At 41.1% G+C, this 70,737-nt stretch overlaps 1 protein-coding gene across 1 annotated transcript; it reads right to left on the reverse strand.

The window, feature by feature from the left end:
* Positions 1 to 34,259: 34,259 nt before the first annotated feature.
* LOC146964901 (neuroligin-4, X-linked-like) lies at positions 34,260 to 49,979 on the reverse strand. Its single transcript, XM_085764571.1, has 9 exons — positions 49,562 to 49,979; positions 47,152 to 48,149; positions 46,102 to 46,254; positions 42,716 to 42,901; positions 41,718 to 42,168; positions 41,082 to 41,295; positions 40,221 to 40,345; positions 36,666 to 37,275; positions 34,260 to 35,399 (listed from the first exon to the last, which is right to left on the reverse strand). Exons 2-9 carry the CDS (start codon positions 47,624 to 47,626, stop codon positions 34,992 to 34,994), a joined length of 2,622 nt encoding a protein of 873 aa, XP_085620697.1. The 5' UTR covers positions 47,627 to 48,149; positions 49,562 to 49,979; the 3' UTR covers positions 34,260 to 34,991.
* Positions 49,980 to 70,737: the final 20,758 nt, after the last annotated feature.

The following is a 70,737-nucleotide window of genomic DNA, read 5'->3' on the forward strand; positions in this document are numbered from 1 at the left end:
AGTATCCCCAATTCAGCTTTGTGAATCTGACTTTGAAGATGGGATACTGTCTCAAAGCCTCAGGGCGAACTGTAGCACCAGCACCACCTGGACCTCGTTGTCTGTTACGGATTTTAGATTCCAGCGCTCCATAGGGTCGTGGATTGTCTGGCCTTGAGAGCCTGAAGCTGAGTAGCCAAGTGAATGGCCATGGCAGGGATCCATGGGTTGACGGTTGTGTGGTCACAAGGACTCATTTTTACAGTGTTAACTTTATTATCTATTGGAAATGAAGTTATTTGAGATGGCTAGCTAGGAGATGTATACACACTGTCTTGTCTTATTTAAGAAGCCAAACAGAGCCCCACTTTTATCCTTATTTCTGCACTGTTCTGTGAAATAATGGGACTGCAGAGAGTAAGGATGTGATCAGAACCCAAAAGCATAAAGTCCATTTATGTGCTACTGCCACAACAGTAGTGAACAGCAGTCATTCGATATTATTGCTCAGGTAATTAGTTAATGTATTGACTAGTGATTAGTGACATAAGACTAAGGCTTAAGGAGATTGACTGTAGGGATAATTCTCTGACAATTTTGTGCATTTTAAACACATTTGAGCAATTAAAACATTGTGCAAAAGAACATTACATCCAGTCTGCCATGTATGCAACAGTTTTCTGAGTAATGTCCTTCACAAAATAATAACCCAGGTGTGACCCATGTGTTAACGGCTGCAAATGTCATGAGGTCGATCCATTTGACCTTTAGATACTTTTTTCTGTCAAATCGGCTACCCTAGCATGAACTTCAGTGAGGCTTTATAGATATTTCTTTATATGTGAGATTTTACTAAAGGGGGAATTGTTGAAATGAATTGGTCAACTATCAGATCCACTCTAGATTATATACTGAGATCAGCTTTGTGACTGCTCAAGTCAAGGAATTGATCAACCTTTAAGCAGAATCCATGATATTGATCTGTGAGACCGTGTGGGTCAGTACTGCTCATGTAAATAGGCAGTAACGGCTAAGTTATCAGCCTCAAGAAGAATCAACTGTTTAAGATGATCAAGATTCTTCACCCGTTGTTAGAAACACATTCAAACAAGTTCATTTGGGTTGTGGATTATTGTTGTTGATATGTATTTGTGTTGACCCTTCAAAGGACATGTGTTTCAACCCAATTGGAGAAGAATCCAGGGACCAACAAAATGAAATACCTTCTGTTGTAAGTCTACAGACTGGCTGTTCAGGTGGCAGTTAGAGACAACGAATTGCAACCAGAAAATTAAAGGGTGTAAAATCACTTACAGATGAAGTAAAATGTGTCCTGACAGCCTTAAGGAGAGAGGTTACACTCTTGAGCTGCATAAAGAAAGTAGAAAGACAAGTAAGCTACCATTTTGGGGGTTTCTTGAATGATATCGACATTCTGTCTGAGTGAATCTCATACAGACAGCTGAGACTTGGTCATAACTCAGAGCCTCTAAGCATTTTACCCTCAGGCCAGCGGAAAGAGAGAGAGGAGTCCCAGGATGCAGAAGACCGAGCAATTGAAGAAAAATGGAGGGGAAAAGGTTAAGAGGGGTCCATCAGTGAGCCGGAGGTCTATTATCTGCAGATGTAGCTGTTTAGACGGCAACAGTAAGTTACCGTTTCACTGTGGCTATTACACCCTCAGGACAAAGTATTTTAGAGACAAAAAAATCTGACAAACAGTTGTTCTCAGATTTTGGTTACAATTGTGCAATTAGTTGTACCGTGCAAAATCTCAACAAGCAGAACTGGGTATAAAGGAAAGTTTGATTCCCACTGGGACCACCCATACTGAGAAAATCAGTCACAGCACTGCAAAGTGTTGTGGATACACAAAGAATGTACGTCAAATGTTACAGATTAGACCTTATAGGCTTTTAATCAAGTGCTTGGAGTTTTACATTGACTGGTACTTAACTGAGAATAGAAGGGTCATTGACAAAGAGGAAATTCCCATGAAGTGAGACAAAATGGTGTTTATGAGAGACTGAGCACAGATAAGGGTACATATGATGATTGAGGATGGAAAGTGAGACAGGGGAGATGTCCACAAGGTCCAAGCCTTGTAAGAGTAATGGAAGGAAAGAGCAGGGATGGGGGTGGGGGTCAGGGGGATTGACAAGGCTTAAGGAAGTCAATAAGAAAGGAGTGTGGTCAAGAGGGGTGGGGGCTGCTGTGTGGTCATCCTGGAGGCCTTACGTCTGGTGGCCTGCAGTCCTTTACATATGCGCTCCATAACAGGAGCTCTTAAATCAGCATGAAACCCAGGAAAAACTCCATAACAAAGGCTCAGGTGGGACATTCCTTTTCTTCCTTCTCCTATTCTCTTCACCAACACCGACCCCTCTATGCTACTCAGTTTTTTTTTTCTTATTTTGTTTTTTCACTGTGACCGTTTCTGTGACGACAGCTCATTAGCCGGATTACACATGATTTCATTACACTGTGCAACAGAAACAAACAACATAAATAACTTACAACTGTGTTAGCTTACTCTAATTACATCCATAAATTACTAAAGGCCACTTAGGATGATTTAATTCTACGGCAAATTTTCATGTTTCCATACACAGAGTAAGAGGACAGTCTTGACTGAATGCGCCATCATGAATCTGTGTTTATTGTCCTATCATAACAGGTATCAACCACTTAAATAGCCATTGTGTAATGTGATGACTATAGAGGGTATGCGTTTACGTCACGTTGCCCTCGGCAACGCCCCGTTCGATCGGACTGAGTGGCAAAACAAACCTCGTGCTGGCGGATAGCGGTGGACTCATAAACTGGATAAAATATCTTATATCAAAACAAATTGATGTCAAAAGGAATCGACAACCAGCTCCCCAAAACCGTCTGCTCCACAGACACTTCCTGTAACACACAGTGTGACCGCGGTACCTGTAGAGTGACTGACAGGCTCAGTGTTATTGTGCAGAGGGACGAGATTACAGCTGTTACTGTCGTCCTGACAGTGACTCCCGACACTAAATCACGAGCTGCTTTTATTCTGAAAAACTCTGACCAGTCAAACTGTAGGATGTGTTAGAGGACTAATTTATCTGTCTAAACATCATAACTACGACACCTGAAACGGTAAACACAGCTGATCGATCGAAAAAAATGACCGCTCCAGTGAATTTACTTTCCGTCATTGAGAACAGGTTCTTGAATGTAACTCGGTCAAAGTGAGACGTATCCTCAAGCTTTTTAGCAGCTCTGTTAGGTCATGCATGCTGTACATGCTGGCAAAGCTAGACATGTCAGACTTGTGTGGGCTCGGAGGAAATCGCTCCGTTACTTGCTCGTTTTTAAACTTTGGCGGCTCTGCCACTCGTCTTTTTGCCACTCAGTGGACGTTCCACAGCGACTTCCGAGTACCGTGACGTCATGTGCATACCCTCTATTGCTAAATTATAATTGTATTCTATCAGACTGTGATTTTTTTATACATGAATATCAATATCTGCAGCAGTCCAGTTGTCACCTATAGCTTTAAGGGGTGTTGTCCCACCTGGGAGATTTTCCGAGACAAGCTAAAAATGGAAAGTTTGTGTCCTCAGATGATATTTCATCCTAATGAGTAAGTGTATGAAGAAAATCCAGAGTATCTAATTCCTGACAAGAAAATGCACAATTTAAAAACATGCCAAGATATTGACCTTTAAAGAGTCTCAACTGAACCCTACATCTAGGACTCATGGTGTGTCTTCATCAGAGTGCCTGTTCCTGCCTTTGGCCTCTTGCAGAGAAGCACAGCAGTATTTTTTTTACTGACTCAGGATCCCATGGTGAGACTACAAATTTCCCCCTAGTTTGCCTTGAAACAGCCGAGGAAAGCCCGGTCTAAACAAACAAAGACTGAAGTGTGTCTTTTTTAATGATCTTATACTTTGTAGTGACTCTAACTTAGCTGCAGCTATTTAGACAGTCATTTACTCCAGTCGGTCCACTGGTGTTCAGGTTCATAAAGTCCATTCACGCAGAGGTGTGAGTAAGCTGTCATGCTAACTAGCTCAAACACTTGAGGCTTTTTAGAGGTTTTCTTGGCTCCCCTGAGTCCCTCTGGCTTTGTTTCCTGTTGTACTCATGGCCCGAGGCTGAAAGCAGACTGCATGGCTCTTTGAATTAATTTAGCTGGAAAGCTAGCTGACATTCAAGATGTCTGATGAAAAACTTTCATTCAGAAATGTCACATTGACTGTAATTACCACTGACAAGGTATAATTGGGTCTGATCTGGTTGCTGTCCATCACTGAACTATTTTTGTTCAGTAACAGTTCAATTTCTTATTTTTAATCACTGACACAACAGAGATGTGTAGTGCTTTGTTGATGCTCCAAGGAAAAAGCTGTTTTCACAATGGTGCAGCCAGTGAAGCATTTAGTGCTGAATATTGCCACCAGGGTAGATATGGGGTATAAACCCAGGTCATCCGTTACAGTCTGTAAAGGGTCAAAAATATTCTACAAAACTCCAAAACTCTATTACGGGCTGTAGAAATTATATTGTTGGAACACCTAATTGATGCATTTTAAACTAGGTCTCAAAATGCATTGGTTGCTTGGCCAAAGAACAGATTCAGCCTTAACACAGAAGCACAATTTAAGGCAGAGTGGCAAACATCTATCTTAAATAGGAAGAAATGGCATTTCACAGCTTGCCACGGTAATTGAGCTGGTTTACTTAAGAGTGCTAAAAGTGGCAGCCAGCCTACCAGCCCAGAGAGAGGGCTTGGATAGGCTCGGCTAGGTTATATATGAGCACCCTGTCTCAGAGCCGCTCCATTGTGTGACAGACAGAGGCAGCTGTAATCGAAAGAAAACACTATTAATTACATAATAATAGAATGTAAGATTAATCAGACACTTCAGGGACATTAGTGTCAGACTGCAGGCTGAGAAAATGTGTCAAATTCTGGAGAATGCCAGGGACTCAGACTGCAGTGGTTTCCCAGTGTCACAAATGTCACATTTGACATGACATGGCACTTTTAAAAAAAATCGTTTTTGTTATTCCTGTCTCACACATACAGCAGAGCGAGAGTCATATCCCCACAAGCAATTGTGAGCAAGTACAAAGGCAGCAGACACATTTGCTACCCTGCAGGTCTGAAAGTATCTGTAATTATCTCAGTTGAACACTCACTTTTCCATTGAAGCTTCACCCAAGATGAACAAGATCTTCTTGCTTCAATACATGTTGAAAACACTAATGAAACTCATTTTTGAGTGTCACACAGATCAGCGTATTCTCCTGACTAGTTGCTGGTATTGCAGTCACTACACCACAGTATTTATCCTGCACTGGTAAAGAGGCAAATGAAATGCCACACTGAGTAACAACATTTATTCTGCTTGGTCTGCATCCGGCCTAATGGTCAGCAAAGTGATCCAGCTGATCAGCTGCTCCATGTAATAAGTTTACTCACATTTTTCCACATATTTAGACAAATACATACTGTAGGAGATGCAGGATTACTCTTGTGGTTTGGCGTCTTGTTATCAACACAACACAAACAGGCTAACAGGAACAACTGGTTCATTTAGCCAACAGAAAGTGACCACAGTCATGCTAGCAGCTCTGTGAGGCTTAACTCGCTATCTTTTAGCCTAGCATGCCAAAATTGGCCAAAAATGATTGAAAAACTGATGGAGATGTCATACTCTTGTAAATAAATTATAACAAACAAATTACTGATCTAAATGAAATGCTAAACACATGTCGATGTAGACGAAAGGTTAGGTCACCAGTTAATTTGGTAAAAGACCATAATGTTGCTGCTGAGACATTTCACTAAAAAACTAAAAATGCGATCTCATCATGGTAAATGGTCTGTATTTTATATTGCACTTTTCCATCTGAAATGATACCCAAAGCGCTTTACAGTACACATCACATTCACCCATTCACACACACTGATGGCGGAAGCTACCATGCAAGGTGGGTGAGGTGTCTTGCCCAAGGACACTACGGCAGCAACCGGGACAGAGCGGGATTCGACGACCCGCTCTACCACCTGAGCCACTGCCGCACTGTGCTAGAGGAAGTGAACCAACTAACCAACACACCCTGTGCCACTACTGGAGCCATGGTACTAGCATGGTCATTAGGGCGCTGAAGAAGTCAACTTAATTTTGCTCTAGTAGAAATATGATCCTTCATCTCTTACAAGAGCTTGTCCTTTGAATTAGCTCTAAGTGTGACTGAGATGAAGGAAGCTGATTAAACTCACTCTGGTGGAAATACTATCCTTCATACACTTCAAGAGCTTGTATTTCTAATTAGTTCAGACGATAAGTTGGTCATCTATCATTCTGGCGGGTGCTGCACTTGGGCTAAGTTCAAGGCAGAAAAGTGACTCACACTGTGAGAAAGTTACTAACTTGCTAGCACGATTGAAGCCTGTGGCACTGCCCCACCTGATAATGTTATGGCAAATTACATTGTTTCTAAATAGACAAAATGTGATGCATTTCTTGACAGTTAGTTTAGAGGGGCAGCTGGTACTATGAACATTTTGTAAGTATTAAATGGCTACTTGTATAAAAATGGTTGCTCATAGTGACTAACCCAAAGGAAAAGACCCAAAGAAAGAAGGAAATTCTACAGATTATTTTAGTATCTGCCTGACCATTGTTTGGGTTTGACACTACCTGCTCAGTCTTGTACAGCAGACAGACACAGTGAGCGAGGACCAGCTGGTGAACACAGCAGAGCATTTAAAAAAAAAAAAAAAAAAAGGAGTGGATGGGAACCAAAAAGAGTAAAAAGGAGAGTGATTATTTTTAAATGAGAGAAGCCATTTTTGTGATTGGGGCACCGAAATGCAGCCTCTCGATAACACATGATCTGCTGCAAAACCTGTTCATTTCACCAATATTTTGTTATGATTTGCTAGTGCTATTCCACAACAACACCAGTTACCATCTACTGTAATTGCGGACGTTCAGCGGTTTGTTGTTCTCTGACCAGCTGTTCCTCTCTCTGCCTCCGCAGCCTCCTTTCAAAGAGCTCCTCATCTGTATACTCAAAACAGTATGTCGTCCACAACCTCAAAATCTGACAAATATTTAGCCATGTTGCAGAACACTAGCAGTAGCAAACTCCAGGCCGACCATCGCAAAAAAAAAAAAAAAAAGCTGGCCGTCGTAGAGTGAATGAGCCTTTTTTGTTTTTAAATCCTTAAACAATTACAGAACAATACTGTTCAGTCAGGGGTATCATCTATCACATCTATCACACATACTATATACAGTGTTGAAACTGTAGTGTTCCTCTGCACACTGCAACAAAGCTAAACACACATCACTTTGCAGCGACACAGCCGAGTTTGCCAACAGAGCAGTTCTGATAAATGAAAGTACACAGTTGGAGTGTCCTGGAAATATTCAGGGTCTGCATGTGAATATGTGGTTCTAAAGGTTTTAAATATGACATCATCCTCCAAAAGACTTTTGAGATAAAAGAAAAGACCAAAACAGAGGCTTGGTACTCTTTGCCAAGATATAGTTCTGGAAATCATTATGTTCACCTTCTAAGTTCAAGATAAACATTTTAAAACTGAAAACAGATGTAACAGCAGTGATCCCAGGGGTAAAAAATATCATATCATATCTTATTACAATAATAATTTGAATTTTTAATGCACCCGTAGGTGTGACTGTATAACATCTGTCCAGGGACTGCAGATGAATAATAGCATTTGGTGCATTTACTGTAATGATAATTACTCTGCTCTCTGCTGCTCTACCTAATAAAGCAATTATAGTAATATATAAGGAGAGAATATTGAAGACACAACATGTAATTATAAAAAGATAAATAAATAATAAGGCAGCCTCTTTGACAGATGTACAGCATGAGCTCTTGAGGAGAGGGCCACAGAGACGTGACTCCTCATTAACACAGCTTCATCTACTCTACCTTAATAACTCACATTATCATCAGTCCAGAGGAGAATGAAACATATTCTGAATGATGACCATTCAACAGTAGCATGATGTGTTACTGCCATTACCTTGCACATATCCCTCCCTGCTCCCCCTTTCCTTCCTTCAGCTATACCTCATTCCTTGTCTCCCATTCTTGCTGCCGCACAGTTTTCATTACAGTGAAGACAGTGTGCGTGTGTGTGCGTGCACGCACTTTCATCCTTGTGTGTCAGCCCGTCTCCAGATGTCAGGGGGCAGGAGGGCTGCAGATGGTCGTCATTCCCCTCTGACGGTGACAGGAAAAGAGGGATTGAGAGAGAGGCAGAGAAAGAGAGAGAAAGGGAGAAAAAGAAGAAATGGAGTGTGTGAAGAACAGATGGAGACAGAGAGAGATTGAGCGAGAGTGCGAAAAGACAGTGAAGAGGTCATTTTGTCCCAACAGTGGTGATATAACACTTAAACTGTACTCTGCTTGAAGGGATATTGGGTGCAGGGAAATTGATGGTGTGAAAATGCATCAGAAATTTGCTCTTTCTTTTACATTGAAACTGTATCAAAATATTCTAATGTGAAGTCAGCTCAGTACATCTGTATATGTGGTTTAAGCACATGAATCATTTTAAATTGGAGAAATGTCATTAAGAACAGATGAAGATTAGAAAATGGGGAAAAATTGCTATTTTACAGACAGAAAGCTTTAATGAATGAGTAAATTACCATAGAGAATATTCTTTGATGTGAATGTGGCTGTTCGGAGAGGAGGCGGCACTGAGGAATGCAGGAATGGGCAGAAAGAGAGGAGAGAAGGATGGAAAGATGAAGAGAAGGTTAATGAGGAGACTGACGCCCCAGGGAACATATTCTTGGCTCCAGACATGCACACAAGTGCACACAAACATACATGCTCACACACACCTAAACACCCTGGTAAAACACATGGTAAAAGCTGTTAACCTATAGTTTAGCTTATCATCAGGCCAACAACACAGGAAGGCTGCCTCATTAACACAGTTAAGTACTCGCAACACAGTAACAAGACAACAAGCACTTTTTTTAAAATGAAAACAAGCCCATAAACAAAACAGAACAAGGCACTGGTACCTCCGACATAGAAAGAAATCGTGCACATATAAATAACAACTCTCAAAGCCCACTGCCTGGATGAAACCTCATAAATAAAGAAGGGTCTACATTTCAAAGTGCCGTTGGTCTAGCTTATAGTGCTCATTTAAAACACTTGAACCCATTTGGGTGTTTTGTTATGAGGAAGGACATTTTGTTTTTACTGTAAATGACAAAAACACGGGCTAATGGTTTTGAGAATACCCTCCAAAGTGGATAAATCTGATAAACAGTGAGGGAGAGGGCATATAATGTGTTTTTTTTTCTGGTTCTAGATGGTGGCTTAAAGAAGACCAACACATTTATGTAATTGTTTCAAATGTGCTTTATAATTCCCTTGTTTGTTGACACTGTAGTGTCACTTGTGTTTTCAGCCAAGCAAGTGCATGACAGTATGGAAAAAAGAAAGAAAGCTGTACTGTCATTCTGCTGCTTTGGTCCAAACTGAAATATCTCAACAAACAATTCATGGTCCCCAGAAGTTGGATGATCTATCCTTTCGCATCACAATGGTGTTTAATAAAATGCCTTAACAACTACTGGTACACACATTTGGTCAAGCCATGAGTAATCTGCTTTCACCCTGCACCATCAGTGGTTCTAAACTGAATTTAGTCTATGACCAAATCCCTGCAAACCTAAGACATCCCCATCACTCTCCACTAAACTATTATCTGAAATGCAACAAATCCTTCAACCTAAACAACTAAAAAGGTTTTCTTTTTTCTTTTTTACCCTTTTATCCCACATCAGTGTTTCCTGAAATACTGCAGGAACATTACCAGCTAACTGATCATTGCCATGTTGACTAAAATAATGGTTGTGGCTACATTGGGCAAGTTTAGGCATCGAAAATAACTTTGTTATGTTTCTGCACTGGAAGTATTTGGCTGGGGCTAAAAACAGATTGTGATTTCAGTTCACACTTCTGAACATGTTTGACATGTTTGAAACAAACCCCCCACACATTTTGTGTCTGAATGAATGAACCATCCATTCATCCCAACTTTGCACTCTTTAGATAAATAGATAGATAGATAGATAGATAGATAGATAGATAGATAGATAGATAGATAGATAGATAGATAGATAGATAGATAGATAGATAGATAGATAGATAGATAGATCGATAGATCGATAGATAGATAGATAGATAGATAGATCGATAGATCGATCGATAGATCGATAGATCGATCAATACTTTATTCATCCCTAAAGGGAAATTCACATTAGTCAGCTGCTATAGCTGCTATGTCACTGCAATTCTCCTGTCACAACTACTTTGGCCTCTAGATGTCAATTTACAGTAAATGTAACTTATTGGTCACAATAAGTGACTCAAAAAAAAAAAACAGCCTCCTTACCTGCCAATTAGAAATTGCTTTTGCTATTAGCTTTCAGCTTTTAGTACAGCATCAGTTTCAGTGTAAGTGGCTAACTTTTATCTGTGAAAATTCTCATTTGTTCAGGTCAAAGGCATCTCTAGACAATTGAATCAGGTGAACTGGACTTTGTTTTTGTCTTTGAAGACGCTTCGCCCCTTATCTAAGTGACTTCATCAGTTCATGTAGACTAGATAAGACTGGCTAGTCAGTCCGGTTACACTGTCATTTCCGACATCCCACCATTCCGACATACTGCTATTCCAACATGCGAACGAACGTCCCACCATTCCGACAAGGCTTTCCATATAAGGAAATGTGCGTTACTCAACAGGTGACTCCCTTCTTTAAGACATGCTGATAGAGGAATAGGTACGGATGTGCGTGTGACCTTTCCTTTTTTTGATAGAGGAATAGCCACATGGTTGTGCGTAATGACACAGCAGAGCGCAGACAGGGACTATAGTCTGCCTGTCTAGCCTCTATTGGTCTTTTTACTAAACTTAACCAACTCTGTTCATCATTGCCTAAGCCCAACCAGTGTAAAATCTTTTGGGGAAAAAAATTTGTATTAAAGGAACTGTCGGAAAGGCAGGATGTTTAAAAAAAAGAAAAAAATACTGTCATTCCGACCATAGGAGGCAAAAATTGTCTGAATGATGCGACATTTGATAGAAAATTAAGTGTTGCCATTTAAACAATTAGAGGCCTATGTCGGACTGGTGGGATGTCGGAATGGCGGTTGCCCCCCAGTCAGTCCAGTTCATCTGATTCAATTGCAGAGATGGCTACCTTTTGGAGAGAGATTAAAAATATATGCTGCAATCCATTTTCAACATGTAAAAACAACATTTTGTTAACAACAGTTTGAACATAATATTATTCAGAGCCCTGCCCTTCAGACTTTTGTAAGTCCTCTACCTCACAGTGTTTTAATCAGACATCTCACAACAGTAACAAAGTGCATATCTGAATAAGCAAAGATCGAGAAACATAGCTTTGTAGTTCAACCTTGCAAAATTAATTTTTCGTTTTAAACAAGCAGCCTGCAGTCCCTGAGCCTTTGATCATTACTGATTACTGTCTCTGCTTTTCGCCATATTTGAGCTCTTTGCTGCAACCAGAACAAAAAAGGCATCACTCCACAAGCTACATTTGGAGGCAGACTGTGAAGTGAGTCAGTGTCAAATGTCAGTGGGCACAGTGTGTGTGTGTTTGTGTGTGTCTTGGTGGAGGTCATACTCTATAATCTTTGACCAGCTGGGGTGAAGAGTTACTTCAGCATTGTGGTGTGAAGTGATCGGGGCAATACACACACACACACTCACATCATTCAAACAGAGCACAGACCACCAGCCAAAACAGGAACCAACAGACCCACAGAGTAAATATAGAGACTGATTAAGTGTAGAAATTGCTCACAAACCAAAGCCATCCAAAATTGGCTTTCGGCATTTTTGGTGCTGAAGCAAATTTTGACAAAACAATGAAATCTGTTCCAGGGCCACAGACATAAATAAATGTTTTCTTGAATCTGAGCCAGCAAATTCATCGTACCAAGCCTGAATCCTCAGAAAATTGGGAGACAAACAATGAAAAATTTGTGATTATATCTTGGTCAAGCGAATGCAAAAAATTTTGATGGGTATTTATTTTAGCAAAAACCCAAAGGGACGACTGAGCATGCACAACTGGCAAGCCAACAGTGGATTCCTGATGTTAAGAAAACAAAATTGAATTCAAGTTCAGTTGAACATTATCATAGTCTTTTTGGGCAAAAGATAATAACAACCAACCACAGAGAGAGAGAAGAAGAAGGACAGACAAAAGAAGGTAATACATAATAAAGTCTGATAATACATACTGTATGTATCCATAAACAGAGTTCAGACAGAGTGTCTGAGGAGCGGTACTGAAGGGCTTCTGGTGCTCCGTGGTATTCTGGACACGGTGATATGCTGTTTCAAATCATCGGATGTGACAGGGAGACTCTGCAGCCAGAGCCCACAGCGATCCTGTGATCGTCTGATGCTGGTGAGCTTTTGAAAGGGAAGTGGATTTGGACGACGTGCAAGAGGATGACCAAGAACTGGAAGAAGGACACGGAAAGAGGTTTAGCAGAGACAAGAGAGCATGATAGAGAGCTGAAAGAAAGGGGAGCTTGAAAAGAAGGATGAAAAGTAAGGTCGATGTAATTCTTTAGAGGGATTAGTGCTATCTTCCGCAGGGTTTTGGACATTTACACATGGTTCAGCGCACGCACACACACTCACACTCACACATTTATGTAAACACACACTCTTAAACGCAGATGGACCTATGCCTATGAGCATGCGCATACACACACACATGCAGGATTATCCTTATCCAGCAATAATCACATCACATCTGATGCTCTGTTCATGACTTCTGGCAACATGCACTGACTCTTTCTGCGTGTGTGTGTGTGTGTGTGTGTGTGTGTGTGTGTGTGTGTGTGTGTGCGCATGCAAGCCAGTGCATATGTGTCAGCTGTGAGATAAAGCAGTCTAATCCTAAAGGAATGGAACATCTTCTCTCTTTCATCCTTCCACCCCTCTTTCTTTTTCACAACATTAAAGGACAATGTAATGCTCCCCAAGTCTGGTAAGAGAAATGGGGAGAGATAAAGGGTAACAGAGATGAGGAGATTAAATATGAAGAGAGAGGAGATTTAGCAAGAAAAGAAAGTCACTTCCAGGTTATAACTTGTCTCTTTTTTCCCAGCCGTAATTCTTCACGTTTGTTTCTCTTTCCGCTTCTTTTTTGATGTCTGTTCAAAACTAATTCATACTCAAAATCAAAGTTTCAATGGTATTACCACAATTAAGCACAGTATTGCCAAAGACTGTTGTAATAGGTTTACAATGTAGGCTAATGACAATATAAAATAATAATTACTTAAAGCAGAAGTAAGTGTAATGTTTGTGTTAATATAAGTCTTAAATAGTTATATCTTCTGACAGCAATCACTTATATAGAGTGTTTGGTCCGAAACACGGGTCTGTCAGTCACTCTGCTCTGCTGTAAGCCGAGGAGAAAACTTTCCTTGTATCCTACAACCTTTATCCAATGAGGAGAGAGAACGGCATAAAGGGGCGGTCCTCTCTGTGTGTGCAGCCAAGGGATGCGCGTGAATGTGGTGACTTAGGGACGAGGACCAATAGATCCATGACGAGGGTGGGGGCTGCTAACTCCATCCGCTGACAGGAAGTTAGCCAAAACGGCCGGATCGCTTACTTCTGCTTTAATGTCCCATAAAACAAATCACTGTACTTTTTTTTGGCATTGTCTCTCAGTGGAAGAAAATGACTAGTTACAAACATACGTCTGAAATAAAATACAGAACTAATAGAGTGAAGAGTCTGATGAGTTGTTTTGTTCATTCGTGCAGCAAATGTAACATCCAATCATATGCATGCAGGTACAAAGTGCCGCCATTATATTATATCACTCTGCTGATATACTCAGGAACCCTCCACATCTGTCTGTACAACCATTCGCTTGATGGTTACCTCCTTGATGTAAGTGCTCGAGACTGAAATATACAGTATGATGACATTAGATATAGTTTAACAGTTGAATGTAGAATGGTGTTCTGGCTGTGATAGATTTCACAGCAACTAGGACAAAGAGAGTTTATTGAATTATAGGAGTGTCTTGGTTTGGTGTTTCGGTTGGGAGTTGTTTTCTTCTTCATACTGCCAACTAACACAGTCTGTTCTCTCTGTGTTGCCAGGTTTGTCTGTATCCTTCAGTCTCAGTGCACTGGCTGAAATGTTGTTGCTCACATTGCCCACATAATCTGCTACTTGTTTTCTTCTTCTTCTTTTTTACAGATAATTCTAAATACTTTTATAGATGTCTTTTCCAGGTTTTGTTCTCTTTTTGCGTGAGGCACTGAAGCGGGATAGGATACTCCTTTATGTAACAGAATGTACATCCTATACATTTCACAGTGGGAGAGAAAAAGCCAAACACTAAATGAGAGGAAGAGAAAAACTCAGGAACCTCCATAAAAACACACACACACAAGCACGTAGCTATAAATAATGAGAGTGTGCACATGTCAGACACAGACTGGATCAAGCACTGAACGTACACAGAGCCCTTCACAAGACAGACAGCCGGGCTGCTGATGTGTTGGTAGCACAGAGGAAACGCCACAAACAGGAAATTCTCCAGGATTTCCCACAGATCCCTTTCCCTCTTCATGTGGTGCAGAGCCAGTAGCTCAGGCTGAGCCACAAACATGTAAATAGACAGAGAGAGAAGTTGTTTTGTTGGAGGAACACAGGATCTGGGTCGGACTTGTGTTGATAATTATTTTCCCTACTCAGGAAACAACAAAATGTAAGAAATTGCTTGTTAAATCACCCAGCAGTTTGCAATAGCCCACCTCAGGGCCAAATATCGTGTTTTGGACAACTAATAATTTGTTAGCACGGTTACGGCTATAGGCGTGAGCTGTTGACATGCAGCAAATAGATTACAACAATTTTTATTGGCAAAAACAATGACAGCTAAGTTTAGTGAGAAACCTCTCAACAAAATGTCTACACTCTGGCTTTAGTTGCCCATGTGGTTCCATCTCCTTCCTGTTCAGGCATGATCTGAATCTATTTGCTTTTTCGCAGGAGTCGTGTAAACATCATAAATCTGGGTAGATGAAGAGAGGATGGACTCTTTTCAGGAGACTAGCACTTTCTCTTTGGCATGCCTTCAAGGACAGGGTTGAAAATCAAGCAGGCAACTAATGCATTGCTTATACTTTTTCCTCAAGCAACAGAGATTGGAAGGCAAGAAAAAACCTGAATGCTACAGTAACCAGGCAATTGCAGGACACAAGCAAATGTGAAAATGAGGATATCCCTTCAGTACAGAGCTGAAATTTTCAAGTGAATGATCTCTCAAGAAAAAAAACAGCTGAATAACTAAGCAAGCTGTGGCTAGCTTGATGGAAAAATATGAAAAAAATAGATTCATGTAGTGAGGGTGGCCGGTGGGATTTAGACCCTTTGGAGCCTTCGCCAAATCTAAGATGTGACCCAAAGAGATTAATTAAATCTAATACATCTGAGTAATCTTCAGCAGATTTTGCTCTTGGTTTTATGAGATCATCAAAGCTCCACATCCACTGACTCACAGTCTCCTGCCCTTCTGATAAAGAGCACACTTCCCTCCAATCTGTTCTCAAAGAATGGCCGATGAGAAAGCAGTGGAAAACTCCCCGTGGCGAGAGCATGTTTAGATCTTAGTAATGCCTCTGATATAGGAACGTCCACTCTGACAAACAAGCAGCAGATTCACGAGCGGACCATCAAAAGCCCCATGATTACTTTCAGTGTGGGCTTAAAAAGCCTATACTTTGAAAACGTTGCTGTTGAACCTTCATGTTTAAAATCAGAAAACTTATTGGTGAAATTCAGGATTTCTTTTGTTCTCAGAGTCAAAGGGGCAATGAACACCAAGAGTGAACCTGGTCTGTGCTTTTTATTTGGAGACTGGGAGAAGACAACTGGAAGTGGAAGAAAGACAAAACTAGAAAAAATGTAAAAACAATAAACTAAATATAAACAGCTTTTGGATGATTAAATAAACATTAACTACACCTGAAACATTCATCACTCAGTGAACAGTGGAGCTTTCCAGCTGTAGAGTGAGTTTAAGCAGCTTCCCACCTGTTGTCTGAAAGAAAACCAGAGGCTCATCAATCCAGCTGTCACACACATATACGCACACACACACTCCTGGGAAAATCATTGAAAATGTAACGGCCTCTCTATTTCTAAACCCAAGTTGCTATAACGACCGCCAAGACAAGGATGTGTAAAACTCTGGACTCTGGTTGTGGTGATGTAACTTAACATCAGTTGCTCAACCTTCAACCTTCCTAAATTCTGACCAGCTCTCATTTGCTACCATGTAAGGCTCAGCTGATGAAATTGCCGCGTCTGTTCGTTCTGGATCAGCGGGGGGGAAAGATGTGACACAGATCAGATAATCCTCTGGCTTTTTAGACTGGAGGAAACCTATTTGTGTCTGTTTGGACGACCAAGGAAAGAACCGATCACTGCTGCTAAAGTCCTGCAGCCAGACATTACGTCTGATGTTATGGTTATGAGAGGAACAGATAGTGATTAAAATACGGTATACTGTAGCTATATATATACAGCTCTGGAAAAAAATTAAGAGACCACTTCAAAATTATCAGTTCCTCTGGTTTTTACTATTCATAGGTATGTGTTTGAGTAAAATGAACACTTTTGTTTCATTCTATAACCTACTGACAACATTTCTCCCAAATTGGAAATAAAAATATTGTCATTTAGAGCATTTATTTGCAGAAAATGGCAACAGGTCGAAATAATAAAACAATTTTGGTGTTTTTAGACCTTGTATAATGCAAGGAAAACAAGTTCATATTCATTTTAAAACAACACAACACTACTTTTTAAATTTAGGAATAGTTTAGAAATCAAAATTGGTGGAATAATCCCAATTTTTAATCGCAGCAGTGTTTTTTTTAATTCATTTAATCTTTCTTCCTCATTAAATATGATTTGGTTCAGGTGATTAGCTAAGTAGAGTGAGGTGTGCTTGTGTTGGAGTTCAATAGACACTGGCTGCCATACATGTAGAGAAGCTGATTTATTAAGAACATTTTGGAGAGTGGTCTCTTTATTTTTTCCAGAGCTGTATACATATAAATATATATACATCGTAGTAGAGCAAAAATAGTGCATTTCCCAGAGACACCAACATCAAAGGGCTTTTAAAATATTGTTGTCTGTACTTTATAGAAATGGGATCTGACACCTGATCAGTTGCAATAAGACTGTATTTTACATTTGGCCTGTAAAGATTTTGAAAAGGTGTTAGTATGTGAACTCACACCTCTCTGGCGTATGCACCTCTTGTTCACTATGAATGAATCCAGTGTTCAGTGTTCGGCTGTTTGTCCATGGCTGCTGGTAGCAATAAAACTGATCACTGATCCCCTGGTACCAACAGACCATTCTCTAGCCTGGAAACACACCCACACACCTCATGTCAGCTCACACACAAATAGACAGGGAACTAATACAGAAGCAAATGCATCGGAAAACAAAACAAAACCAAACAAGAGAACACAATTACAATCAAGTAATACATTAAAATTAAGAAGCTGCAGAATGGTAAAGGGACACAGCAGAACGTCATACACACACAATCTTGATTAACCTAATCCCCACACACACACACACACACACACACACAACCATACAGGTATCACAGAACACTTCCCCTCTGGCCTCTTTGTGACCACCTACAGAATAATAATTACTGACACAAGGAAGTACTTTCAGGTTAAAAGATCCATATGCAGACACACTTACACACACACACACACACACACACATTGATACAGTAAGCATACAAATGTACATGTGCAAACACTTTTGTGTACAAAAGATTCGTCACACATACTAATCATTCTGCATTTCCTGCACACTAAATATCCAACACACCAACTCACACAAACACAATCGTCCTGTGTATTCCAGTCTGTTTGCTTTCTCCTGGTGTGGCCTGACTTGGCCTGGTTTGGTTGAATCTTTTGTCTCCAAACAACAAGCAGTCTTTCCTTTTCTCTTCAACCTGATCTCTAAAATGAAGTAAAATGATTTAATCACACTGATACCCACTTCCACCTATAATTTGTGTAAATTTACTGTGTAATTTGACAGCCGTATATGCTGTTTATTAATTAAAGGTGTTGCGCTGATGGAGAACATATTCTAAATAGTTTCTTTGGATATTTATTTTACAAGGAACTAAATTAATAAAGAAAATTTAGATAAAATTTCCTCCCTTGTCTGTCACACTGGAGGAGAGAGCACACTCTCTGTGCCATGAGCTGGTGAATAAAGCGCAGATTTGTGTGTATGTTGGATTCCAAGTTGTTCTGGAGTGACGCCTGAGCTCCAGGGCAAGACAGAGCCAAGTATCCAGTTCACATTAACACCAGAGCTCACTCCAACACATATACATGTGCGGGGGCTTCCACCAGCTGACACCAAATCTGAATTTAATTATTATTTTGAGTCTTGCCTTCCAATCTCTGTTGCTTTTGTTAATTTGTGGAAAAAGGTTCAAGTTAGTGTCTAAGTTTAAGTTCAGTGTAACAGTTATATGTAGGCTAAGTAATAAAAGAATAAACCATCTCATTATGGAATAGTGTTGAAAAACTGATTCAGTTCTCACTTGGTAATGATTAGCAGTCACCAATGCTCCCAACAAAATGAATCATGATAGCACCCTGCAGATGGGAAACTGTAGAGCTATGTCCTTTAGTTTCTCTATCGAGAACACATGAGTTGTGTGTTTTATGTCAACATGAACAGTGACAGATTCAAGCACAAGGCAAAGATGGAAGGAGATTCAGTCAGGCTGACAGAAGGTCAGAGAGGCAGACAGAATGAAGAGTCCGACAGACAGACAGGAAGAGTTAACTTCCACAGTCTGCGTTCTCTTTGGCGTCGCCTTTCACTGTGAAAATCTCATCTCTGACCTGGGGCCACCAACCTGCTGAGGTCCATGACACCTCAGGATGCATTCAGGTCAGAATAGTTCATATTTCATGAGTAGAGTGGACAGCAGAGATGCACTCAGTGAGTCACCTTTGAGCTTCTAAAAACTTTTTGGTTTGTGTCTTCTTTTTGCTTCTTACTATTGCAAAGACAACAGTCAACAACGCTTTATATATTTATATTTCAGTCAGACAACTTTGAAATGAGAGCAAATGATTTGTTGAGTGTAAGCATTGCAAGCTGAAGCACAGCATAGGTATCCTTGAGCGTGGCTGCAGCAGGTTTGGCGTCAGGCTCTGTCTCAGTTAGGCTATTCATTCCCTGAATGATCTGCTTTGCCAGACATTACAGGGATGAAGCAGACCCTCACAGGGGATCGACACAGCCCACAGGTGGATGCTGGGGAGGAAGTGGGTTTGCAAAACCTCATGGGCAGCAGCAGCAGCAGCAGCAGCAGCAGTATGCAGAAACAGCAGCAAGGGCAGCAGAGCAGAAAATATCAGCGGCAGCAACAGCATAGCCAGGGATGAGCAGGTAAACTGGGGGGTTTAAGTAGCCCGCCCTATTTGGATGAGGAGAGCATGTGACTGATCAGCTGATCAGGGTGGGCGTTCATTGCCCGAGTCTGCGTGTCTCTGACTGGCTCACATCCAAATCGGCGCGTGCGTTTAAAAATGGAAAGACTTAACGCCATCTTCTGGAGTGCTGTAAATTAATGTAAGTAGCTACCAGTAGCTATTTAATACACTCACTTACTTACTAACTTTCAGAGTTTCAGAATTATATCATGTCAGGTGTGTTACCTTTTGATGTTTGCGAGGAACACCTGGCCCTTGCCTGCTCGTTCCTCTCTGGCGTCTTCATGTTGATTTTCATATGCTGCTTCCTCCGACTCTTTAACGTAACTATTCCTTACCACGCCGCGTGTCTGTCCGTTTGTTTTTTCATAATCGATCCATTTAGTGCCCTGTGCACGTCACTCTGGTTAGTGGAGCTATCGTAACCTGCCAGCCTGCACTGCGGTCAGGTTGTAGGCTAAACAAAGCCGCGTGCTGCGTTGCCAGGTTTGACAGTTGCCCCCTTTTGGAAACAACTGAAGTGAATGAGAAGTTTAATGTGAATGTTTGCGTGTTTGTAGTGCAATGTTAGGTTATTTGTGTATTTATGTAGGCTAGCACATACAAAGTTTTATAATTTAATTCTAATAGTCTTTGAGTGGTGGTTTAGTTGGGCTTTTTAATACTGAAAACATTGGTGACCTCAAACTCAAACTTTGTGAGCTGTTTTCTTAATATGTTTCTCACTTCTGAATTAGGCTAAATAGTCACCCTATAGCTCAGGCTTTTGAGCCTATAGCTACCTACTGTAAATTATAGAGTCCTGTCTTATCCATTAGGACCAGTACAGGATGTGATCTGTCCAGACTATCTGCCATCGTCCTTGGCATGTAGATAGTGTGTGTGGATCTGTGTTTGAGCAGAAATTAGGGTTTGCTAGGGTGTGTGTGTGGGTCTGACTTGCTGGCAGCTAAGATCTAGAATATTTTGTTGGTGACTGCAAAAGTTGTTTACATTATGTGCAGCAAGAACTGTAAAATTGTGTAAAATTTGGTTTATCATCATCTACAGATAGACATTTCGCTGAACAAGCAAGATACAGTAGGGATACTGTAAGACTTCCGTTAACTCAAGCACGCACCTGCACTGTACTAAGTTCCCTTTACACCCTGGAGAAAATGTCGACCCCCCCCCAATTGTCATTGTATAGTAATTCGCACTCTGCTAACCAATAGGCACAAACCTGCAGACCTCCAGGGTGCACTTGACGGCACCACACACACATCTGACCAAAGAGATTCACCTGTGTTGTGAATATTTTGTACGTCCAACTCTGCAATGCAATGCTAAAAGTGCTAGTAGAAGTAGTAGATCACTATGTTTCAGACTTGTTTTTGTAAGATCCTGTAGCTGCATCTGGTGTCAGTATGAGGTCAGTGTGTTAGTGTACAAATCTGGAGATTTGCTGAAACGAGTAATTCGTTTTTTTTTTTTTTTTACTAATCTTTTAGATTAAGCAGTGGCAATGTCCAAAAAGGGCTGCTCAGGTCAACGCCGCATCCCCACTACACATCACATAAACACATTTTACATATAAATAAGAATGTTCCAATTGTTATATCTTGTTTTGTATGTAACATGACAACACACATGTGTGCAACGTTCACAGTGCTGCTAAATTGCAGGTGACCTGTGCTCAATGCTGTCTGAACACATCCTGTACAGAAGCTGCTGTGGCTGGTCTGCTAACATCCTGCTCCTGCTACGCCTCCTGCGTGGACATGCTGTAACAATCTGGCTGCAGTTCCACTTGGCCTCTGTGAGTCAGGCATAATGTTCAACTGAAGGCAACAGAGAGGGCAGGAGAGAATAAAGCTGTCTTTGAACAGTACTGACACAACATGTGAGAGCAAAGGGGTCTTGACAGACAATTATAACCTGCAAGCAGGGGTCACATGACCAGCAGGTCCCAGGTGTTTCAGGCCAGTCTTTGTGAGTGTCGTGTCTGTTTTTCCTGCAAACAAAGATAAGCAGGAGAGCAAAACTTGTAATCAACCTGCTGTGTTTCCTTCTGCTTTCATCTTAATTTACATGATAATCTGATATGATATAAAGATCATGACAGAAACAAACACCAAGGTCAGCTCACTCCAAATTATCACAATATCTATAATAAATATTTATGAGTATAGAAGTTGATAATTATGCTTCACTTTCTTTTAAAAATGTAGATAATGAGTATAGCACAGCTGAGTGTATCACAATTTGACAAGACATTCCATAATGTAATAATGGTATAATAATCAATTTCTACTGGAAATTATCCATTATATCATTCTTTCAAATCAGAAACAACATAATCGAAACCTCAGTCAAGTTAATCTGTGAGATAAGATTGTGCTAGCTCATTCAGGTCAACAGTAAACAACTAACTTGGCTCGGCCCCCCATTGTGCCATGTGAAGGGCAGGATGTTGATGATATACTACAAAACAGGTCAATACAGTCAGAGTGATTCAATAAATCACAAGAAAGGAAAAAAAAAAGCAATAAGAATGAAAAGTTATTGTTACATGTTGGAGGATGATTTAAATAGAGCGGGTTAATCTAATTCCAGTTACTTTCAACTAATGATAATGTTTACACATAATTCAACAATGCATTATTTTGATGTTACTGCACATTATTGATACTATTTATAATTGATTCCTGTGTCGCTGGGAGCAGTTTATAGAGCAGGAGGAGGAGGAGGATGAGAAGCCTCTCTGCAGAGATGCATACTCTGATACAGTGTTATCATTTTGATCTATTTCCCAGTGAGTGTGTAAGTTGTGAGTGTGAGTGTGTATGTGTGTGTTTCCAAAAGCAATTTTTGTCTCTTCAAGCTAAAATATTGCAGTTACATTTTTCCTGACAGAGCAGATTGCAGACCGCGTTTAAATTTTGCAATGCTAAAGATGAAACTCAAATGAAAGATGGTTATTCTAAGCAGGCCATTGATTCCTGTAAGAGACAAACCTTCCCTGCAGAGAGTGTTGTTTGTCTTAAGTGTTTCTCCAGCCAGCGGATATCAAACCACCCATGAGTCTGAACGCAGACCTACATACAAAACGAGACAACTGTTTTTGTCTGAGAGGTAGAATCCTGCAGTTACATGATGCTCTCTAGCTGAAGGAGGAACTACATTCATGATTTATCCAGTAGTTCAGTGTTTGCATGCACTTTACTAACCCACACTTTACCAAAAAAGTAGGTTATGTAAAACCTCTTTATTACTAGTTAATATTATAACATGCAACATTAAAGTGAAACATGCTGAAAAACAAGCTTTCATTCAGACACACACACACATGCACACACATACACATACACTGGCTACAAATAGCCATATGCACACAGGAGCATAGTTAGGGATTTATTTGGAACAGAGGTGGTAGTTTGTACTTTGAGAGGCACTTTGAGAGCCACTAATGTCAGAGCTAAAACTAAAACACAGCCTCCGGTCAAACACACCTCCCCACACACACACACACACACACACTTACACACTTACACACTTGCATACACACACCTGTTTCAACACCCCCGGATTTGTCTCTGCTGGCCTTGATATACATGCACTGTATTTGTCGGCTCAGATGGAGCTTTCAGTGGGAATCCATCAGGGTTTGGCAGCATGGGTCCAAGTGTGTGTTTGTGTGTATGTCTGAGAAGGGATAACAGAGAGAGAGAGAGAGAGAGAGAGAGGTGAAGTAAGATAACAGAGCAGAGACGCTGTTTGAAGTGAATTTGAGTTTGTGAATTTGTAAAACAATTGGCCATGGGGAAATGACCTCTGCTGTGCAGTGGTGAAACAATATGCTTCTCCTGAGAGAAACAAAGACGAGAATGTGTTGTTGGGCAGAAAGCAGATATTGAGCTACTGCAGATAGTTTATATACAACAAAGATTTGAGTCCTTTGCAAGTTCTACAAAAGAAGCTATTAGGCGTGTTCAATACTCGCAGACAGACAGAGAGGCAGGGAGGGACGGGGAAACAGACCAACATTCCTTCCAAGCAAACCTGGACTGTGACAGATGCACATGCAAAGCTGAAAATATTGGTTCTGTGAAACCGTCTGGTCGAGGAGAGAGGAGGGGTGAAAGTGAAGGGGAGAGGCAGAGAGCAGGCAATAAAGCCAGACAGAAAGAACAGGGAGTAAGGAAGGCAGCAAGATGGGAGATGAAAAATTGCCATTCTCCTCGTGTGCTGTGGCAGAGGAGGAGGTGAAGCCGGGGGAGAGGAGGAGAGGGGGAGAGGGGGAGGAGACTGCGGGCACCTTAACATCAAAGACGAAGAAGAATATGAGTTTGACCTTTCCAGAACAGGCCAACAGGGTTTAACCTCTGACACCTGTAAAGATACAGTTACCATGAGACAACTTTAATAAACACACACACACACACATGTGCTTGCACACAAAGTGGAAGAAACACTGTTCTGCACAGATTGCTGTATATCTTCATCTCTCCTCTGTCCTGTCCAAACACATATATCACTCAGTAAATAGAATTAAGTCCTGTCACATATGAAGCCCTTTTTACCATGAAACACACATAATCATGCACTGGTGTGTCTGGAGTGAGATTTAAAGGTTGTAGAGGTGTAGAACAACCCCACAGCGCAATTACACTCTTCCGAAATCACAAAGTGAGCTACACTCGAGACAAGTGTCACCTTCTATATAATTGAGAAACTGTGGTTTCACCCTTTTTGTTCAGATTATTAGTATTCTGCTGCTGAGTGCGTTCACCGGTAGGAAGTCATATCAGCATAACCATCAAAACTGAAGAGCAGAATGCAAAATTGCTCCTAACAGTGTCAACAATGCTGCATTCAGCACCAGTGGCTGAAGCTGCTGAAGAAAAAACATTTTTCTCATTTCCTCCCAACGCCAAGAAGATATTAAAGTCTGAGGACTACACACAGCGATGTGGGCTTTTATCATTTCTGAATGATTAAGTCCACCTAATCCTTAACTGCTGCTTTTTGAAGCTGCCAAAAATACAAAAACACTGGTCACCAAATCTTATTAGTCCAAACAACTGATGTCATTCTTCATTTTTTTTAACCGACTTGACCTTAAGAGAAAACAAAAAGAAGCAATAACCCATTTTAACCCCACTCAGTTGTTTTTAATTTCCCTAACATCATTTTATCCACTTAAGCACAGGTCAAATATTCATGCATCATGTATGCAACAATGTGATTTAATTCAAACAGGAAACTCCCTAAACCACAACTAATGTCACATTAGCATCTGTCACATTATCTACAATGAAACCAGATACTGTAATGGTTTTAAATATGGTCTTTCTCTGTTGCTTTATCATTTCTTATGAAACATCTTACTTTCTTTTATTCATATTGGCTGTATAAGTAAATGTAAACCCTCATTTGTTTTGGGCATTTCATATACTGGCCTGTGATCACCTGATCACCTGATCACCTGATGGTGTAGCCTCCAAGCAGCTGAAGGACATTTGGTCAGATTTCCTGAGAAAACGTTGCACCAACACAAGGTCAAATGGAAAACCTGTTCATTTAAAAACAACTTACCAAAGAATATCGAGAGAATTCATTCACACTCACACACACATATTCAGGTAGTTATCTATCTACTGTATCTATCTATCCCTTCCAGCTGTGAGCCTACTAACCTGAGTCACATCACAGCTCAGAGAGGCACCTGGGTATACTTTACATAACAGAGAGAGATGCACAAGCACATTAACTGAACAATCCCATGCACACAGCTACGTACTGTACATGCACATACCACACACAACAATGCAGATGTCTGTGCGCAGGCCTGGAGCAGGCCAGATAAAATTAGGAATACATGAGTCTCAGTGGACTGTGCCTGTGCATCTGTCGAGTGAATCAGCACACAGACAGTACAGTACCTGGCTAGCTGGCTAAGTGATTCTGTTTGTCTCATCTGTCTCTACATGACCAGACTTGATAAGCAGGGCCATTTGTCTACAAGAGTCCTGTCACCGAAAACCACTGAGGCCAGAGCAGATCCACAGTCCGGATGGATAATGAGCAAATAGGTGACAAAAACAACTCCAGTGAGTAAGAGCTGAGTAATAGTACTGCAAGAGTAAGAAAGTAGGAATTGTAAATTAACTAAATACATGCTAGAGGTACACTGAATTGCTTGCCAGACTGCAAGCTTTTAGGCTTGTAGCCGAACCACAGACCAATCAGCATCTCATGAGGGAGGAACTACTTGCAGCTGCAGACAAGTTGAAGCTTTGGTATTCATAATTGTGTCTTTTAAGAGTAAATTCTCCTCAGACTTGTCCTGTTGTCCTGTTGTGTTTCCTATTTGGTGTTCTACTAACTACCACGTCATATGATAGACAGATGGGTCATCCAATCACCTGCCAAGTTTTTTTCGATCACTGGAAACTGTTTGGAACAGTTTCCAATGGAGACTTGACTTCGCAGATGGCTCCGTGTAACAAACCATCTGGTGCGTCAGGTTATGTTCAGGGTGTTGAAAGCTAAATTTCCAGGAGATGTTTGAAGAGCAGAACAAAGCGTCGATGATTAGAAGACGCTGATTTAATGGCGTGAACTCTAATTTGGTAAATAATGACATTAAAAAGTGCTGTGAGCAGCTACATAAAAAAACAACTGGCAGTACACCTGAAATAACAGACAACTCACAAAATTCCTCTTCAGTTTAGTGAGGCTACTGTGCGATTAAGCAACAGATAAAGGTGAGACAGTCCACATACAGAGAAAAGATGTTATCAGCCTTGGTGTCAAGTAAATTCAAGTGAAACTTATGACTTTATCCCCTGAGTATGATGTGTTTGCAGAGGATTTCACAATGAATGAGTCTAGATCTGTTTTAAGGGTAAAGGGCAGCAACCTTGGGTAGAGCTCTGGCCGCATCTGTGACGGTTAAAGCAACTTAACATGGCAGGTCCAAAGGAAAAGAGCAGTAACTTGGACCATAACAATGAGATGTTTTTCGCATTAATTTACTACACCCTGCCATTCAGCTCATTTTAATGCAGCAAACATACTGAAAAATTAATAAATGAGGCCCAGTGGGAATATGGAGATGCCCTGCATTCTTAAACAAACACAAACAAGCCAGACAAACGTAGCTACAGCACAGTCGGCTTCAGCGTGACACAGGTCGGTCACACTGCAAAGCCAATTAAGCTGGTTCTTTTGTTTTTGTTTTTTTTTTTTGGGGGGGGGGGGGCATTTTGGCAAAAAAAAAGCAGCAGTATGCAGAATTGTGAAGAATTTGAAAGTGAATAGGGATGACTTTAGTTTTCTGCCTGCACAGGAACAACCACAGAGGCCGCAGGGTGTGAGATGATCAGATTTTATCCTCACAATCACAGACAGTTCACACCCTGGTAATGGGCCTGCTATGCATGTGTGTGAGAGAAAGAGTGTACTGTATGTGTGTGTTTGTTCAGAGTTTTTTTTTTTTTTTGCTGTAAGGAAAGTCAGTGCTGAAAAGCCAAACTTCCTTCCTGTCTGAGAGATATCATAGGCCAACAATAACACACACATTCTCTATCTCTCTCACATATCAGAGGGCAGTGCTCACATATCAGACAGGGATGGTCCAAGTGAGTGGTACACACCCACACAAACACACACACACACTGTCCTGTCCAGCAGCAGGGCAGCTTATGGAAATGGTGCTCTCGCTCCTTGGGAAAAGAAAGAATAAGCATAGGTTTATGAGTTAATATGAGTAAATACATCTACATACGTTTCTTTCCCCTGTTTTATTGCTGGTAGATGTTGCATAAATGTCTGATTTCTATTAGTATTCATTCCTGCAGTCCTCTTATTTACCAGCAGATGTGACCGCTTGACAAAATATTTATCTCTGCAAAAATGGTTCTTTCACTGGAGGTGAAACAAAGCGGGGGAGTCCTCCTCTACAAGTCAGAAACATTATTCTCTAAAGTAAACGAAAACAGGATATTTATGTGTTTCGGGGGGGAAAGTGAAACGTATGCCCCCAAATCTCTCTTTAAGGCATTCTCTCTTGCTTGTATGGAAGACAGGAACAATGCTGACCTCAGCTGGACCAAATGAGTTACTGCTATTGTTTACGCTTCTTTATGAAAAGCAGCAGGCAACAGAGAAGACTGAATTATGTAGCGATTCTCCCACAGAGAGAAGTCTGCCGGAGCATACAATGAGAGAGAGGCAGACAGACAGAAAGACAAAGGGAGTGAAAGACAGGCAGGATAACAGACAGAGAGACAGGCAGACAGAGGAGATGTATAAACAGGTGGGTAGACTGCTTCATAATGGCAATAGAGAGGTGAGAGAGAGACAGATGGTCAACAGACAAAAAAGCAAGTAAGACAGACAAGCAATAGACAGACTGTAGCATCCCACGCTTAATTAATTAGAGAGCAAAAACACCGCAGGGCTCTGGTCTGCTTGAAAAACAGTTAGGCATGTAACATCCCCACAAAAACACACCCACACTCAAAAGCCCAGACACGTGCAAAAACAAGCATGCATGCGCACACATGATGAAAGAACCTTGTATCACCTCTTTTCAGAGCTTTTTAGATGAGGAGAGAGTGGAGAAAACAGTGATGGAAACAGCAAGGGGGGAAGTAAATGAGTTGGGCTAGAAGAAGGAAGGGGGCATTGAGGAGAGGTGGAGGGGGGATGGGGAAAAGAGAAATAGAGAGGAAAATTGTGGTGAGGAGGAGGAGGAGGAGGAAAGGAGAAATGTGAGGGTGAAGGAGGAAGACTGGGGGGGGGGCGAAGCAGAGATGGAGTGTAGATCAGACGAGAGGAGATGAGACCAGATGAGGTTAAGATAGATGGTAGCAGAGGAAGAGAGAAATGGAGTGTGAGACAAAAAAGAGAAGGATGCGGAGACAGAGAGAGTGGTGAAGGAGGAGGAGGAGGAGAGCCAAAAAAATAAGAGCAGTGAAATGCAGTGCAGTGCAGTGCAGAGGAGAGGAGAGGAGAGGAGAGGAGAGGAGAGGAGAGGAGAGGAGAGGAGAGGAGAGGAGAGGAGAGGAGAGGAGAGGAGAGGAGAGACTGAAGACACTGTGACCTCACATGCTTGGCTGCAATGACGCTTTGAAGATCATCTCAAGGTTGTTAGATAACAGGAGGGGATGGGTAAAACGGAATGGAGGTAAAATTGTGAAGACCAACAGGAGGAGTCTGGGAAAGAAAGACAAGATATATAAGGCAAAAATAAACTCAGGAGAGGAGGAAGAGAGGGAGGTGAAAGGAAGCGTGAAGAGATAAGAGGAGGATAGTGTAATAGTGAGAGAGAAAGAGAGTGATGAAGGCTGCAGAGAAAATGATTCAGTGACTCAACTTGCTATGAGGAATGCAGTAGTGTGCACGTAGTAGGGTAGTATCGGGGGTATGAGGCAAGAATGCATGATTGTGCGCACAATGCTTTATGTATCAGTATTGGCAGACATGCAGAAAGGTGCGTGCAGGGGAGCGCGTGTGAATGTGGGCATGTTTGCATGTGTGAGCGTGTGTGAGGCATCTTGGCAGGAGTGATTAACTACAATGAGCCTGCCAGCCAATAAACAAGCAAGCAGGCTGTGGTTCATTCCTTAATGAGTTCCCTCTTATCTCTTACCCTTCACTCCTCTCCTCTACTCTCCTCCTTCCATGCATCCTTTATTCACTCTCCTTTACATTATCTCATTCGCTCTCACTTGCTGTAGCCCCATTATCATTCATCTTGCATCCTCCACTTCCATCCAATATTTCCTTGCTCAACTACTTTTTTAGCCTAATCCTCCACCCCCAACCCTCCCACCCCCTTCCTTCCTTCTTATTCCCTCAATTCCCCCTAGAAGGAAAAAAAAAGATGTGTGACACAAGCAGGGTTCATTTTCTCAAGTCAGGAGCCTGATTTGCAAAAATATCTTTGCAGAATTTGATTACATTCTGTTATCAATATAATATATAATATTAATAATAATACATAGTATTGAATTTATTATTCATTTATTTAGTGGGCCAAGGGGCAGGTTTTTCCTCAATATTTTTTATACAGCCGTAAATATATATATTCTGACTGAAATTTATTTCAAGTCGCAGCCAAGTCATATTCCCCATCTGCAATGTGTAAAACATGTAACAGGTTACATAACTTGATGCCTGCTAAACAAATAACACAAATACAAAAATATGAGAATCACTACCACTCCACACAAAACTATTGCTGCTGTTCTCTACTGCAGTCATAAAGTTTAAATACTCTATAGACCAGGGTGGGGCGGGCAACATTTTTTCCATACTGACTCTGATAAAGTAATTAAGGCCACACAATTGAGAACTGAATTGAAACATAAAATACATAGTGCTGGATTGTGTTAAACTATGAATTTCATACCATGATTTCCTGGTTCATAACCCCCCTCCTCAGATACACTGATGATCTCATATTGTGGTCTCCATGGACTCAAAATGATGGAAATCCGTAGTAGTGACAGATAACTTTAAAGCTACAGTGCATAACTTTCTCCTGTCCGTTGCACCGAAGCCATTACTTGATAACACAACACTGATTAAGCCGATCAGGTCCGCAAATCTCTCACAATATTTTTCAGTATTTGTTGTTTTGAATTTCGTGTCGACCGGCGACATTCCTGCACTGGAGCACAGGAAATGGCAACAGGACGGGATGGGGGTCTGTGAGTCTGCTGGCAAGGTAGAAACAAGCGCCCAAGACAAAGTTCAATAGTGGTTCGTACTACACAGGGAAACTATCAAAGAAAGAAAGTGACTGACGGAGAAGAAGACGTTTACATTGGTGTTGATTTTCCTCAGTGGAGTGCACTGAAAGCAGAATTCAGACTGAGGGCACACATGGATGTTGCTTCACTGCTGATATGAGTAGGATGTGTTGCTATTACAGTACTTGTGTGTAATGTAATGTTGAACGTTGTGGCGTGAACAATGTTTGCGGCGGTTTCTCTCAGTGAAAAGTCTGTGCTTTCATGTGTTAGTGGAACGACTGGTGTGACTGAAAAGTGTGTGAATGTGCCATACGACGTCCATAGCAAAGCTTCCTGTTATGAAGCCTGTAAATGACCAGGAAAGACGGATCACCTTAGCGAAGCAAGCCAGGACGTGTCTATGCCGGGCTGCTTATCCACACAAGCTAACAGTGCCTAGAAGGTAGAAACTTTTGCTCCCTCATCAATTGATTAGGCTACATCAGAGTGCGGAGAGCTTATCAATGTAACGCAAAGAACTGCTGTGTTTACGCTCTCACAGAAACCTGGCTGAACCAGAGCATTGCAATACTGCCAGACATGACGTGGAAGCGCCAGTAGGGTTCTTGTAATTACGTAAAATTCCTCTAGGGATCAACACACTACGATCCCAGTTTATATTGAAATCTGTACAACCATGGATTGCCTTGGAATTAAAACATTGAGGATAAAAACACCTCAGTGAGTAATTTATATCTCTGACAGGTACTTAATTAGCTAACACTCAATAAACGCTTGAGATTTAGCAGAAGGTGAAGTCAGCTGCCATCAGCCAGATATTGCCTTTAAGTTGTGTCCAGGTGCTTCAGATTGCATTTGTAAATATCAGTCAGGTAACTGCAAAAGTGTTCCAATCTATCCCACCATCTGTACACATTTACAAATTATGTCAGGGTTGCATATGTTTAAAAAAAATCTAATAATAAACTCAATCACATTCAACCCATTCAAGGAAAAGCCGAAATACAAAATACAAGATGTTCAGTTAAGCCTGTTGAGGAAATAAGATGCAGTAATCTTTTAAATTCTAAAGGTACCGTTCCTCAGTTTGAAGTGATTTTCCACGCTCCCTCTATGCACATGTTGATGTCAAAGAAAAAAACACCTGGTCATGACTTGAACTCATGCTTTCTAATGTGTTGCCTTCCATAAATCAAATTAACTGCAGTTATATCTAGTTAATGGGATTAGAGCAGGGACACAATGTAGGAGACATCAATCTGGTCTGGAAGTCAGCCATGGGTTTGGTTCCTTCACATCTCACAGGGTCTCCTTGGCCAGCTGGCAGGGGCTGCTGGTTCATGATTTACAGTAATGTCTCCCTATTTTGCTGCAGCAGTGACTTCAGTAATTGTACAACATATGCAGTATAGAGCAAAGCTAAAAGATAATCCATATAATTTTTTTACATGGGCTCTGTAAAATTTAAAGGATTAGTTTCACATTTTAGTTTAATAGCCTTTTTGCAGGGAGCTGGATGAGAAGATTAATATCATGCTGTTTCTTAAATGAAGGCAGCAGATTTCAACCAGCTAGCTCATTTTAGCACAAAGACTGGAAGGTTAAACAGCTAGCCTGGCTTTGTTCAAAGGTTTAAAAAAGAAAATCAACAACCACCTCTGTAGTTCAGCATGACTAACATTTATGTGTTGAATCCATATAAAATCCAAAGTTTAAAAATGACAATGGAGATGATTCATATTTAGACATTTCAGTGGTACTAAGCTCATTATAAATGTCTATTTCCCGTTTAGCTTTTAGTAAAATTCTACTACTTTTGGAAAATAATGTGCAACCACACCTAATTACCAATGGCTTCAAACAATGAAAAAAGCACTGCTAACTTCATGTGTACTGTGCATACTTTCTGCCTGATAAAAAAAAAGTCTGCAACACTTTTCAAAATCAAGACATACAAGACATTTAAAATGCTCATAAATTGTAAAATACTGATAATTTTATTTTTCAAAAATGCAGCAGAAATGTTTTATGCTTGACACAATCCAGCCATCCGCTGAGTCAATAAACCCATATGAAAAAAAAATATTAGGTCAATCAAACATCCATTAAATGTTACTTTTATGTCATTTTGTAAAAGTTCTTTGCTTGCCATCCACACATTTTTCAGCTTTCATTTTTCATGTATTCTGTTGACATTTAACTAAAATCTCTCATGAAGAAGTTACTTAGGATGAGAGGAGGTTAAATAGGCCTCACTGTGACAAAGCTGCATGTAGTCGCACAGATGAGGCTGGGGACAGGGACGGGTTTAAATGGGACACAGGCTGAGGTAAGGAAAGGAACAAGAGGAAGAGGACAAAACAGGAGAGTTAAGAAATCAGAGTTTGGGCCATGTCACTCTCTCCTACATGACTTATTAATATGAGAAGTTTGAAACAGATTTAATGAGTGCTGGCTACGTCTTTATAATCACACAAAGCAGTAACCACTGTAGCCCTCCAGCACTCACTGCACTGAAGTCAGCAGGAAAATCTCCAGCTTGAAATAAAAAAACATTATTTCACAAGATGTGGGTTTGGTGTTTTAATAATTCATTTCACATCTTTTGAAGTGTCTCTTAGTGGGAATTTGAGAAAAAAAAAAAGCTCCATTAATAGGATATTAAGGCTTAAAAAGCGGTATGTTTAGAGGCATGTGTGCCTTCAATGTCAAGTCTCTATAACTATCACACAAAGAGTCCTGCTACAGCCAGGCTTCACCTCATTCGTCAAATTTGGCTCCAAACAATTGGCAACATGGTGACAGATAGTAAAGCAAACTGTGGGTTTTAAATTTGCAGCCAAAAGTGCCACATTTTTCTATAAACCATGGCTAACACCAAATAGACAGGCTGAGCTGCAACAATTCTTTGTTTTAGAGAAAGTGACATCGATTAAATACAACTTGGGCAATTTCTTTAAGTGGGTGGCTTTGAGTGGGGCAAGGTTTCAGTCACCATTAGGTAGTTCAAGCAGAGGCTCCTATATATCTACTGAGGCCTCTGGTGAGGTGTGAAGATCAGACAAAATCAAGGACATATTCTTATTTTTGGGGGCCACAACGTGACTTGGGACCCCCTGAATTATCACCACCTGTCTGTCTGCGACAACAAGACTGAAGGTCGGATTTATTTAAAATTAAGGGTAAGGCCTTAAGAGGAATTGTAGGAACAGAGGAGGGCAGGACAACAGGACAACAGGAAGGGATTAGATACAAAGGGTTAAAGGTCATGGTTTTTGGCTGGTGCTCAATCATCAAACCAATATTGCATTATCTACACAGTACTAGCTCCTCATCCGATGGTCAAACAAATAGACAGGATGGTGCGAAAAATGTCTTATACTTCATCTACCAAACAAGTCTCTAGATGCTTACATAGTTAAGAATTATTGAAATGGCTGTGCATAGCAAATATAGCCTTTAAATAAAGGTACTGTGTACATACTACAGTGGGTGAGATAGAAAGACAACCAGCCTTGCTTCAGGACATCTATACAATAATATAGTAATATCTGAAATGAAAGCAATAATGTGGTTAAATAAGTCATGTTTTAATGCAAGAGCAGGTAAATGCTATAAATCATAATATATCATCTGTATCTTTCCATTCTATTTACAAGAGTTTAACACGTAGCTGGTTAGAGTGATTCTTCAGTAAGTCTGGCAACTCTTCACAGGCCTTGTCTTCTTCTGAAGATAATTCCCACCTCTTGGCACGCTTTCCTTTCCTGTGTTTTCCATATCACTCCTTAGCTCACTTAGTCGTTCTCGCTCTCACAGCTGCTAAATCCCTCTCAATGAAATCTTAATCTCTTTCCCACCATCTCGCTAACTTTTCCTTCAACTAGTGTTGTTTTTTTTTTTAAATCCCCTCTTCCTCCCTGTCTGTTTTTTACATCCATCTCTCGCTGAAATTTGTTATTTTTCTCCTCAGCTTAGTTTGATCCTTGGCAGATAGGGCCTTTGATCTTTTAATGGAAAAAAATGCTACATTCACATTTCACAGGTTGTTCAAGTTGACATCAGCAGTCTGTGTGTGATATTTCTTAGCTCAGTTCTGCATCTGCGCTCTGCTCTGCCCTGCTCTGCTCAGTTCCCGGCCCTGCTTCACCGTGCAGCACAGGTACAGTAGGAGATGTAAACTGATCCATGACTGACCCTTTTGCCACATTGCTCCTCTTCCACCTCAGGTGTAGAAAAGGCAGACGATTTAATATCCAAAGCGGGTTTTGAGACATTTGATGGACTGGTCTTGGTTCAACAAGTTCCAGGTTATGCGCGAATGATGCATAGAACTGCATCTCCTGGGATCCAGTCTGTCTTCAGTTCCCCCGACATGCAACACACAGCTGTCTGTCTTTTCATCCTGTTACTGAAAATGTCTGTCTGTCACTCCATCTGTAACAATCCTGCAGGGCAATTAGTAGAGGTATTTAAGTCTTTTGTTTTGTGTGTGTGTGTGTGTGTGTGTGTGTGTGAGAGTGTGTGTGCGTGCGCGTGTATGTGCATGTGTATGCGTGTGTATGTCAGTATGAGTGTGTGTTATAATTATGTCCCTGTATGTGTGAGCATCTTGCTGCGGTTATACACGTGTGGTGGAGTGTGTGTGTGTGGAGATGTGTGTATGTGGCAAGTGTGTATTACTATATGGGCTGTGGTGTGTGTACCCCTGGTGAGGGTGCCCCATCCTCATGCCCACTACCGATCCGGGTGTCATAGGGGTCATGGGCGTTGCTGGGGTAACAGGGTGCGACCCAGGGGTCACAGGCAGCGATCCTGGGGTCAGAGACGTCATGAGGGGAACGTCGTCCGGGGAGCGGCGCAAGGTGAGGGTGTAATCGGGCGGGCAGGTGAGGCGCACGGTGTCCAGTGTGCTGTAGATGTCCTGGGTGTCCATGCCATCCAGAGCGTCCAACGTGTCCAGAGTGTGATGGTGGTGAGTGTTGTTCCTCTCGTCTGCTGAGGCTGCGTCACACTCCAGCTGCTTCACCTGAAGATATGAACGGTTTGAGAGACGATGACATTATCAGTGAATCCACAACTATTCTCTAATTAATTGAATCATCATTCCTATCCTATCCATTTCCAAGTGAGTCAGTGAAACATTCCCATCAAAATTTCCTGAAGCACAAAGTGTCTTCAGATGTCTAACCAATCAGTAACAGTAAAGATATTCTATTTACAATAATTTACAATGAAACAGAAAATAAAAAATAGTGTATGCTTTAAAAAATGGCATAACATTTAATTTATCTTGAAAATTGTTTGTTTTCTGTCATTAATGAAGTAATAATTTCAAGCCTGATCAACTTGTTTTTCCTACAGTATATTAATGTATGTTATGGTGGCAAATGTATTCAATATTAAGTATGAAAGAAACAAAATGCTCAGTAGAACAAAATGAACTAACATTTATCATGCATGTTTTGAATGATAAATTACTTTGTTTTTCTGCTCAAGCCCCACATTTGTTCAAGACTGAGACAAGTCAGGGCTTCAAAGTTCAGTTCAGTTTATACTCAGACTTTTCCTGCTCTTTGTTGTCATCATCTTTTGAAGCACTCCTGACTGAGTGTGACTGATTCTGGCTGGTCATCTGTGGCGCTCATATGTGTTTTCTTTCTTTCTCAGAGTCATGAATAACACCAACATAAACCCGAATAATTTGCCCTGACATAAAGACTATGCTTGATTTTTGCTTGTCACACCAGTCCAGTGTCCAGTGGGTTACAAAACACCACATGAAAAAGGACGGTATTTAAAATAAATAAAACACAATTAAACCAACAGCTGCAATGCTGCGCTACATTAATGTAGTTGAATTGCCAATTAACAGTAATTTGAGGTTTCAAAGCATCTATGAGTCCAAATGAGGCCATATAGTCGATGTCTGAATTGGAGGCAACTGGAAGCAATTCAGGCAACTGGACGCAGCTCCCACATGCAGCAAAACACACTCACAGATACACGCTCAAACACACACACACACACACACATTCACACAACTGATAATGTCTGCTGTTGACAGGCCCTGTTTTGCAGTGCTCTACTGGCAGCTGCTCCACTGGCAAGAAAGGAGTTCATTCAGATCATCACACACGACCTCATCTGGCTTAATGTTATTTAAACATGAAAAAATATGCACAATTATCATACACAACAAGCATGACTGCTTTTAATAGAACCTAAATAATTTATCTCTTTTCAAACATCCCAGTGTGAATATATGCAAGTAAAATTACAACGACAGACTCACCTGTAATGACATCAGTCCTTCCCCCTGTAGGTGGGCGGCAACATCTGCAGGTGTGATATCTCGTCTCGGGGGAGGAAGTGGACGAGGCCTACGATGCTCCAAACGCCTCTTGTCTTTCTTGTACAGCAGAGCGGCAAACGCAAGGATGTTAAGAAACAACAGCGACGCTCCCACAGCGATCGTCACAGAGAGTTCGGTGGAGTAGTCCTCGTTGGGTACGCGCACCCCATTTTCCTCTCCTCCCTGGCCTAAAGCAGACTCCGGGGGCTGCGGGGTTCCTCCTTGTGAGCCCGGGTGACGTGTACTGCTCGGAGGCCAACCTTTGGACAGGCGCTTAGTGTAAGAATAAGGGGTGTCGTCCTGCGGAGAGGGACTATGCGTGAAGGAGGACACGGACTGGAGGAGCTCATTGACGTGATGCAAGTGAGGCACCAGCTGGAGCCAGAAGGAGATCTTGGTGGCCCGGTAGTGGTCTCTGACACGGGGCTTGAGGCCGATGTGGAGGTACAGCTGCTCTTTTGGGGTGTACTTAGACCAGGCCACCTCTTCAAAACGGTTAGGTTTCGTGTGGATGAACTTGGTGTCTTGAGGAACCGGCTGATTGGGATCACTGGAAAGAGCAAAGCGCAATGAGTTATTTATTCACATCAAGATGGGTTAGATGGTTATGTAGTTTTTTGTTCGGTTTTTTTTTTACTTTGGCATGACATTTCTTTCATTGTCCCTGAGCCAAGTGTTATTAGACAAATACCTGCAATATACAGAAGGATATAGAGATATGTACAACATTATTTAAACAGTAGAGATATACCTGTCAGCTAAGCATTTAAAAAACTTCAATTCAATTACTTAACTTAACACAGTTATTTACGTAGCTGCTAATAACTACAGCCTCTTCACAAGTTCATGATCAAGGTTTTAATGAGTCACAAATAAAACTGAGAATACACATGTTTGCACATCTGCCATTTGGATTCTACATGTTTTATTACTTGAAAGAAAAATGCCAATATTTCAAGCTTTTCAGCTTTTTGTGTGTCACAGACTTGACTAATAGAGCTGCTGAGGACTTTTTTTTCTGCAGGATGCTGAGTTTCTCTCTTGCTGGCCAGTTTCAGCAGCGCTGGCACACATCTTTCTAATCAATATCCAAGTGACATAACACAAACCAGTGGGAAAAAATAGTTGTGCTAAGCAAAACGAGTTTTTATTTTCCTGTAAACAAAGCTCAAATGTGGTTTAATTCTGATCTTTTTAGTCTGCTTTACATGCCTCACATTTTAGTTGCACATTTCAGGCTTGTGCAGTTTGTACAGTGTGCAGATATTTGCCTGTGTAGCAAAGACATCTACATTGGAGATGAATGTGTCTGTGTGCTTAGTACAGGGAACACATCCTGAAAAATCACTTCTCTGACACATACGGACAGGCATTTATTCTTCGATTTGCCGACTTATTTGTGTCAGCAGCTGAGATGTTGTAAATGAAACAGCAGCACGTCTTCACAGACCTGCCAGTTACACACTATGTGCTCACTTGTCAATCAACACCTTATGAGAGGCAAAAAAAAAAAAAAGGAAGAAAGAAAGGCAGCAAGCGTGAAGACCTACCGGCACACAAACGCACACAAGCTGAGGATTCATACGCCCACACAGAGGCTTACAAAATATACATCAGGGAGCATCACATCCTCCCCGTTAAATTGAGCTGTCGCAGAGCTCCATCACCATCTGAGGCACTCTCAGCCAACTGAAATCCCTCCTCAGATAAAGTTCCCCATTGATAATTGAAGTGCACACTGAAATTGTAACATCCCTCCTTGGTGGTTTTGCTCTGCAGCCTGCTGCCATGGTAATGACAATACAGACTACGGGCTAGAGGCAGCTAACTTGGTTTGAAGTGATTGCGTTAATGTACCCACATCAAATACAATTCTTTTTTCACACCATAGTCAAAATATGTGTGAGCACTGTCCTGACCGTGTATGTTGTTGAGACAGCGAGGCTCTGTGGTGATTTAGATCAAGGTCTAGACTGTAGATGTCTCTGTAAATCTGAAGAGGTCTCAGCGGAGTGAGCCTCAATTGGATTAATTACTGGTAATTACTCACTTCGAGCACTGCAGAAAGAGGGTCCATCCTCAACAATTACTTTTATCTTGTATATCATGTCAGAGAGGGGAGATAAAAGCTACTCTTATCAGAGTGGATTGTCAGGTTGTAAGAGTTTCAATGTGGATATTTTTCTATAACATCTGTATTTTTCTTAGCTGCTGGCAAATCATTTCACTTTTTAATAAATTAGATGTCTAGAGGCTTTTTTTAGACACTGGCAAATCATTTCCATTTTTATTCAACATACTGAATAAGCTCTCTCTTGGTTTGGACCGTAAATGAATGAATGAGTAGGAAAGAAGTTGAGAAGAAAAGATTTATCAGACTGTGGCCAACCTCTCATTCTTCGTCTTTTAGGATTTTACCTTTGCTTCCTTCAAGGGCATTTTCAAGAGCAGGGGTCCTTTAACTTTCTCAGGCAAGGTGCAGACAAGAAAAGCCTTGTCAAGATTTTTGACACAACAGAAAACCTGTGCACACCCTCCTCTGCCAAAAAATAGTCTGCAATGCTGCTTTCATGATTGTATCTAAGGCATTGTCTTCTTGTCAGAGGCTTTTCTGAGGGAAAAAACACGAAAATATATCCTTTTCCTTGTTTTTGTTGCTCTAAAACTTCACTACTTTCCTCTAAAGCTGCAATGAGACTTTGCTTCTTTGAGTTTAAGCCTTCATTATGTGGTCCTTTCTTTTTTGGGGGTGTTTATTGTGACAGAAAAACAGACACAGATTGATTTGATGAAAGACGCCTGCACACATCTACATTTGTTTTTCCTAAATTGCATTCAACTAAATGCAAAATAGCAGCATATGAACATAATTTGAAGGACATACATTTGCTTAATGCTTCAGTGATCAAAACCTGTTCTCCTCTCTAAATGTTTTTTCCCCGCATCTTTGATTGTCCTCTCTGTGTGAATCCGGCCAGATAACTAAACTCCGTGCCCAATATTCCTGTTTTTGTACTAACTAAGCAGAAAGGCACTGTGCCATTTTTCTTGATGACACCACGGACTTGAATCTCGACTGTCTAATTTCGAGCTTGGAAGAGAATTTGTTCATGTAAAATCAAGAGCTGTCCACACTTAGAGCGACAGCGCTTCACGTTGCCAAACCCACGTCTCTTCGGAGAGTCAAAGATAAAAGGTAAAACAACAGACTCTTCCACTGTGCATTTTCTTTAACATACTAAAATGTGATTAAACGGCCTGGTTTTCATTCACTATCATGGGACATTTTCTACATGTGGGTGGGGATTAGATATTAATAGCAGGAGTTACAAACAGACCCTTCTGTTTAAAAGGGTAGAAATAAATGGAAGTGAATCATGCTGAAGCTGCTCTTTGTTTTGTTTTGCCTTTGTTTTCTTGATTTTGCTCTAAATTGTGTAGTCAAGCGAACAATCAACGTCTCACAGCGGTAGCGGTGTACGTTCAGCAGCTCACCCAGTCTTGGCAAAGTTGGTCCAGTAAGTCATGACCACAGCGCTGAGCATCACATCGTTCTTGGAAAAGTTACAGTTGAACAGATCAGTGGGTCCCACCATGGGCACGCCGAACACATAGGGCACCTACAGTACACACAAGCACACACACACACACGTTAGAATAGCTCACTGTTAGAGCCAGCAGTTGATATTCATTCCTGTGACAGTGTCTTTAATCATAGCTGAATCATGTAAAACTCTCAAAGTGGAGTCAGACACAGCTTCATAACTGCAGTGAACTTACACTCAGGTCACTAAAGTCATCTTCAGTTTGACAACTCATCCCTGATCTGGACTGAAAATCATCCTCACACACTCCAAACCACAAATTCATGCACATAAACATTCAAGTGTAGAAAAAGCTATATGTAAAGTAACGTTTAATAAACACTTTTTCATAAATATTAAGGAATGGATAATTATTTCTGTATAAGCTCTGAGCTCTAATCTAATCAGCGTTGCAGCACCTATAAGGTAGATAAGATGGTTTCAGAATCATAAATTCTATGAGTCATTTCAAATATTTCATGCTGCAGAGAACAGCTTGATTCGATGTGTTCAGCGCTTTGAACAGATCACTGAGAAGCAAACCTTCACGAATATCTAAGGCGAGAGCTCTGGATGCTTCTCAATATGTCGGAAATCGTTAAGACATTAAGACACCTATGTGCCTCAACCTTAGCCAATCCTGTCACTCTATCTTTTGTGAAATGTCAGGTTGTAACCTTCCTCCTTGATATCTAACATCACTCCTTGTGCCAACAATTACTGTCGCTTGTGTTTTTCTCTGTAGAGCAATACAGCACTCTGATCATCTCACCTCATCGCCATGGGCGGAGTCAGCCCAGGGCGGAGTGGCATCACTCTGACAGTGGTGGTAAAAGGAGTAGAAGTAGGTGGGAGACCCATACTGAGCGTGGAGGTCGGCTGTGGCGATTGCTGGCGCCACCCATTGGTGGTCCGTAAATAGCGCCACCAGAGTCTTTCGTCGGGTTTCTGCATTGTCACGGTCTGCCCAGTCCGTGTACATGAACCTTTAATGAATACATTTAATATCAGCCAATAAGGTAATTTGTCACCCAATTTATCAAATAAGATCAAGTCCAATATTCTACCAATTATTATTTTAAGTTACAGCATATACAAGTACTAATTTAGAGAAACTGTGTGTTCATATATACAAAATACAATGTTATCACTTTCTTTAAAAAATAAGAGAAGACTGACACCATTTGCATGTGGTAAATGTTGGACTCTCTCTAGAAGACAATTAGTTTAGCTCCCATAGCTCTGTCCAGTTCTCAATATCTTTCATTATGTTTCCAGTCTCTCTGCTAAACTAACATACATTATAGTAGTTCTTATCTAACTCTCAGCAACACATCAAGTCAATGTATATTTCTCAAAATGTCACACTCCTCCTTAAATATCTTAAGACATGTACAAACTCACTCACCTTATGCTCTCTCTCAGTGTGTCTCTGCCCTCTGGGTATCCATATAAACTGTCCACAAAGTCTGACACAGCAAAGTCAAAGTCCTCAGCAGTGACACCGTCCTCTGAGTCCACAATGCCCTCCACAAACTTCACGCCCTCACCCTGATTAACCCCCAGCATCACGTCGTAGTTCAGAAATTCTCCTTGCTCCATCAGAATCTGGGGGTCATCTGGTATAACATCACCATCAATCACCGGGGCAAAAGCCGTGTGATATTTGGCCGGTGTTATGTTCTGCTCCACAAGTTCCCGGTAACTCCGGCCCTGGAGGCAGGTGACCAGTTGGGTGCTGTCATCGATGCCGCAGCCAACCCTCTCACCGAGCTGCCTGGCGTACTTGCTGGGCTGGTAGTTGACAGCCCAACTTGCCAGAGCACTCCCACTCTGGATGATGGCTCTGTGGAACAGGTCTGGGACACACATGAGCACACAAACATGAATACAAACAGGTGTATAAAGCATATACACTAAGGCGCACGCACACATATGCACACACCGCATACATGCATGAATGCACAGCCATATGATTGCACACTTGGAGGGCTACACAATGCATTTACAAACAGATGCACAACATGCAATCTCACAGCAAGAAAACACAGAAATCACACACACATGCATTATTCAAAAGGCTGACAGGTCATGCTTGGAGCACCAGGTTAAAAGTTTAAACTAATACAGTTCTTAGCTACATGATTCACAGGCACAGCTGTATTATTCAGTGGAATTCAAAAGCATATTCAGGCATTTACACCAGCGAATAATGTATCAGCCCATTGGAGACGTTCAAAAGTTTCATATCCCTGAATGTCAAAATACACAGCATCCACTTATGTGGTGTCAAAGTGTCTTTCAACCAGCTACAGGTGTAGAAAGTGTCCAAACATTTGCACACCTGTCCTATATTAAGTCAGTGGACTAAAATCAACTAGGTACGTAGCATTTTGTGTCCCTTACCCTCAGAGTAATGAGACAAGGTGAGGAGGCTAACACAGGAGGCTCCGGCCCCGGATCCGAACACAGTGACCCTGTTTGGGTCTCCACCGAAAGCTGCAATGTTCTCCTTCACCCAGCGCAGAGCCTGGATCTGATCCAGCAAGCCGTAGTTCCCTTTTGCTGCTTGGTCACCGGTACTAAGAAACCCTGCAGGCGAAGAGACAGAGTGGTTCTGTTATTACATACGGTGGAGCATGTAGCACTTAGGTTGAAAAGACTTGAATGGAATTGAAGCTGAAAAGCTCTGCAGACAACAGAGCAAACCATGTAAAAATAATGAGTCGATCACAGGGAGATATTTCTGCAGACTTTTTAAGGGTAGAGCAGCGAGATCTTGCACTTACGATGCTCAGAGGAGCACGCAGAGGGGCTGATGTTGGACATGAGATCATGGTAACACCACGGTTAAGATCAATTATGCATGAGTCTCGTTCATCATAAATTTAAAGAGAAAATTTAAGAAAAATACATGCTTCTCCCTACAGTCCCTTGGAAATACCCGACAGGCTACATCCATATTCATATAAGTGAATATCAGCTTACTCATACACAGGCATAAACCTACACACATATGCATTTACAAACACAGCTATCCCTTATTCCCTTTACTGCTGACTTTATTAAGCAAACACAAAGGATCCTAATGGCTCACTCCACTACTGTATATCTCATTACTGCAGAGGCTCATTTCTCTGAACCTCCAGCTGGCCCTGAACACATACGAGTATAATGAGCAAGAAAAGCAGTGTTGTTTAAAAGAAGACATTCCATCACTCATTTTGTCAGAAATTTCTCTCATACAAAAAAAAAGAACACCTACTACATACTGTGCGATGTGTTTGCATACTGTAGTAAGATTTGGGTCAGCAATTTAATTTAATTACGTCCTTTACATTTCTATAGAAACCAATCCCAGCTGATTAAGTAAGAATGAGCAGAAAATAGCGCTGTGCATAATTGTGTATTTGCATGTTGCATGTATTGGCTCACCTCATGCATCCAACTTAGGGTGACAAGGAAGAAGACGAAGATGCTGCTATTTGTGATGGTGGATGATGATGATGATGATGATGACGATGATGATGATCACATTGGAGAAGGCATAAAAACAGAGGATGAAGATGAAGACAAAATGAAGCATGTAGGATTTGTTTGGCTCAGTGTGGTGATTACAGCTCTGCAACTATTTCCTCCCCCAAGGTCAGAATTAAACAGTTTTGTTTCACTCACCAAGCAGATGCAGATTTATTCCATCTTACAAAATCAATATTTAATGAAAGCCTTGAAAGCATCTAAAAAATAGAAAAGCCAACATGGAGCTCATAAACTAATCAATATTTTTGTTGTTGTATCTTTTAGCCTTTTGCCATGCATTCAGCTCTGCTCCAGTGCAAAAACATTCTCCATTAAATTAGAGAACCAGAACGAGGAGAACAGTATTAATGTGCTGTGTGTATACAAATCAACTACAAAATGTGCTAAAAAGCTAGAAAACAAAATTACAGCACTAAATTATTTAAAATAGAAAAACCATCCCAAAGATTTTCCACCTTTTGCTCTTTTAAAGTAAACTGACGGATGACAGATTAGTCAATGTAACAATTTATGTAGAAGTAAATTTCATGGATGGATCTCTCTATATACTGTATATACATCATGAAATATTTTGTCTTTTTACGAAATATCACTCACAACTAAGTCAACTTAAGTGATTATGGTGCGTCATGTTAAATCATTCTTAACACAACTGCATAAATTAAGTAGAATAAATAATTATGAAACATACTGTATGCACACATTTTGTTAACCTGCTGGCTCATTTTAATTAATTTTCTCACATGAAATATTAAGTACCGGGCTCACCGACTACCAATTTATTAAAGTGAGGGCATAATTTAACCAAGCAAATGGTATGATACACATCTCCTACCCCTGACTTACAGTAATCAATAAGGAGACATACTGTGCACAGCACACACATGCAACTCAATACTCTAGCCCTCGTGTGGTTCTGTAAATGATGCCTTTACGAATGTGTGTGTCAACCCCACTGTCCTGTCCAGGCTTAGCCATTTTCTCGTAATCACAGCCACGAATAAAAGGGAAATATTGTATTAATTCAGCTTGTGAGCTTTGCATAGCCATCTAAAATTAGAAAAACCACAGGGAATCAGATTTTTTCCGTTCAGAGAGCACTGAGTCAGAGAGTCATGGAGGTGAAAAGGATCAGATTTGAGTTGATGCTAGTAGTGGGAAAAAATGGCTTCAGGGGGTTTATTTCCACTAGGGAAACCCATTCTGAACATGTTTTCACTCAAAAAAAAAAAAAGGCGCTCTGCGTTACAATAACACACTAATAGTTTTCACATTTTATAGTTCGTTGAAGGATTAAACAATCCAGATGGTGGATACAATGTAAATTTCATCAAAAAGGAAAAACGTGTTGATACATAAAAACAATATCTCTGTGTGCCTCCATCTGAACCCCAAAGAAATCAGGTTATGAGGAAAAGGACACCTGAGTCACAATAAATGTATTTTGTTAAAATGGTACACATTGATCTTCACAAATAAATACATATAATCCAATGAAAATCTGACAACCTATAGCAAAAGGAAATAAAATTGAAATAAAATAACAACATTAAATGTGGTTTTATATGAATCAACATTGTGGCATTTATCTATTGTTGAAGTTTTGCTCAGACTTGAGGACTGACCCCATTACAGACTAATCTCACATCCAATACCACTTCCTCTAAAATATTCTGTCTGTCCTTTGCATTTTAAACAGCTCAATTCCCAACTTAAATCCATGTGAAATGCTTACATTGCATTTCAGGTTATTATCCATTCATTGCCCTTCTAGCCCCTTTCATTAAGTAAATGGCTATACAGAAGGTGTATGAGAACACAGAGATATTATCGAGGTACCCAGAGCACCTTTGCAATAATTGCACTTCTATTGTTCTTGCTCATGAGGTGCAGCACAGTGTTGAAGCACAACTACTGCCATCTTTAAACTGGATTGTTAAACTATAGATTGCTGCCAAGTAGCCTGCAATCCTATAAAGTCTAGAAAAATCAACCCTAAAGGCAGACTACACAAAGCATATATTTATCACTATGTGTAGCCATATGCATGTATCTATATAGGGAACATATAAATTCACAGTCAGGATAAATTAACAGGATTATAGAATACAGGAGTGTGCTTTGCAGTAATGGAAACAGTGAAGCTAATAGGATGAGGATTATTTCATTTGAGGTATGGCTCCATATTAACTATATACACAAGTCTTGTGGATTGCAGATATATAAAAGATATATAAGATATATAATTTTACCCAGTACTCCTAGGCGGTAGTTGAGGGTTATGACAATGACGTTGCCGTAGCTTGCCAGCACACTGCCATCCATCATGTTACCGGTGCCTTCTGTGTACGAGCCCCCATGGACGTAGACCATCACTGGCCGCTGACCCCCCTCCTCATGGATGTCTGAGGAAAGAGGGAGGACAACAGAAAAATGACACACAGGAATAAAATTTCATACGTCTTGGCAACATGTTCAGGCCATTGCAGTGACGCCACTGAAGCACCTGATGCCAGTGCTGTACATAATCATGTTTTGTGCATGGGAGTATTTCCACCCACCCTCCTTATGCTTTCCATTGTGCCTGTTGTTTGAATACATTTTCCTGTCAGCTGCATAGTAGGAGTGTGTGTGTGTGCCTGTCTGACTGCCCATGTGTCCATTTGTATGTATCTTGGCCTTTCAACACCATGTGGGCTTATACATGCAATATCAGAAAAGTCTGCCTCCTTGTCTCCCCTATGCTTCATATCAACCTCCATCTTCAATTCTGAGCAGGTGGATATAAATTAAGGAGTGGAAGTGTTCATGCCATTACTATTGTGTGTATGTATGTGTGTTTGTGTGTGTGCAGGGTCACATGCATGTGTATGAGCCAATATGTATGCATGAGTGAATCTGTGTCCTTCCCACTTTCCTCCACAAGTAAAGGCGCAAACCCCTTGGCGATTGACGCAGGTGTCTGCATTTTAAGTGTTGGTTAAAACCAGCAGTGTGCAAAGGGGGTGGAGGGGATAGGTGAGTAGGAATTGAAAATTCTACATTCAAAACAATAAAAAAAATGAAAAATGTATGGTAAAATATTTATTTAACAGGGTTTTGTCTTTGCCGTGACAGGACACTTTCATGTTTCATTCATTTGTCACAGCCCAAATGCCCCTGAAAGTGTCTCTGGTGAGCCAGTGCCGCTTTGATTTGGGCCATGAACTAAACATTAAACCCTAAACCTAAACATATATGCATATTTATTCACTCCTACTCCTCTGACTGAGTGTTGAGTGCACATCCCTGGTTTTACTCACCATCCTCAGTGGGCACGTAGATATTGAGGTAGAGACAATCCTCACTCTGGTGAGTGAGGTACGTCGCGGCTATATCCAGGTTAGCCGTGAGCCAGGACGGCATCATATCTCCCAGCATGCTCCTCTCATCCAGCGACTGCGGGCAAACGGGAGCGAACTGCGTCACATTTCGTATTCCCGGCCAGGGCAGAGGTGGCTCCGGCGGCTGGAATCGCCGGTCTCCCGTCGGGGGCCTTGCATATGGCACTCCCAAGTATTGGATGACGGGGCCCAGGAGGTCTGAGGGCAGCGGGGTCAGGATGCCACGGATGCGGCCCTGCACCGTGGAGATGACAGGCACAGTCTGCTGCGCCAGCGCCGAGTAGAAAGAAATGGAGAGGCAGAGGGAGAGGAGCAGGGATAGGGACCCAAAGGGTGAGGAAAGGGATGGGAGAAGAGGGAGAAAGGGGGTTCTCCTGGTCCTCATCTCAGACATGACAGTGTGTTTTAGGGGTAGCTACGAGATCAGTGGATGTCAGGGGAAGACGGAGGGACTGGGGGAGGGCGAGGGTTTGCGGCTGTGTTGACCCTTCAGAGGTATCCAACACCCACACACAGCTGTCGCTCAGTTTGGCCCATTGCACACACAACACACAGTCCCGGCTCTCCCAAACAACCTTTTCCCCTTGTGAATGTGTCTGTCTATGGGTGTGTGTGTTCCTGTGTGAGTCAGTGATTCAGTGCCTCTGAGTGTGTGGTGACTCAGTCAGTGAGTCCCTTGAATACGTGTCTGTATGTGTATGTATGTGTGTGTGGAAGTGTTTAAATGAGTGTGTATGTCCTGGACTGGCGATTTGAGCATGTGTGCATGGATGTGTGTGTGTGTGTATGTGTGTGTGTGTGTGTGTGTATGTGTGTGTGTGTGTGAGAGAGAGTCTCTCGTTATGTAAACAGTAGCATCACTGTTCCTCTGTCACTCTCTCCTTCCGGTCACCCCCATAACAAGCCCAAACTGCCTCCTGGAAAAAAAAGAAAGAGAGGCAGAGAGATGGAAAGAAAGGCCAATTTAATTAGTGTTCATTTGGATAAACATAGTGTAAAATGAAATAAAATGTCACACACACACACACACAGGAGACATTAACATGACATCAGAAGGATAGACTGCGCTACCTCACTGCTGCTCACGTTAAAAATAGATATGGAAGCGATAGATAGGGCAAACGAGATGTTGTCCGCTCAGCTTAACTTGGTGTTAGACTGTCAGGGCTGCTGTGTCACACAAGAATGATGTGTGTGTGTGTGTGTGTGTGTGTGTGTGTGTGTGTGTGTGTGTCTCATATGAGCTGCAGACATATGTACAAATCCTCACTACACACACACACTGTTTCACAGATCACAGGAGCCGGTTGGAGGGGGATGGAGAGTCACGTCACATGCTTAATTAAACCCTGAATACACTGCGGGGCTCCTGACCTGCATGTAGCATAAGGTAGGAAGCCTGTGACACACACACACACACTTTGTTCTCTATGTCTCTCACACATGCACACACACCTTCTTCGTGTCTCTCAATAACAGACACACTGCACAGGTTTGGTCTCTTTTCAAAAACACGTACACATACATTTCCCTGTCTACATGGTCGACCCCCCCTCTCCATCTCTCCCTCTCTCCTCAAACACACACACTTTCTTGATCTGTCTACATGCTCACACTCTCTCTCTCTCTCTCTCTTTCTTTATCACAATCACACACAGCTGCTCCTCCAGCCAACAGTGCTATCTCTCTCTCTCTGACTGCCTTAGGGCAGAATATTAACACATACACACGTGCACACGCACATGCACCAAGAGTGCAACATCAATTTATGTGTAATCACACACACACACACACACACACACACACACACACACACACACACACAGGTCCACTATGAGCAGCAAAGACTTGAGAGTGTAAAATGATCAGTACTATCGCTCCTCCCATGTTTGCATTGGTATTGTATCGGTGTCTGCTGTCCAAGGTGCTAGTTAACATTCCAGTGGTGATCACACACACGCTGATGAATAACGCTCCATTTATCAAGGCAAAGCCGCCTGCCACCCTCCTCTTGTGTTTTTATCACACACACAGAGAACAGATTTCGTTTTAAAACCCCGCGCTGCGTTTTAACAGTGAAAATGATCGAGAAAGAGGGAAAAGAGAGCAAAAGAATACATGGGACCAAGTGAGAAGGAAAACGCTCGCTTGTAAAGGTCTAAATCTAAATCGGCACTCGAGCTGACTACGGCAAAACACACACACACGCACGGACGCACGCACGCACACACATTCTCAAATGCAAAAACCTCAACCTGCATCCCCGCTGCAGTACCAAAAAAAAAAAAAATCCTCAAAAGACAATTAAGTAGGATATACCGTAGGCTACCCAGTCTGAATCGAGGAGGTGTGAAATCCCGCGGACCATGTTCCCGTCCACCGCAATGTTCGCCTCGTGTTTTCCGCCGCTGCAGCTTATCTGACGTGCCCGGGATGGGATATTGGGAGATATTCCTCTGCCGCCGCCGCCGCTGCTGCTGCTGCTGCTGGTGATGGTGATGGTAGTGGTGGTGGTGGTGGTGGTGGTGGCACGTCTCCTGGGTGGAAAAAAAAAAAAACCAAAAAAGAAACAAGACCAAAAAAAATAAATAAAATAAATAAAACAAGCCTCAAGCCTTCAGGTGGAAATGGGGGGAAAAATGACGCTCTGGATAAAGTGGAAATTTTATGCGTTTCTCCAAGGAATCCAAGGCCCAGGACGTTCAAATGATCAATGTCCCTCTCTTCCTTTCTTTCTCCTCCCTCCCCCCATCTCTCTCACTAGCTGCCCCCCTCCCCCTTTACACCCCCCCCCCTCTCTCTCTCTCTCTCTCTCTCTCTCTCTCTCTCTCTCTCTCTCCCCCCTAGATGCGATTGGACAGTGTGGCAGGCAGCAGCTACTGATCCAATGATACGCACCTAGCTCCGTGAGGAAGCGCAGACCGGAGAGAAGAGGGGAGACTGGAGGAGAGGAAAGAGGACTGACCTGTGCAAGGAAACACACACACACACACACACACACACAGATCCACACCATAGGTAGCTACATAAACATGCACCTATGGTGTGGTACATACGTTTAAACACACCTGTAGAAGGTCTCATCACACAAATAAAAACAACAACACTTGTCTAGACAAACGCCACACCTGAAGAAAACGCTACATGCTCACACTAACCTGTAAACACACACCTTAACACATTTACAAATGGGGCTGGAGTACACAGTGACCTCTTCAGGAGACCAGAACAGGAGATTCTGTCCCCATTCTATTCAGCTCTGCCGGCAAGCAGCTTTCTCCCTAGGCGCTGTGTGTCTGTGCGTGCATGTGTCTGAGTGTGTGTGTGTGTGTGTGTGTGTGTGTGTGTGTGTGTGTGTGTGTGTGTGTGTGTGTGTGTGTGTGTGTGTGTGTGTGTGTGACACTGTGTGTGTGACTGTGTGTGTGACTGTGTGTGTGAGGGAGAGTATGGTAATGCAGTGGGTCTGCAGTCGCTACTAACTGTGTTTGGGAACACTCCTCACGTCAGCACAGCCTGCCGCAGCAGCATTCAGGACTTTCTATTCCTCTCCTCAACAATCCTCCATCCACCCATCCATCTCTTTGTCTGCCTGTCTGTCTCTCCGTCTGCCCGTGCACTTGTTTGCTTATTCCTCCGTGTTGCCCTCTACAGAAGTCCCATGAGTCCACCCCCTCTTTTAAAACAGGTTGTCTAAGTATCTTTTTTTAATAAGGCAAAAGAAAAGAAGTCATGCGAGTCAATTTGTGGAAAGGTTTTATTTGTGCAGATGGGTTCTGAGGGGTTATTTAGAAGGATGGTAGTGACTAAGAGTCTAAGCTTTACAAAGCAGAAGGGCCTTAAACAGCAAAAGCCTTGTCATTAATTCTTTTTAACCAAGAGGTTTGTATGAGTTTCTAAAGCCGTGGCTCACATTGGACTAAAGGGTCAGAGAAGTAGCTAGAGGTAAGGCCCATGCAATTCAAAGACGTTATCAATAGAATCCGTGGAACAACGAAAACTGCCGAGCCATGAACATAGAGGAGTAAAAAAAATAAGCTACAGCAATTTGTACTATCTGGAGACAAGTCACGTCTTCTCAGCTGAGAGAGATAAATAAAGTGTGACAAGATTTGAGACAAACAGCTCTGAAAGCATGTGTGATTGTGTGTAATGAATTGTGCTGGAAATATCACCCATCTGAAGTTAACATGGTGATTTAGGAGAGTTGTTCAAAGGTCGAGCTTGGATGAAAGATGATATCAAAAGTCTATTATCTGGATAAAGAATGAGAGCCGACCTCTGAGTTTGATTTGAAATGGATCCAGGAGCAATAAGAAAGTAGAAGCAACAAAACAAACACTTGTTCTGTCAGAGTATGGAGAGTTTATTTCCCGTTGCAGTGTTTGCTAATGTGAGTATGAACTGATGGGATATGAACCTGGACCCAATCAAGTTGTCAGTTTTAAATAGAGATTGCATGTGGATCTGTAAGTCTTTAGGGGACATATACTACTGATCAGGCATAACATTATGACCACTGACAGGTGGAGTGAATAACACTGAATAACACTTCATCATGGCACCTGTTAGTGGGCGGGATATATTAGGCAGTAAGTGAACATTTTGTCCTCAAAGTTGATGTGTCAGGTCAAGGTCAAGTGTAAGGATTTGAGCCAGTTTGACAAGGGCCAAATTGTGATGGCTAGACGACTGGGCCAGAGCATCTCAAAAACTGCAGTGGTCAGTCTGCTCCCAGTCTGTTCCCAGTCTGCAGTGGGCAGTCAGTATATCAAAAGTGGTGCAAGGAAGGAACAGTGGTGAACCGGCGACAGGGTCATGGGTCATTGATGCTCAAATTGCTGAAGAAGTCAACACTGGTTCTGATAGAAAGGTGTCAGAATACACAGTGCATTGCAGTTTGTTGCATATTTAGCAGCAAAAGGGACCAATATGTTATTAGGCAGGTGGTCATAATGTTATGCCTGATCTCCACTGTGTTACTCATTACTGTTTTCGCCGTCTTTTCTTGCCAGCACACTCTATCTCCCTAAAAACATCCTGCTGGCAAAAGCACGAGCAGAGGACAGGTGACTTATACTATTAATAAGTTATTATCAATAATGCATTATAAGCAGAGCAGAACTAACCATAAATGCATATGCAAATTAAAAGAAGGAGGCCCACATACATGATCAGGTCAAAATAAACCTTCCAATTAGATACTTTATTTACCTATTTCAGAGCTCAATAAGACCTTATTCTATAAACAACTGGGTCCAGGCTCCAGAGCAACTTGAACTCTAATGGAGGGTTTTCCTGAAAGCTCTTCCCTCTCTCAGTCCTGTGATGGACAGCGCTGTCCTACACATCGCCCTCAAAATATTCCATTGGTGCTGAGTTGAATAAAGACTGTATTTTGCAGTCACTTTGCAGTGATCATTCCCTTTTCATATCCCTGACCCTGGGTCTATGGTTTTTGCACCACAGAATACACCAATATGCTTCAAAGTGTTGCAAAGCACCCATTAAAGTAGTGCAATGATGTACTGTAATGAATAAAGCCTAGATAAATATGCAGACAGGGAACTGATGAAAAAGTTACATTGTCTTACATATGCTCTGTGGAGCTCAGTGGATTGGTTATGAAAGGAAATAAAGTTGAAATATCATGGGCTGTATTTTGTATTTAACTGCCCCCTGACCAACATTAGAAATGTTTAAGTGTTGAATTGTACAATTGTTCAATAATGCTCATTTTATAAGTGCTTTATTTAGACCCCTAATAGGTAAGGGAGGTAGTGAAAAGCTGAAATGCTCTGCGAGAGAAAAACCCACAGGCAGCAGTGTGGGAGGCGAAAGCTGCACCCAAGAGTGTGCTCATCATCATACATGGCCCTTGAAAAACCTAAAATTATAGTCTGTTTTTGTCTGAAAATTTAAAATGTTACATTAGTGGCATCAAAAATATATCACTGTTGGTACTGTTATGCTACTACACTTACACAGCCCAGGTTTTCACCCCTGGGTGAAACTACTTGTTGACTTTTTAAAAAAAGCCAGATGTTGTGAATGATTCAGTGAGTCAGAGTTGCCTCGCAGATAAAAATGCCACAAACAGGCAAAAGTACCAGAGAGAGGGTATTCAACAATACAGGAAATGTTTAAATACCATGTTTAATAGTACATGAACCTCACACTCCTGCAGTGACTGTGAGTCCTGTTTGAGTCATTATGTACTGATGATGTCCATTATAACCAGAAGAGACTGGAGCAGATACAGTGGATGGTCATCAGCATAGCAGTGGAGCCCAGTATTGCCTTACACATGAGGCAGCCAAGCAGGTAGCATGTAGAGGGAGTAAAACTATGGCTGCTAAGACTGATTCCTGTGGTGCAGAGGATTTATCTGAAGTAGACGGGTAAATACAGGCACTAACTGAAAGAAGAGCATTTTCCATTTAACCAGCAAGACTAATCACTCCAGCGATATCAGTTCACAGTGTCCGCAAAGCCACTGGCGTGCACAGGGCCATTTCTGCTGTATTTGTGCCTTAATAGGAGCCTGTCATGCTTCATTTTTGCCTGAATGTAACATCTTCATGCTTCCTGAGGAAGAGTGTTCTGCTTGAAATATGTTGTAAGCAGAGTGGCTGACAGGCCAAGCATTTTTCTAAGTACTCCTCGCCTTTTTTGTGTCAACATTTGTGCTCAAATTGAGCAACCAACTACTCCCTTACTTATTACTTTGTGCCATAAAGCCACAGCAGTGGGTCATCTGAGAGCCAGACCTGCCCCTCTTGTCATCCCAGTTTCCCTACGAGCGGGCTATTCCTAAAACATTTCATCTGTGCAACCTCACACACACACACACACTTTATGTCACAAGGCAGTCCAGGTTTTGGGATTTTTTTGAACATTGCACAATGCATCTATTTGTCCATTCATCCATCTTATTAAATTAATGTTGTTTCTTCTTTCCATCGCTTAGTGCAGATTAGTCCACCATTCATTCATTTCCCATCCCTCCAGCTTTTCTGTCTCTCCTCCAACACATTTGCTCTGCCCGTCTATTAAATTATCTCTCCGTCTCTCAGCAGCCCAACTCTCTCTCGGTTCACCCATCCCTCCCACAGCTCCCGTTCTCTCTTAAAATATTCATTGATGTCTTAAACACTTTTTCTGTCTCTTTGACACACAGCACCTATCCTTAACTCTTTCAATGCCCCATGTAATCCTGGACAACCATACATTTATTTACATTCATTCACTATGTACATATATACACATAAATCTTCATTTGATTTGAGATTACCATTCTGAAAATGCTTTCCACTTTGATGCTCACATTATGTAATATACTGTTATATACTGAGAGCCCTGACTAGAGCAATCATATTCTGTGGTTTTTGCTGCAATGTGAAAATGTTCTACTGAGACATTAATACTTGCACCATGACTGACATTTTATTCAAGTTACTTTAAAATCTATATGAAAAAATCATAAATACAAGTGGGTGCATGTAGTGCTTCAATTCCAATAGAACCTAATCAAAACCACGCAGCTCAGAAAAGTAGAAAATGCTGGCAATAGTGTTACACTGCATATGAAAAATGTGGAGAAAAAAAAGAAGACTGGCTGGGCACGAGAATTCACAGTCACCAAATGCATTTTTCTACAACCTGTTGCTTATCTCATAAAATTGTTGCTTTAAAACCACATTTTAATCCTGTTTTCAGCATATCAGGCTCATTACGGCCAGTGACAAAACCTTCTCTAATTGCTGTCACAGTAATGCAAATAGACACGCACATGCAATTTACACATGAAGCCATCTTCAATACAGTTGTTTTTTCCTATTCAGACATCATTGTTAAATAAAAAGAAGTGATCCACCACTGGTCTCTGTATTTTTCCTGCGTACCCTCTTGACATGAGATCTCATTTAAGTCGTGAGTGTTCCAATTAAATTTCCGTCAACCTGCATAATGCTGTCTCAGAGCCTCTCTCCTCCTGCCCATCTCCCAGAGCATGGTTCACTGGTGTGGCTATGCTTTAAGTATTTTTATCCCCACCCACCCCCCACCCCTCTGTCATGTTATATGGCTGGGCAGTCAAATCAAGTCAGATTTATTTATAAAGCACTTGTCACAAAGTGCTTTGTCACAAAGTGCTTCAAAGAAAACAAAAGGACATGCAAAAAGATATCAAAACAAGGGCCAATTAAAGGCAGAATCATAATTTGCATGTGAGGTGCAGATATCAGCATGTGTATGAGAACATATTAAAGTGAACAGAGTTCTCAGGAGACGTGCCAGACTTTAACACAGACTCTGAGAAAGCAGCTACAGAGAGACGAAGGCTAGACTTCACGCAGGAAGCTTCTAATACTTAATGGCCGTGTAGTCTGGTGCAAAGTCTGACACATTGTCTGAAATTATGAGATGGGTGGACTGGAATGGAGACCTTCATACTGGGAGTGGAAATTACTGCAGGGTTGGATTATAAAACATCTCAAAGCTTTAGCAATAGAGGGGGAAAAGAAAAGAGAAGGTGCAGAACATTATAACCTTAGGAAGGAATATCTATTGATGTGATCTACTCAACCACTTCAGACTTGTTATACTGCAAATCCAGACTTTCAAGATTCATGCTCTCCTAAACACTCATTAAAAGCACACACATATACTACATATTGTATATCATGTAAAAGTTTTATTTAAACCATATGAACTCTGTGATGTCATTAACATTGTCTTGATATCAGATCAAAAATGATAATTACATTAAATCAAACAGTGAAAGGTCTATTATTAAGAGTTAAAACAAATTTGGCTACTAAGCATTTGTGTGGACTGGCCGAAGATTCTGCTTCATCAGCTGTAATTTGTCAGCCATATTGGATTGTCACTGGACAATACAGGCTTATACTGATTGGTGTCTGGGCACAAAGTATACTTGCATATTTTCATTTCATTTACATTTACAATAGACACTAAATATACAGGATACTCACATATTATTTACTATCTTTATCTACTTGCAAATTGCCAGTGGAAAAAGCCTTTGTTTCTCTGCCTTCCACTCTCAGGCATGAGCCAAAATATCATTTATTTTGTATTTTGAGTGTATTACTTCTTTTTCAAAAAGACAGCTACTCACACACCCACATTTTTGTGCTGTATATGTGGGCCAGGGTCACTTGTGAGGTCACTGATTTCTTCTGTGCAGTGCAGTCAAGCTCAGCTTTGTTGCTGCACTCTTGCAGGTTGCAGAAGCGCGTGCACGTATAGTGGCTCACACACACTTAGAGCGTTTCAGGACTGCATGCAGACGCAGCAGCAGCCCTTATTGGTATTTCTTACAACGTTAGAGGGGGGAGGGGAGGATTGGAGATTGGGAGGTAAAAGACAGATGTGAGATGGAGATGGGGAGGAAAAGTAGCAAGTAATGGCCGGGTGAGTGAGATGAAAATGAGGATTGAAAGAGAACGGGGAGTTTCGAACAAAAAGGGCCAGGAAAGAGAATATTAGGCAGCAAGGGGAAAAAGGAAAACTGGTGCAAGTGAGAGATAAGAAAGGATGGGAGAGAGGGGGAAAGAAGGATCCACCTCTACTCTGATTATAGTTCAAGAGACATGAATACTACACAGGTGAGGGTGAGTATTGATTGACTCACAGCACTACGGTGTGCATCCAAAGGCTGTTGGGTAAAGTGATACGTCTGGGCCGTGTGAGGTGTGAAAATAAAAGCTCTATAATTGGTCATTCTCTGTGGAACGGCCAGGGCAGAGGTCAGAGTCAATAAAAAGCAGCAGACTACCGTGAGGAAATTAATTGTTCATGGCACCAGCAGAGACAAGGATACTTTTCAAGGAGAAAAATTCAAAAATTTTCTTCAGAAAATCAACAGTCTATCCTTATAATCTGAGTGAATTTCCACTTGGTTTCACTTCATTTATTAAATCGCTGAACAAATGTGAGCTGTGAGTCAGAGACCTGAAACCAGGCTGTCATTAATCATGGTTCCAAAATCCTCACTCCATGATCAGTTTATTGATTCATTAATTGACTGAGTGATTGGGCTAGTGTATTGGTTTATTGCTTAGTGGTCAGAAATTATGAGGCAGGTAGGAGGGACAAAATAACAAATTAATTGCATTTGTCTCATGAAGTAGGGTTGTTGTTGTTTTTTTTTCTTTTGTACCACATTAGGCTTTTACATGACACACATCCACTATGTTGTGTCGTGTGTGTCCTTGTTCCCTAAATGTGCATGTTGCTGGTTGAAATACTATGTTAAAAACATTATGAATAATTCTAGTACCTGAAACCTGTTTTTTATTTTTGTCTCAGCATGTTGCAGGAAGAACTGCCTAAACTCGAAATACCTAAAATTGATGTCCACGTTACTGCAGCCCTTAAAGGGCTTCCTGCTGTCATCTCACATTGAATAGAAAAATAAGCTCTCTTCGCTCAGGGACTGGAGCTTCTCTATTTCAAATTATGTGTGGATCACATGAGTGTATGAGGCAAAGTTCCAGTTCATCCAACAAGAACACTGTTGAAACAGTGCATGCAATGTGAGAGGGTTGTGTTCATGTGTCTAACTCTCTATCCGTGCCAGGAGATTTATTGCTAAAGGTACCGCTGAGCCACAAATAGCCACGGCACTGGCCTCTGAATTGATACAGCAGCTGTTCAATCAGGAGACCTATAGTCACAGCTCAGGCGACAAAGCATCCTAGAGTGTCACAGGAATCCTGTTGCCTAATTCAAAGATCCCTCCATTTCCAGCTGTGTATGTCCCTGCCGTCTCTCCATCGGCTTTGTGTTGTGACTATGCATGAGTTTCTGTTCGAATTCCCTGTGAAGAAAACACTGCATCAACTCCAATTTGTCACATTAGTATGAATTTATGCAGAAGCTACACACCTCCCGCTGTGTTTACTTAAGCAGTGCTCCAACAGAATTACCGTCATAATTTTTGATTCTTGTTGAGAGAAAGACTTTTCATTAGTGTGGCAGTTAAGTGTGTCTAAACCAGGAGGACAGGACCTTGTTGAGGTCTTGCGATAATGTCTGAGAGGTTACACAATTAATCATTCATACACCAAGCATCACGTTTATACATAATTCACATGCCCAAGATCTTATTAATAAGTGATCATTATCTGTCATGTCCTCAAGCATTTTTCATATTCAAAGGTGATGAAATATAAAATGAATCAATATGGTTTTGCAGCAAACACTTAATTCACTGGTTAGACAGTGATTCCGAACACCAGGTTTGTGTTGGGGCCTTTCTGAAGAGGAGAAGCCAAGTGATCAATGCTGCTGGCAGTTGACCTTGGTTTAATATATTCGTTTGTGCGTGTGATTGTTGACTAGCCTCGAAGCTGTAAGCACAATGAGCATAACTAGCAGAGAAGTAGACAAAGCTGGCGGCCTGTTTTTTTTTTTTTTTGTCTAGTTGATCATCTCCAATGTTGCTGGGAGCTCTGCCTCGTATGTTTCAACAGCAGCCTTCACTCTCATCAGCCTGTCTTTCACTCCAACACACAATTGGGAAACAACACACAAGTACACACACGTGCAAAAAAAAATACAAATGAGCATGAGTACACAGAAACGAGATTTGAAATATGCAATATAGATGGGCATGTAATGTGCTAAATGGCTCTTTGCATGTTGCATGTTGCATGTTCTGTTCTGCAGATATGTGATGGGGGGGGGGGGGGCTCCTGCCTATGGACACAAACAGAAGTACAGATATTTTTAGTCACAGGATACTCTATTCTAGCCATGGAGATGATGAACTAAGTGGTATCTTGAAGTGGTGTTGCATATATGTGAGATAATGAACACTGCAAACATTTTGTTTTGTAATGGAGTATACTGTCTTAAAAAAATAGTAATTCCACCACTTTTTGTGCCATCTACTTCATTTCTTTTCTTGAAAGACTTTTTGTGGCAGAAAGATACATTAATCACCAGAAGCAACTCAAAAAATTAAATTAAATAAAATAATGAAACATGGTCGTAAAATATGGATGGTGGAGTTAAAGATTTTCACTGCAATGCACTGTAAAATGCTGGTTTTATATTTTATGCACAAGCTATGCATCGCATGCATCACGTAGAGCTGAATGGGTCTGCACCAACATAGCTGTCTGATTGGGCTGCAAGTCTGGCCAGTCCCTTCTTTCCCTTATAAATTGAGTCACAGGCTTGAGTGAACTATTATGAACCTGTGAGGCTGCAGCACTCGATGGCAAACTTCCAGAAACTGCCAGGAGTTCACTAAACTGAACAGAACAGAGACTGGACCCACAATGCAGATCTGGAGCAAAAGACAGTTTATTTAGATAAAAGTGCCGACCAACAAGGACACAGGTAAGTGGAACAGGTAGCAGGTGATGACAGGGCTGGGCGAGGCAGGGCTGAGGGCAGGCAGATGGCAGGGCACACGGGATGAACAACGAACGGGCGATGAGTGGAGGAAAAGAGCGGCTTATAACTGCTGTAGGTGTAAATTGCAGGAAACCAGGTTGATGAAAAGCAGGTGTGCAGAGGAGGGTGGACGCAGTAGGTACCAGAAGGCCCCGGCCAGCCGTGGGGGAAAAAGAAAACATGGACAAACAGAGAGAGAGAGCAGAGGAAAACCGGATCCTGACAGAAACATTCACCAGAACAGGCCAAAGATGGACACATGGACTGTTATAACTGAAATTACATGTGATGTGAATAAGAGGAAGAACCAAATAACTAAATGAGGGATTCAAATTGAAGGAAAATGCAGAACCGAATGCATAACGCTCATAGTAAGATGCACTTGCTCTAAATGCCACAGACTGATGACGCAGCAGAGCAACATGATGTGACAAACAACCTCAAATTAAAACTACAAGTGGCATCACCCCAGACGCATTACATGCTTGTGGTAACCTAGCAACCCTTAAGTGGAACTGTAATAAGCTACATAGTTGAAGTCACCACTTGAGGAGAGATAGAGAATATCTTCTTCGCATTATTTATCTTTGTCTCATAAAAATCATTCAATAATGTGATACAGCATCAGAGATGGTGTATCGTCCACACTCATGCCACTGAAGCTTATTTGAACTGAGCCGAGAGCAAGAGATGGAGAGGAAGAGATAGGGAGCGAGATGAGCTGTGAGTGTTTGCATGCAAAAACTGAAGCGTGCATGTACACAGAGGCACACAAGAGTGCTCACTCCAGAGAGAACAACAAGGGGAGGCAGGAAAGGATATGAAAAGAAAAATCAAAAAGGAGAAATTTTCCAAAATCAAGACATGCATTGTGGCTGATATTGAATGTTCTGCACCAATTTGTTGTCTACGAAGTCCATTGACCATTTGCCATGGATTGCTTGTCAGTTAGGTAATAAGCACAACACTTTAGGGGCAAAGAAGGTCAATAGCAGCCTCTTAAGTAAAACTGTATTTCTACAGATACATATAAGAGCTCTCAAATTAAAAGCCTTGGACTGAATATCAATACTTGGAGAAAACTATGAGTGGCAAAAAAAAAATATATAGCACCATATCTGAGTCTGGGTTTTATGGGCCATTAATCTTTTTGTACATTGTAATGTCAATAATTCTGAACTCATCCATGGCTATTTATCATTGTTGTTGGTATGTTTGTGTTTTCACATTTAATCTATATTCTAATGTCTTTTATAAAGCATTTGAAAGGCATACAAGCTCCCCTGTGTTTACTGCAGTAAGTTTGGGGATACATTAACATGTGAATGTGATCAGATATGAAGATATTTTGCTGGAGCAGTGAGGTGCCTTCTTTAGATATCTCATTAATGGTGCGTAACTAATGCATCTTTTTTTTCTGGCAGACAACTGGAAAGGCAACACAGAGATGGGACTGTCTGTGGGTTTCAAAAAAAGGAAATAAATACAAGTCAGTGTTGTCATACAAACATCCAAAAGTGGTAAACACTGGGAGACAAGCTAACAGACAGCCCCTTATATTCTCAAAGTCAAACATGTCCAGGAGAAAAATAGAGGAATAACCCAAACAATGACACATCAGACTTCCTGTCCTCTTTGTAATACAGCACAATGTTGTTGCGGACAGTAACACACAGAAACTGGATTAGTATTAGTATTGTGAAAATAAACATACAAGTTGTTTTTAAATTTGTATACCCTTTAAGCAATGAAGCGTGCAGCATAAAATGTATTTGGGTAAGATTATACACCATACACTTGAATACATGCTCACAATGCATGCAGCTGGAACTAATGGCTCATACCATGTAAAAATGACAAAACCTGCATATTGTGCTTCATTCTTCTGAATTTAAGTGACAGTCTGCCATCTCAGCAACATTGTGTCACTATGATGAGGGATCTGTTATCAGCTCACCAAAACAACTAAACTAAGAGTAATAATATCGATGGCCGAAATGCAAAACCTCCTATCTGCAAAACTTCCGAATTGTGGATTTCACTTAAAATGATGAGAACAGGGAAGGATCCTCCTATTTAGTCTGTTTGCAAGATAACCCTGCCCTTAATTGTGACAGAAAAGTCACCTAACCAAAACCTCCTATCAGGTTTGCTGGGAAAATTTTGAAGCGCAAAACCTCCTATCTGCCACAGCAGCAGCCCTAGCTGGAATTTGGGATGCCTGTGTTGTGTCTAAATTTCTGTCAGATTGTAATAATCCATTGTTTTCTAAATAAGACGTGTCTTCCAACCGTACTAGTGAAGTATTTGATAGTATCTTTGTCAAGTTAATGATAAGAATAGTCTGAATCGTGCAGGATAGCATATTAGCACCCAGTGGTGAAACTTTTAGCACATCAAAAGGGTGAGTTTATCAAAAACCTGAGGAAATAATGCTTGAAACAGCACTGTAGAACTGGCGTCCCAAAGCTTTAGAAATGTCTTTGTAACACTTTTCAGACAGGTACAGGTGTCAATTATTAGTTTTTTCATCTGTTCTTGAATTTCTTTCACCCCATGCAAAAAAAAAAGCATTATCACAGTTTGTTTAACTATGCATCACTTTGGACCCCTCTATCTATACATAATTACATCAAAATGACCCACAATTATATAATTACAATTCTGATTATATAAGAAATATATTAAGTATTTATTAATATAGGACCAATTATTCATGTGGAAATGTTTGAAATATCCAAGTCTTTAATTGTCAACAAATGTTTTTTGTTTTGTTTTTTTCCCCTACAAACACCCCTATATATATATATATATATATATATATATAGGGATTATGGCAATAGTCGTATTTGCCAAAATGGTGAGCTATTCCTTGAAATTCCTGCCAATTCAGTGTTATGTTAGGTATTGGTGCCAATTCCTGGGTGCTCTGGTGCTCGAGCATCCACTGAACAGGTTAACCTATGGGGCAGGGCTTCATTTGAATCAGTAGCCTACCTATTCACCTGATTGGATGCAAAATTAATTTAATTTAGCATCCAGTCATCTAACCCTTTTTTTTTTTGCAGGAGTACATTGTAGTCACCATGTGAATGGTATTTTGTTCAGTTTGTTGTATTACTGGAGGATTTTGAATAAAATAATAAATACAGTATTCCATGCAATGTTTTGAGTTGAAAACAATGTTATTAGGCAAGGCAAGTTCATTTATATACAGCATCATAACAATATCCTCTGCCGTTAGACCCTCACATCAACTGAGGAAAAGTCCCTTCTACAGAGTTTATTTACATCCAGTACTCTTTGTCATTATTTAGTAATGCAATCACTAACCATTATAGAAAACTTGACCATGTTCATTTCCAGTGCATAAGAAAGCAAAGACACTGAATTTCAGGAATTTCCCATTTAAGGGGATGGTTCAACATTTTGGCAAATTCTCCTATCACCATAATCCCTATAGTCATAGGAGTAGGTTCATCCCCTTTAATTATCGGTGTATGTTTTGAGATCTGCGGGGCAGAGACGTGAGCTGCTCAGTGAACACAATGAAACTACATTTTTGAAATCACTCTGGCCAGCAGCCGTGTCTGAAGATCTGGCTATGCATTTGTCTCAAAAACAACTCTGTCACGTAATGTTACATGATTATTTCATTGCGTGGTGAATGTGCAGATCACAACTTGTCCATGAGAGGTGGACAAAGATGGTTGGATTGTGTATTTGATGAGTTTTGAGGGACAGAGGACCTGTACCGTTCACCTTCATTGTGTTCCCTTAGCACCTTGCGTCTCTACCCCACAAATCTCAAAAAAATAACATGTACCTATGACAATAGGGATTATAGCAATAGGCGAATTTGCCAAAATGGTGAACTATCCCTTTAAATCTTAGCATGTCATTTGTAAGGACTTAAGTAAGTAAACTTAAACGTTTGATAACAATTAAAGAGTTGAATATTTTAAACATTTCCCCTGAAGGACAGGGCCGTAGCCAGGGTTTTCAAATTGGTGAGGTCCAGGGGTGTGTATGTGAACATGTGGAAAATGTTCACATTATTGACAAAAAACTATGCATAACTTAGACCCCTCTAGCTAGTAGTTAGCAAGTACCTGTACATAATTACATCACTTTTTTTTTACAGGATAGTTGAGAGAGGCAGGAAATGGGAGGGAGAGAGGGGGGGAATGACACGCAGGATATAGGGCCACTCAGCGCTGGATTTGAACCGGGGTCGCCTGCAGTGAGGACTATTAGCCTGAACACATGGGGCTGGTGCTCTACTTGCAAAAAAAAACCTCCTATCTGCACTTTGTAAGGCACCAATACTGGTCGGTATTGTTAATATGTAATAATAGTAATATAGTCCAAAAACAGTGTATCATACATTGGATACCATTGACAAATAGCATTCTGCAAGAAAATAATACGTTTTTTTTAGTTTTCTCAAAAAAGTAATTTTTGCAGATAGGAGGTTTTGCATTTCGGCCATCAATATTATAAATTGATTTTGTATTCTTTATATTGGCAGTGGCTCAATTAAGTTGGAGTGGAGTGTGAAGTACAGCCATGCGAGCCATGAACTCACAACTGCCTTGGCCACTCTATGAAGTTGCAGGTCTAATCTATTTTGCATGAAAGCTATAACTAATGCATGCAGCAGCAGGCAAAAACATACATTTCTTGGGCTGTCCTTCCATGTAAGGGAACAGTGAGTTAACTTTAAAAGAGCTGCCATGTATAAAAATGTGTATAAGTACAGTCACAAGAAAAAGTCTTGGGACAGCAGCAGAGTGAAAATGTTTGTTGGTGTTGGTGAAAGCAAGTCAGCGTTTAACACCTTGCATGAATAAAATGTGCAAAAATGCAGTCCACTGAGAAAAGCAGCAGGAAACTGAAGAGACATTTGTCTTTTTTTGCTACACATGAAAAACATCTTAGTACCTTTGCCGCCAAGTGTATTATTTTTACATATTTTACAGGAAAAATATGTATGGAATCGATGTTTGTCAGCTCAGCTTTAAAGGCAGCCTGCAACAAACAGGACACTCAAAAATAAACCTCTCAGGTGCTTTATGGTGTGTGCTGTATAATACAACAAATCAAAGAGTTCTTAAAGAAATACCGGTTAAAATATCTGGAAATATAAGTGCAGCAAGTAGAGTGTTATGAAGATATGAAGATTTTAGTTATCTAAGGAAAAATGTATTTTCTTATCTACTTTGGTTGTGACATCAATTGTATGGTCCTGCACTCTAACAACAACGTAGCACTGAAGTGAACTACTCATGTGGCTGATCTAAAAGATATCATACAATGCTGTGCCTTTCCATATGATATGATATGATATGATATGATACAACTGTGTGATACAATTCAAAACTATACTATACTACACTATGCTATGCTATGCTATGCTATGCTATCATAAGTATGGTGTAAATAAGACAAGATATGATCAGAAGGGGAGAATATGACAGAATAATATAAAATGATGCAACACAGGGGGCGGTGTTTAGCTCAGTTGGTAGAGCACCCGCCTCATGTGTTGAGGCTATACCGGTCGAGTCCCGCGTCGGACGGCCCTATCCTGCATGTCATTCCCCCCATCTCTGCCTCCCATTTCCTGTCACACTCTCAACTGTCCTATCGAATAAAGGCAAGAAAAGCCAAAAAAAAAAAAAAACTTTAAAATGATGCAACACAAAATGGTACATTAGTCTAAAAATGCTGGAATGAAATGACATGGTATGATATGGTTTGAAGGATCGGGTCAAGATAAGATGCATAAATGGTTTCATATAATATGGACCAGATAAATTTGATAGCATAGGTAAATTGAATTTCCATTATATAATATGAAGCTCCAATAATAGGACCATGCTGTTAGTCAGCATGTGAAGCCAGTCACTATGAACTCATTTGGTGGATCCAAGTCTGGCTCATTATTTTAGTCGTGCCATCGCCTCTGTCTTTCTCACCTTCCTTATTTCTCCCCAATGTATAATTATCCACTAATGCAGAGGTAGAAAGAAATAACCATCAGCCCTCCCTCCGCCTATCTTTCCTGTGACTTTGCATAATTTCATTAACACAGTTTTTTTTAAAGTTTAGAAAATAATGCTTACCAGATGACAACCAATTTGTTCAACTAAACTTAATGTGTGTTTTTAAATGATAAAGAATCAATAAAATGGGGGGAAAGGAGGATACATTTTACCACCAGTGTAAAGGATGACTAATGAATGAGTAGACTGAGAAGATCCAGTTTAAATTAAAAGAAAGAACAGAGCTTGTGATCTCTCAGAAAGCCAAGGAGACAACTAACTAATGGTTCGTACTTTACAGCCCTGTGGCAAGAATGAATATTTGATCAGCCAGTTGGAGAATTCAATATTTAATTGTTGCAGGTGGGTAAGGTGTGAATCCTTTATATATTTATCATAACAGGAGAAGTGCCTATGTGTCATTTATACTTCCACTGTCATATATAGTATATTTCCAGCAGCCTGTAGGTTTAACCCGTAAACTGGAGTGTTAAATGTTTCATAAACACTTATAGAGCTTCTTTTTTCTCACAGCAGCCAATTTATTGATTACTATGAGTATTGCATGAGTCAGCAGCTGATGTGAATAGATTACGATCCTGTTTAATACGCATGTGTAACACTGAATATTTTAGCGATGGGAGAAAAGCACATGCAGGTGAACTGTCAAAAGCTCCAACATGAAATGACAGCTGCTCATATGTTTTCTGCATTTGCTGCTGCGTAGGTCATCTCCACTGAAGCACGTGGATGCGCACATGCACACACACACATGAATGCACGCAAATGCCAACACTACTCTACCTTGACGCTTTAATTGTACACGTCAGCAGGAGCGATGAACTAGATCTTCCTTCTGTGCAAGTGACAAGCAAACAAAGAGAGGGAGAGGGTGGGAGGTTCACCACTCCACCTTGATGTATCAAGACCTTAGTTTTTACTGCCGTGACACACCGCATATTCTTAGTGTGAGCTGCTACATGGGAGGTGGACTGGAACGTCACACCACTTGGGTTAGGGGATTTATTGTGAGCATAGGACACACACATATATAACTGAGTCTGAGTTGTGTGAAGCTGCAGGTGTAGGATGAACATCCACATTGATCCAAGTCTCTTATTTCAAAGTACTTGCCGTTAAAAATCTAAATAATTTAGGTTATTAAAGACTTTGGGGATATCACATATATAATCAACACTTTTTTTCTGCCAACTGTCATAATTTGAACATGTTCACATTGAGGATTTAACAGAGTCTCACCTCTGATGTTCAAATGCATGCTATGCTAATCAGTGTAGACACAAGAGGAACTCTCCTACCCTGCAGCTAACAGTCATGCACACACACGTGCACAAATACACACTCTCTCTCCCTCTCTCTCACACACACACACACACAGAGACTCACATTAACCTTGATCTACCTTGATCTTTGTGGCCATCAACATGGGTTCAGCCTCTATTCCTGTGACAAACAACACACAGACACACATGCAGAGCACTACCTCTGCTCTCATTCTCAAGCAATGGACTGGAACAAACATACACATTCCTGCGGCTGTCTCTCTCTCACACACACACACACACACACACACACACACACACACACACACACACACACACACACACACACACACAGGGAGAGAAAGACAAAGAGGACACATGCACATCCACACACAAAACACACACACTAACATGCACACAACCCTGCTGCTCCGAACACCACATTGCAACTTAACACACACACACACACACACATTCTGTGAGCTCTGACTCACACAGCCACGCACTCCCCCTATAGAAATGTCCCACGTCGTCCACGCAGCCAGACACATGCACACTCCTACACACAAACTATCCAGCACTACCTTGATGTTCTCATCATTCACACCAACACGTGCTACAGTCAGGAAGCATCCGTCTCTGTGTCTGACTTCATAGGTCAACTCTGCGACAGTGGCCAGCATCTCCTCTGCCCTCGTGGCTAGAGTTTGATGACCCAAGTCCACTTAGGATGACTAAAACCCACATTTCAAATACATCATCTGTACAGGCTGTTTTCTGTCTTTGTGAGTATATTTGCAGGTCTTCTAACATCGTGGAGGTTAATAAACGAACCTATATATTTAGATCTGCTGCTAATGGCTCATTATTGACCAGTCTTATTTCAAGTAAAGGTCAGACGGGGAGGCTTTCCTGGGCTGACTAATTGTTTTCTTGTGTCCTTATTATACACCTGGTGTGATGGAAACGTGTAATCCGGCTGACACTATACGTGGTCACACAATCCATTTCACAGTAAATGAGCATGTTTTCAGATGAGATTCAGATTTATCTTACTATTGCAAGTTATTTCTTGTCATATGAATATTAACCATAAAGTGAGAGACGTCTTTGAAGAATTTCCTGCAAACATTTTAGTATTCTTAGCAAATGTGCAAACTTATGCACATTTAAATGTTCAATTTGACCCAGATATTGCCTGATAAAATGCTAAATAAGATAGATACATTTTAAGATTTTACTTTTCAATCCACATGAATATTTGAATTGGGTTAAGTTGCCTCATCCATTAATTAAGATCTGTAGTTGCTCCTACCGTGTGCCCTCATGAAATATTCAGACATACATGCAACATGTGTGTTTTAACTCATGTATAGACATTTACATAGGCTGTTGGTATTGCTGCAGAATCTCCCGCTTTTGTTCAGTTTTGGTTTCTGTCCTGTCGAGGGCACTGACACACACACTTGAACTGAAATGTGCGCACACGCACACACACAGTTTTGACAGTACAATGAAACGACAAGTACAGGCAAAGTCACAACCTTTGCTTCACTCCTCCGACCAGTACACACACCCTTTACAGACACATCTCACTTGATTCTGTTGGCAGGGCTCCAAATCCTCTTCTGTAAAAAAAATTAGGCATCTTATTTTCTCTTTTGTTCTCAGTTTTCCACCCTCTTTTCTCTTCCCTCTCCTCAGCTTTTATCTCACCGAGCCTCTCATTTCTATCAAATCCTCTTTTCTCCCTTTCTCTTTGCTCACTCAGTTGTCTTCGTTAGTCGGTCTCACATTGTGGTGAAACAAGTTCCACCCTGATCCAGAACTCCACCACGGGCTGAATTCATCGGCTTATCTCATGTGTGTACGTGTGCATGTTCATCTATGTGTGCGTGCGTGTGTGTGTGTGTGTGAGAGAGAGAAAGTGGAGTGTGAAGCGACACTGTGAGAGAAAAGTGTGCTCTGAAAATGGAAAGCAAGGGGGAGTGAGAGGAAATTTGTGTACGTGACCTCCTTTTCTGGATGCTTGACAGAATGGGTAGAGTGCTTGGATTAGGTGGTCGTTGCAAAGCACTCAGCCATCCATCGACCAACAGCCATTGATCTGCAAAACTCAATGACTCACTAGCTGCTCAGTATGCAACCCACATAGACATCATATACATGCAAACACGACTGCTGTGTGTAAACAAGCGCACATGCAGATACTGACAGGAAAGCCTGCAAGTGTAATTACTGATCAATGTAATTACAGTCCACATATTAAATGAGTATAATTGGCCAAGACTATTAAACTGACTAACGCTCCCAGAGATTGCAGATCACTATCCCACAAATAGTAATTACGAAAACAACGCTGGAAACTAAAGGTGGAATTAAAACACTGGCTCTGAATTTCTAATTAAAACATTTGTCACAGTTGGTCTTTTTTTTCCTTTACTGACTATATGAAATGTATTGCGGGTGAGGAGGGGTCACAGAAAGGGGAGAGTATTTGTTTTCACTGAGGGTTTTTTTTTTCCAGCAGTGCAGTGGAAGGTCTTCGTCTTCTGACTTAAGCTCATTCTGGATTTATTTTTTTCCACCCCTCCCCTGTGAGATTAATCATATAAAAATAAATCAGTCCCCCCCAAAAAAAGGAAAAAGACTTTTTGTGTCCACTATGAGCAATAGACGCTCTCAGCATTATGCATTAGGGCTTCGTTTTCAGACTGACTCATTTGATGACTAACAATTTTTAAGCAGCACTTTGTTTGACTGCATTTCCAACATTTTGTTGTGTTTTTGTTGTTGATTCATTGTTGTTGTAAGATGGATATTGTCATGTAGTCGTTCAATATTTTTATACTTGTGCTTTTCTTTATAATACAGTACTACAGTGTTATTTAGGACTATTTTTGGGGTAAACCAACTATTCATTGAATGTGTAGTAAGTCATGCATTAAAATGTGCTATCACTCACTAATCTTAAACAATGTGAATGTGCATGGTGCACATAGGGATTGATGCCACTGACCTTGTCCTTCTTTTCAACAACAGGTTGAGAGGGAACGTTGAGACCGAGTACAAACACACATCTAAAGACAAAAATAAAACAATAATCTTAAACTGACAAATGATTGACAATCAACATTACAAAAAGGAAATAAAATAGGAAGTGGTTTCACCCAGGAAAGATTGAAGTGATGAAAGAAGAAAGGGGAACAGTTGAAGGCTTTTCTTTCCTTTTCTTTGGGGTTCGTCTCATTTGAAGAGGAAAACTATCCATGGCACCGTTCAGTCCAAAGCCCTCAGTCCATGACTATGGTAATGATTGCATTTTTTTTTTTTTGATATTGCAATGTATCCCATGGCGATATGTATTTTAAACACCATGTAGACTAAGAAGAAACTCACACTGTGGAGTTTCTAACCTTTTTATCTAATCCACTGAGCAAATCCACAGATTAAACCCTTTAAAGCTTTCTTCATGAATTTTGCCCTCAGTCGCTCCTCTTTACTCGACATCTGAGTAAATCACAGAACTTGCAAACTGAATAAGTGTTTAATATGTCAGAGCCTCTAACCTACTTTACTTACATCCCACTGTTCTAATAGAGCTTTACACTCAAATGTGTTCATGCCTATTTGTCGACAGAGAAGCTCTAAAACTGCCTCAATGTGATTTGTAATGTGTCTTGATGAAAGTCTTTGGAAATGTATTCACTTGCTGTTCCCCACAGTCGCCTACAAACAAAACACAG

The sequence above is a fragment of the Trachurus japonicus genome, chromosome 21, assembly GCF_045865225.1.
Source record: "Trachurus japonicus isolate A0001 chromosome 21, Traja_1.0".
NCBI lineage: Eukaryota > Metazoa > Chordata > Actinopteri > Carangiformes > Carangidae > Trachurus > Trachurus japonicus.

Excerpts from the sequence above, each read along its gene's own strand:
- LOC146964901 (XM_085764571.1), bottom strand. The coding sequence starts at position 47,626 with ATGTCTGAGATGAGGACCAGGAGAACCCCCTTTCTCCCTCTTCTCCCA. Across the intron at positions 42,902-46,101 it reads CTACCGCCTAGGAGTACTGG|GGTTTCTTAGTACCGGTGAC; the intron begins GTAAAATTATAT and ends CTTCGCCTGCAG. Across the intron at positions 37,276-40,220 it reads ACCAACTTTGCCAAGACTGG|TGATCCCAATCAGCCGGTTC; the intron begins GTGAGCTGCTGA and ends TGCTCTTTCCAG.